Consider the following 71,135-nt stretch of genomic DNA (forward strand, 5'->3'; position numbering starts at 1 on the left):
CTGGAACACCTTGGGGGCATTGCCACTGTGACAGGATTTTTTTGAAAGAAGAGCAATTTCACTTGATTCACAGGACTCTGCACGTAAACGTTCAGTATATATGACATTGGGTGATATACTTTGTGTTCATATGTAAAGTGACACACAGTTCCAATAAAAACAGGTCTGTCACCTATATGGATGTCCAGCAGCACGTCCGGAAGTGGGGTGGGACCTGCCCATGTGCTGCAGAAGGGCCACCCGTCCTTTCGACCCCCAAGTTCTAACGCACTCCTGGGGGCAGGAGCCCTCTGTGGGCAGCACTGCTGGGAAGAGTGGCTGGCAGCGTGGCCCAGAGGAGGCGGAGCCGGGCAGGGTTTCTGCCTCATCTGCCCTCCCCCCACCTTGTGCCACTACGGTGCCAGTCATGGTGATGATAGCCCTCGGAGTGCTCAGTGCCTCTGCCACCGTGGTCCTGCTGACACCATTAACCCCCTCGGGTTGGTGCCATTATTCCCATTTTAAAGATGGAGACACTGAGCTCCCCCCAGTGCTGTGAGTGGTGGAGCCCTCCTCCCCCCCCCCCTCCGTGCTGTGAGTGGTGGAGCCCCCCGACCCCCCCCCCCCAGTGCTGTGAGTGGTGGAGTCCCACCCCCACCCCCCCCCCCCCCCCCCCCCCCGCCTTCATGCTGTGAGTGGTAACCCCCTCCCAAGGTTACAGCTGGTGTTTACCTTACAGAGGAAATACCTCAGGGGCCCACAGTTCCTGATAAGCTTGTATCCTTAGCGAATTTCATATTCAAAACACCCTAAAATTCAAAACGTTATCTCCATTTTGTTGATTAGAACTGACACTGAGAAGTTAAGTCCCTCTTCCTGGTGCCAGAGGGGAGATTGTTCAGCTCTGCCTGATTCCAGGGCCATTCTTTTCGACAATGTGGGCTTGTTAAACCACCAGCACGGAAGTGCCCACAGTTCTTTTTAAAAGAGGGCACAGGTTCTTTTGCACTTACTTGAGTGGTGGTACGTGCCAGGTCACCCTTGTCTCCTAGCCCTACATTTTGGTTTCTGGTCATTGGAGCTTATGTATCTGTTAAAAGTGGAGCATTTAAGTCCGCCTTCGCCATTGGCTTTCTAAATGCAGCCAGCGTGTCTGGGCCGCAAGCCAGGCTTCATGAGTGCTGCTAATATCCCTCACGACAGAGCCTTCTTAAATGTTATTTTTCCATTACAGTTCACATTCAATATTATTTGGATTAGTTCCAGGCATACAGCACAGTGGTCAGACAATCATATACTTACAAAGTGTTCCCCCCAATATTTCCAGTACCCACCTGGCACCACACATAGTTAATACAATATTACTGACAGATTCCCTAGGCCAGTGATGGCGAACCTATGACACGTGTGTCAGAGGTGACACGGAACTCATTTTTTTGGTTGATTTTTCTTTGTTAAATGGCATTTAAATATATAAAATAAATATCAAAAATATACATCTTTGTTTTACTATGGTTGCAAATATCAAAAAATTTCTATATGTGACACGGCACCAGAGTTAAGTTAGGGTTTTTCAAAATGCTGACACGCCGAGCTCAAAAGGTTTGCCATCACTGCCCTAGGCTGTACTTTACATCCCCATGACTTTCTGTAACTACCTACAGTATTTGTATTTCTTAATCCCTTTACCTTTTTACCCAGTCCTTCAACCCCCCTCCCATCTGGCAACCATCAGTCTGATCTCTGTATCTATGAGTCAGTTTCTGTTTTGTTTGTTCACTTATTTTGTTCTTTGGATTCCACATATAAGTAAAATCATAGGTGATTTGTCTTTATCTGACTAATTTGATGTAGCATAATACCCTCTAGGTCAGGGGTCCTCAAACTTTTTAAACAGGGGGCCAGTTCACTGTCCCTCAGACCGTTGGAGGGCCGGACTATAGTTTAAAAAAAAACTATGAACAAATTCCTATGCACACTGCACATATCTTATTTTGAAGTAAAAAAACAAAATGGGAACAAATACAATATTTGTATTTGCATGTGGCCCATGGGCCGTAGTTTGAGTACCCCTGCTCTAGGTCCATCTATGCTATCGCAAATTGTAGGATTTTATTCTTTTTTATGGCCAAGTAATATTCCACTGTGTATATGCATCACATCTTTATCCGATCACCTACTAACGGGCACTTGAAAGTTCCTGTAGCTAGTCCTATTTTTGGAACTGGGCCGATTAAAATCCTGTTGGCCCCTAAATCTTCCCTGCTGCCATGATGATAAAAAAAGTCTCAGGCAGAAAATGAAAAACAGCTGAGCAGTGTCTGCTCCAAAGGAACATAAACAGGATACACTCATCAGCAGTTCCTTCCACCAAAGGAAAAGTTCTCTAACACTCACAGAGCAGTCGGCAGGAGCTCGACCTACTGCCCTGCCTTCTGGAGAGGACACGCTCTCCTCCCAGCCAGCAGGAAGGGCGGGGTCATGGGAAATCAGACTAAAGGACGTGGAAGCTGCAGGGAGGGCGTCCCCGCATCCCAGGGTGAGGGCTGTCTCTAACCCTTGGCAGGGGCCCCGCCACGGTAAGCCTTTAGAAGCCCCTGGTACCTCTCCACATGCATTTCCATCCGTGTCTTCTTTAACATGGCCGTTGTGTGCTTTTATGATAGAGATGGACCTGTTCCTCCGGTGGCTCCTGTGGGACAAAGTCCCATTTCTTAGTCTGGGGCCCAAGACCCTCACCGGTCATGCCTTGGTCTCCTGCGGGATGACCAGGCCTCCCTCACCCTAAGTCCACTGCACCCCAGGTGGGACGCCTTTCCCTCCTGGTGTTCCCCACTGCTCTGTGCCACTTCCCTCACTGCACCTGCACCCTCAGGGCTGTGAATGTGGCACGTTTGCCTTTTCCACCAGGCACAGACCCCTTTAGGTAGGGCCTGTTTCGGCCAGTGAGGCTGTCCCGCCCTTGGTAGGTACCTAACCCCTGTGTGTGGCCTGCAGCTGGATAATCAGATACACATCTGTCTCTGGATCTGAAAATTCATCCTTAAACATTTTTATTTGGGGTCGAGCAATTTAAAAGCACAAATCACTCAAGAAGGGTTAGCATGTCAGCTAGCCAATCATTTCCTCTTTGGTGAGAGTGAGCGGGCGGCCAGCTTCCTGGGTGCTTGAGGTGTGGATGGGGTGGGACCCACTGAAAGCATTTTACCTGCTAACCATCCCACCGAGGGCCAACTGCCCAGGACTCTGCCTGGGCCCGCTCAGAGCTGCCTCTGCCCCGGCCGGCCCTCCCCAGGAGCGGGGATGTTGGCGTGGGAGTCAGGTCACCGCTGGCCGGGCCTGGGGTGCTGAGCCAGCACTGTCGTTCCAGCACCCTGAGTCCTGGGACACCTGCTCTGCTCCCACGAAGAGCTCCCACTGATGCACCGGCACCTGGGGAGGAAGCAGGCTCCTCCCACGGGTCTCCTGGTCCTGAAAGCTGTGTGACCTCCGAAAGCCCAGCAGTCTTTCTGAGCCTCAGTTTCTACAGGTCTAACGGGAGGACCAGGCCCTCCCCTGTGAGGGTGCCTGAGAGGGTGAAAGGGGACCAGGTGCGGTGAAGCTGGGATTTCACACGGAGTGTGCCAGTTCCCTTTCCTCCATCCAGCCTCCGTCCCGTCCCTCCTCTCCCCTCTCATCTCCCCCTCCTCCTTTCCTCTCCTCTACTTCCCTCCTTCCTCCCCCAGAGTCCTTGGAGCTTGGAGGTGTGGTTTGTGCATAGTTATGCATAGGTGCCCACCCCCCTCCCCAACATCCATTGCAGGCATGCCGCTTGAAGACTTCAGCGCACTGTCAGCAGATTCCCAAGAAGAGGAAAGTGTGCTCCCTGGCCTGAAGGGAGGGACACCATTTATTTGCACACTAGTGTGTATTACATGCCCGTGTGTGTGTGTGTGTGTGTGTGTGTGTGTGTATGCATGCTCCTGAATGAATGTGCACATCTCACTAAGTTGCTTTACTGGCTGGAGTGCTGGCCTCGCCTCTGCAGCAGCCAGTGCCAGCGCCCTCCTGGTGGCATCTGGCCTGGTCACCTTGGACAGCCCAACCCTGCGGTATCCTGTCACACTGCATCGGACATGATGGGGCCTGGGACCCGGTGGGCTGGAGCAGGCTGTTCTTCCATACATCCTCCAGGACAGTGGGCAGGCAAGGGGGTGAGGACCAGGGCAGGTGAGGGCGAGGAGGTGAGGGCACAGAGCCCACCGCCCGCGGCCGGTTCTCGGCCAGCAGCCACACAGAGGACTGCTGACCAGCAGGGGAGGGAGGGGACAGTGACCAGCGCTCCTCTTCCCCACAAAGGCCCCTGCCAGGGGCCCTGGGCTCAACCCTCTCCCTAGAGCCTCTATGAAGCAAGGCGCGCCTGTGTGTGGGTTCCGGGTGCACTGGACGGTGGCTGTGCTTACCACCCTTGAAGACGAGGCCATAGGCCCATACGTTCTTCAAATCCTAAAGCGACGTCACAGCAGGAAGCAATGTTAGAAGTCGTTTAGTGCTTCCCAAACGTGTTCCGAGGAACTGCTGGTGCAAGAATGCATAGTAGGTCTTCTGGGAATAAGTGGGGTCTCTGGCCAAATCCATCTGGGGAGACTGCACTCGCTTCCCTGCCCTCACACCTCAGGTCACGGCACACACCGGGCACTGAACGTGTGGGCCCTCAACATGCGGGCAGCCTGCACTGCTTCCCTCGGCTCAATATGCCATTCCCCAGACCTGTCTGCACGGGCGCACCCTCTGTGTGGCTGGGTGGCACTTGGCAGTGGTGTTCTGTCAGGCACAGTTTGGGACATAGAGCCAGAGCCAAACCCTTCGTTTCACAGAGGAGGTGGTGGAGGGCCAGGTGTCTGGGCCGCCCCGGGAGCGGTTGCACCTGGGGGCCAGGTTCCTCTCTTCTCTGTCTCTTCCCGACAGCCCTGGCTTCCAGCTCCTGTGGTGGTGGCCGTTCCCCACTGTGTTCAGACCCATTAGCTGCCTGGGGCCCCCGGTTGCACTGGTGCAGCCCTCGGGGACCTGGGCCCCAGAGCTCCCGGTACCCAGGGAGCAGTCTTACTTGGAGCTGCTGGGTTTGGGGTGACTGCCGAGCTGCTGGGGGTCTCAGGGGGATTCCTGTGAAAGAGGATGGTTAGCAGTTCATCCTTCTTTCCTGCTACTCATTTTAAGTTATGATTATTATTCAGGAAGCATTTAGAAATGGTGCAATGAGGCACTTTCGTTAACTTACCTGTACATACCAGACACCCGGTACCATGCATGGGCCAGGACACAGCACCGAGCACGTGGCATGTGTGTTAGGGCCCTCAGCCCAGAGAGTCGGTACCATGGAGGGATGCCCTCTAGAGGGACAAGAACGGTGAGGCCAGAGGTCAAGCAAGCCGTCCAAGTTCCTGGGCCAGGAAAGGGGAGCCAGGGCCCAAGCCCAGGAGCTTGTGCTCCAGCGGCTGCTGCAGGGAGGGCGGGTTCACTCGGTGCCTAAGGCTGTGTTTCCTGTAACCCGCTTCAGAGAACAGGGTGTCAGCCAGGGCGGCTGGGGCCACCATTCCACCCTCGGCTTTGTTTCTGAAGCTGGCGCCCCTTGGGAAGAGGAATGCTGGTCACTGGTCCCTCCCCCTCTGTGGGCCCAGGACCCCGGGCCTGTCTGTGCTGGGGCTGGCAGTGCTGCTGGAAGTGAGTGGCCCAGCCCCGTGCACCCGCACCGGCACGCAGGCTGACAGGGACACGGTCGCAGCGCACAGTGAAAAGCCCGCCCTGGGTGGCATCTACTCTTCCCCAGACAGTGATGCTAATGCTGTTTGACTCTGGATGCTCAGTTATGTTTCAAATTTATTTCCCATCACTTAGAGGTGGATCAATGGAAGACAAAGGCGCTTCAGCTCAGTCACCTGCTGCTCCCCCAAATGTCAAGGACTGACATTTGATGCCATCGTCCCAGTCAGCATAGCCTGACTCATTTCTTGCTTCCCCAGCCCCCACCCGGCTCACACCCAGCAGGGACTCACATGTGCCCCGATGACAACTGCACTGCCCAGAGGACCCCGAATTTCCCCTGCAGACAAAGGCTGGCATCTGGGGGTCACCGTCCCTGGGAGGGGCCTCCCCTGCTGGGCTCCTCCTCTCCTCCCGCGCCCCAGCCCAGGGTTCCAGGCCACACATGTGGCTTGGGCCGAGGGGGTGCTCCGGAGGTCTGCTTGGTGGCGGTGTGAAGTCCTGGAGTAGGAGGAGGTGTTGGGGGAGGTGAGGTCTGTGCCCTCAGATAAAGTACTCCTTTCTGCTGCTGTCCCCAGCATCCTGGAGCGACGGGTCACCCTGCAGGGCCGCGTCTGCGCTCTCGGCAAACTCTGTGCCCTTGTCCTCATGAGTGCGGTACGTGCCCTTGTGCCGGTACATGTAGTGCAGAATGAGCAGGAGCAGGCCGACCAGGAAGAAGGCCACGGCGGTGATCACTCCTGCAGAGGGGAGGGAACCACAGCGGTCTGAGAGCAGAGCACGAGGTCCTGCCACAGGGGTCCTGGCGGGACAGAGCCTGGCCCATTCCCGTCACTCTCCTCCCTGCCCCTGTGTCCTCACCCCTCCTCGGTGCCCATCTGAGTTGCCCTCTCTCTCCTCTCCCCACCCATCCCCTCAGGGCACTTTGCAGACCTGCAGGCATGGTTTGTAATTCGTGTAAAGCAACTATGTGGGTTTGCCTGAAATGGAGCGGTTCAGGGGATCAGAACTTGCCGGTTTTTTTAAACCAGGATTCCTGGGGCCTGGGACTTAAAGTGCTGGAAGCAGGAAGGTGCTGACACCGTGGAGCTGGCTGCCCGCTGTGCACCATGGGCGGGGGCGGGGGGGGGGGGGGGGGACGAGGGTGGGCGGCGGGTAAGGCCAAGGGGATGGACCATGTAAGCTGGGGCCTTCCAGACACTTGGGCGAAGTGTGGTTTCACTGCTCCAGGCCCTGCCCACTTCCCCTGAGCCCCTGGGAGGTGGGATCTAGGAAGAGCCTGCAGGGAGCAGGGGTTGGCCAAGCAAAAGCCTAAAGGGGCGGGATCTTGGGGGACAGGTGTGCGAGCGCAGGGTGTGGACTCATTTGGAGTCAGGAGGGGAGAGATGAGGTTTGAGGGCTGGTCAGCAGAGCCAGGTCACAGGGGCCACAGGGTGACAGGTGAGCAGGGCTAATGGGGCCCCGGAGTGTGTGAGTCAGGCATTTGCTTTGAGGCCACAGAGCAAGCCTCTGCATGGCCTTAGAGGCAGGTTCATTCGTGCCCCTCGGGGGGTGTTAGAGAATGTGGGGAGGTGCAAATTGTCCCCAAGTCCCCTGAGGAACAGTGTCCTAACCGTCCTGCCCTGCTGCCAGTGGGACAGCGCTGCTGTGCATGACCCCAACAGCACTGCCCCAGGAGGAGGAGGGTCAGGGTCAGTGGGCAGGTTACGTAGAACTGACAGCAGTTTGAGGGCAGCCTTCACGTCTTCCTACCTGGGTGCAAAGTCCCCAAGCTGTTCACGAGCTGGGAGATGTGTGAGTCTCAGGGGGAACAGGAGGCTGCACCACCCAAACCCAGTCCTTCCCGAAGCGGTTTGGGGCCACAACCATGCCCAGGGGGTGACATTTTTTAAGGATGGAGGGATGGGGTGTGGGGCCAGGACATGGACTGGGGGGAGAGGAGGGCACAGAGAAGAGTTCAGGGAGCCCTGTCCATCCAGCACCCCCCACCCCTCTCAGAGTAGCTGTGTCCAGCCCCTCATCTCCGTGGGGCCCTCCTGCCCTCATCTCTCCCTCACCACCGGACACCTGTTGGGCACTTTCTGACGGGCCAGGCTCTTCCAGTGTCCACGCAGAGCCCCTGGGAGAGGGAGAGCATGCCCTGCCTGAACCCTCAGCTGGTTCTCCTGCAGATGCCGCCTCCGACCCTCCTGACCGCTGGGAGGGCCTGGGCCAGCTCACCTGCCATGATGGCTATGTCCATGGTGGTCCACGCCATCCCGAGGCCGGGGTCTGTGAACAGAACAGAGGAGCCCGAGTTGAGAGAGGAAGGTCCCCGCCACCAGCGGCGTCTCAGCCCAGCCCGAACCCTCTGCCCACAATGCAGCAGCTCTGGGAGAGGCCGAGCGGACCGGAGACAGCACATTGTGCGGGCCCCTGGCCAGGGGCGCACAGAGCCATGCCCGGCTCCGCTCAGCCCTGCCGGTGCTGGAGAGCAGACCCAGGGCGGGCACCTCCGGGGCTGTGTGCAGTGTGAGGGTTGCATCTCTGAACGCAGGGGTGCCTGCACCTGCCGATGCTCCACACACATCTGCAGGGCGCGGAGGTTGCCCACTGCCGCACTTGGTACTAGCACCACCTCAGCTGTTCTCACAATGATGGTCAAACCAGAGCATCTGTGGCGTGTCCGCATGCGGACAGCTCGCCTGAGCCGGTGCCCTTTAGTGCTGTCTGTAATGTAACGTGCTCTTCTCAGCAGTCCCACAACACATGTGGTGTTATGAGCCCATCTTGCAGGAAGGACACTGAGGCTCAGAAAGTGACCTACCCATGCTCGCACAGCCCGTCCAGTGGCAGCCGGGACTGCAGGCTCTCACCTCTGGTGTGCACTCCCTTTTCTCTCTCTTGATGCCCTTTCCCGAGGGCTCCCATCGGGAGATCCCTCCCTGAGACCCCTCTACAGGTCTGCACACCCCCGGGGAAGGGCCCCTGGGGTGCTCTCCTAGCTGCTAAGTGCGCTTCTCTGAAGCTCAGCGTCAGGCCAGAGGGCGAGGAGCCTGCATGTGTCTCCAGCTGCTGCGCAGAGGCCTCCTCCCTCTTCTGGGCCGTGAGCGAGAGGAAGGATCCGTCAGAGCGTGGAAATATCCGTGTTCACGTGGAAATCCCAGTACAGCAATGACACATATCTAAACAGAGGAGGCTCCTTCACGGCAGTCATTTCTGCTCAGAGCAGCATTTGAATTCTAGTGCAATGAGGTCATTTGTTTGCTGGGGGGTCTTTGATTACTGACTCAATTTCATTAGCGGCTATGGGTCTGTTCCGTTTTGTTCCTTCCTCATTCAGTCTTGGAAGCTTGTATAGTCTAAAAACACATCCTTTTTCCCAAAGTTGTCCAATTTGTTGGCATATAATTGTTTGTAGTATTTTCTTATAATCACTTGTAATTATAATCCCTTATAATCTCTTTCATTTCTTATTTTGTTTTTTGGGGCCCTCTCTCTTCATTTGTTAGTTTTAATGCAGTTTCGTCCATGCGATCCTGGGTGAGCTGGGTGAGCAGCAGAGGCATTTGGCTTGAATCATGTGGGAGACTTTTCTTGGCTCTGTTTAAGGACTGAGTACTAAAACCGATGAACCGGAACACCAGCCCTCCGGCAGGCCAGCCAGGCTGCGGGCTGGAGGGACCGGGGACCCGAGGGATCACCAAGAGAGCCTCCAACATGGGCTCCTTCAAGGTCGTGCCCACCAAGAGGCCTGGTGGCAGAGCCGCTCTCTGTGCCCGCACCCTGCGGCTGTGCAGAGCTGAATTTGCTCCGGCTGCGTCATGTTACTGAGCCCCGGGTAGGGACCCTTCAGCACGACCAGAACTGCCACAGATGGGAACTGGCACAGGGGAGGGAGTTTGGCCCGTCTGGGACGGTGGGGATGGTACGAGACAGTGGTTCCTAAAGTGCGGTCACCGGAACAATAGCATTTCCTGGGAGCCGCAGACATGCAAACTTTCAGGCTCCACCCCCGCTCTACTCTATCAGAAGTGCTGGGCTGGGCCGCCCTCTGTGGGAACAGGCCTTCGAGTGCTTCTATGTGCACAGGGCTGAGACGTGTGCAGGGCTGAGACGTGCACAGGGCTGAGACGTGCACAGGGCTGAGATGTGTGCAGGGCTGAGACGTGCTGGTGGAAGAGAAGGCTTCCCAGGGGTGTCGGCAGATTGGCCCTGGAAGGATGAATAGGAGTTTGCTGCACAGACAAGAGTATAAACAGGCCAGGCAGAGAGCTCAGTGCTCGCACCAGTGCTCACCTCTACCTGCTTCTCAGCTTTCTCCCCAAATGTCACTCACTGTCCGTGATCTGTGACACGAAGGCTCCAGAGCCTGGGTTTGGATCTCTCGCCTCTGAGATCGGGGGGTAAGCACCCTTGCTCAGCTGAGCACCCCTTGAAATCCTGAGTGAAAACCCACCCCCCGCTGGGTGGAAGGTAAGTGTGTGCTGGGGATTAGAGTGGTACCGAGCTCAGGAACTCAGGTGGGCTCCAGGGGCAGCCATACGAGGTGCGTTTACAGTGGAGCAGGGCGTAATCTATGGCCAAGTGTGGGTCTGGGAACCGACTGAGACACTGTCCAGCCCTGAGATTGGACAGGCACGAGAGGCCTCACCTTGACCTTCTGCAGAGACCCACAGGGCCCTACATCTCTCCTTGCTGTCCCCGCCCCGCTCCGCCCCCCAGAGAGGAGCTCCACCAATCCCAACACCACAGGGGCCTCGCCACAGCCCCACGCCCAGCGTCGCACGGGTGCCCACCGGACGGCAGCTGTTTTCTGCTACTTGAAAGCTTAGCCCTTTCTCAAGAACTGAGAGTCAGACTGTGCCACGTCACTGTGGTGGTAGCTCGGGTTCAAATCCTGGCTCAACCAATGTAACAGTGGGGCAGTCAGTAAAGTGTTTACTATCGACCGCCTTTAGCTCCCGTGCATGTGAAACAGGGGTTGTGGTACCTGCTTGTCCTAGGGACAAGAAATGAGCAATGCTTTCTCTGTAACACAGACAGGGGTAACCACATGCACACAGATCAGAACAGGGGTTTACCAGTGCGGGCACTGCGATTCTGAGTCTTATGAACACTCCTGTTTGCATCGCAAAGCCGGTCACCTACGCAGCCAGTTGACAGGCCTGTGAGTCCACACAGGGCATGGACGCTGTCAGGCCCCAGCACTGCCCGCTGACAGGGAGACAGCACCTGGTGCCTGGTGGCCCTGGGTCCCCACGTGGCTGCAGGGAGCAGGGCAGGTCCCAGGGAATGGGCAGCGGGCCTTTGACCTCAGGGGCTATGGTCTCCCTGGGAGGTGCAACTGTGGCCTATGAGCTTTATTTAAGGCAGTGCTTGTCACACAGTGAGTCTCAATCCACTTCTGGGTCATAGGGGGAGAGAGAGAGAGAGAGGATGAACGGGGAGGGAGAGGGACACACAGAGAGAAAATAGCTTAGGAGGCGTGAGGACTCCCCTGCGGTCGGGGGACTGTTAGGTAGAGCTTTGATCTTACTTGTTCACACACAGGGACCTGAGTCACAATGTGCAGGGTGTTTCCAGGGTCATGCTCAGCATCGTGTTCGGGACATTAACACTATAAGAGGAAATACATCAAATCCTTAGCCCCACAGTGTTTCATAAAAGAAAACTCAACTAAGAGATCAAGCAACGAGCAGGCAGGGGGAGGACAAAGCAGAGGAAAGCTGATGTGGTGACGCGGCCAAGTGGCTGAGTTGTGCCACACTCTGGCTTCCGAACCCCAGAGGTGGACGCCCAACGCAGCCTCGCCACAAGGCCAAGGCTGGGCCACACGGCCAAGGGCAGGGACCACCGAAGCTTCCAGCGAGCTGGTGGATGAGAGGGAAAGGGAAGGGCTGACCTGCTCCTACACACACACCTCCCACAGGGCGCAGGGGAAAGTGGAGGCAGGTCAGTCATGGAGGCCTCGGGAAATCCCACGTGTGGGAAGAGCACACCTGAACCATGGCAGTGAGGGGACGGGTCCTGGAGGAAGAGGAGGAGGAGGAGGAAGAGGAGGAAGAGGAGGGGGAGGAGGAGGAAGAGGAGGAAGAGGAGGGGGAGGAGCACTGTGTTGGTTCTCTGTGTATTTCCTGGGCGAAGGCCCTGAGTGAGGCTGCCATTGAAGCTCCTCATTTAATCCTACAGCAAGCCAGCAGAGGAAGGGTAGTCCTTTCTTTAAGCTACAGATAGTGAAACGCTTGCCCAAAGAGCTCAAGCACCTTGCGGAAATCTCACCGCCAAAAAAGGGCGGAGCCCGCGGTTCAGCCCTGGTTCCTTAGCACAGTAGCACCGCAGCGCAGCCCGGGCTGGGAACGCTCTCCCTGTGCAGCCTGCAGCTTGGCTGTAGCCCCATCCCTGCTGGTGCTCCCGTCCACAGGGCGGCGGCCCGTCCTCTGGTCAGAGGCAAGCAGTCCTTGGGCGGCAGCAGGCACACGGTGCTGCCCTCCATGGGGGTGACATCCCCGCTCCAGGGGGCGGCCTGGGCGCAGCAGACAGGATGCACTTTCGCAGCTGGATCCTGGGGGGTAAGGGGGGTCGCTGTTTCTCAGATGCTGACAGAGAGCAGTGGTCAGGCCTGGCCCCAAGGACACAGACTGACCCTTCCCTTGTGTTTCTATCCTCACACCCCTCCCCCACCTCAGATGGCCTTTCCTTGGGCCTCAGGGGCGGTGGAGAAAGCACCCATTCCCCGTTTCCCAGCCACTGGGCCAGCCTGAGCCAGGGCTCCAGGCTCCGGGCAGCGAGTTCCTGTGGGTTGGGAGTGAGGAGGGCCTCAGGCAAGGAGGTCTGGTGTTCGGGGAGAAGACGATTATTAGCCTTAAAACATGAAGGGAAACAGGGTTGTGGTGGAATCCTTGGAGAGTGCCTGCCATGACGTGTGTCCAGGAGAGCTGTGCAGCGGCAGCCACCTGTCTCGAGGCTCTGAGAGGAGAGGGCGCCTGCAGTGGCCACACCATGGGGTCTGTGTGTTTGGGAGGCGCACAGCTATGCCGGGGGGTGGGGGGGGGTGGGAGGGGTGGGGGGGGGGTGGGGGGGGAGGGGGCAGGGAAAGTCCCCCTGAGCGCTCATTAAGTTTCTTGTTCCTGCTCTTGATTCTGGCCTTGAAGTTCTTATGAAAGTGAAGTAGAAATCACTTGACATTTGAAGTTTATTAACTGCCTTTTCTTCTTGGTAGAAAAAAGGTCAAATGCATTTTCTTTCCTTGCATGGTTTGTTGTTATCATGCCCTGAAAAGATGTAGCATTCAAGCTACAGCTGGGAAAATAGGCCTCAGGCTATAATGGTCCCAAAGAAAGAAGCAAATAGCTATTGTCCATCCGGCCACCTCTCCCGCAAGCCAGCGGGCAGCAAACGGTGGGCAAAACCAGCAGAGGTGAGCGGTGCGCACTTGCCCACCCCAGGCTCTGGGACACGGACAGGACGACCCGTCCTCAGGCAGCTCTGACTCGTGGAGGAGACACCCCGTGTGTATCTCCGTGAACGGCTGAGCTGCCGGCACTCTCCTCTCTGCGTGATGAGGTGCCCAAAGGAGCGGACAGAGCTACCTGGGTGTTGTGGGGGTCTCAACCATCAGCCTCGCTCGAGGAGGCCCGGGCTTTGCGACAGTGGGAGGCTCCTCATTCTGCATGCTCTGTCTTTGGAAGCTTTCTCCAGTGCCTTCTCCGCCCAGCAATGTGCGCTCATGGTCAGGCCGTGGCCTGCCTTCGGGAGCTTACTGTGACGCAGACAGAGACCCAGGCATCCGTGGGTAAGCTCAGAGGGGAGCTCTCCAATGTTCTCAGGAAAGGAAGGCTTCTCGGAGGAGGAGGTCCCAGGCTGGCCTGCTGAGAGGTGGGGTCAGCAATGCCAACAGGAGAACCGGGAACCGTGTTGAGCGAAGGACGTGGAGGAGGAGTCCATGGTGGAGTGGTCGGCAGGGCTTCTGGGCCCACTGCCATGTGCCTGGTCATCTCTGCAGGGGCTGGGCTCCAGGCCGGGCTGGCTGTGCGCTGGGGAGCTTAGCCTATCTGCATCCTCCCGCACCTGCCATCTGCAGAAGCGTGTGTCCACTTACCTGGTTTGCTGACTGAGTTCACAGGGCCAGGAGAATCTGAACGCCTCAAGCACAGTGTGCCTTCCAGTCCCAAGGTCAAATGCTGGCCCTCATCATCCCTGTAACCAACCTTCCTGTTCCCGGACTGCCAGAGTGCTGTGCAATGTGATGCTTCTCTGACACCGTGCGGTGCCCCACCACCCTGCCCGCCCCCGGCCGTGCCCGGCTTCCCTGCCGCTCCGTGCCTGCAGCTACCGTGTGAGCAGGGACCGATGTCTGGCAGGTACCAAAGCCCACCCCAGGTCAAAAGGCCAAGGCCCGCAAGGCCAGGTGGCCGGGAGCCGTGCCTCTGCTCTGGGCAGAGAGCATTCCCGCATGGGCAGTGCGGGAGGGCAGACACTCGGCACTGAGGTGCGGGCTGTGGGCAGTGCCAGCGAGGGAGCCTCTTCCCCGTGTGCAGCTGGGACCGTGCTCAGGAGCTTTTCACATCGAGGCACTTGTGCTGGGGGTGGGGGCGGGGGGAGGGGAACTGGAAAGAAAGGTGAGGATGTGTGCGTCACAGCCCGAGTGTCGGGGTCCAGGCTTTCTGCACCTGCATGCCCTGCTTTTGTCCTGAACTTTTTTTTTTTAAGAGCCTTATTTAAACTCCAGGTCCAGCCTGCCTCAGTGGAGCCCAGGGTCTAAGCAAGTGGAAGGAATGCTTCATCTCCATTCTTGTGGAGAGTATAAAACAACGGGGCCAGGCGGCACTGGAAGCATGTGCTGAACTGCGGTGAAGGAAGGACAGATGAACGGATTAGCCTTCACTGAGCACAGGACGCAAGGCCTAAGGAGCACGAATTAAATGCCGCTGAGCAGTCTCCTCAGGTGGCACGAGCTCCACCGTCCCCAGCTCGAGGTGGGTTGCACCTCTGGTGTCAGGGGAACTTCTCGGCAAGTTACTTCCTCTCTGGACCCCCTCTCTTCCTGTGCAAACAGGGAAAGGAACCTCTAGCCTCGCAGGGTCCCTGCGGGCTTGCCGTGAAGGCGCTGTGCTCCACCTGGGTGGCAGTAGACCGGCCTGGGGACGTGCCACCGCAGGTCCCTGGACACTGCCCCCGCCGCCCAGATTCCGGTCAGCAGGCGGACACATTCCCGAGGACGCTGCTGGTGCAGGAGCCCCTCAGAGAGCACTGAGCTGGGGACTGGGAGAGGCCACGGACCTTCCGGCTCGGTTCAACTGCTGTTACCCAGTATCCTTTGCAAGAACTGGGGTCCTGGTACCCTCAGCAGTGCCACTAAGAAGTGATAGTCACAGCTGTCCCACCACAACTCTGAGCTCAGCATGCTTCCCCCAGGAGCCAGCTGACGTAGTTGGAGAGCATTTGTCACCTCTGCAGACGCCCCTGCCTCGCCCCAGGGTGAGCTGGGCAACAGGACGGGGCCTGTGCCAGGATCTGACAGGTGCACACATCCGCTGACCTGTGATGAATCAGGGACTGCAGTTGTCACTGCACTATTATCTAAAACAGCGGTCGCCAACCTTTCGAACCTCAGGGACACCAGTGGTCCTCAGACCACCTGTTGGTGGCCGCTGCTCTAAAAGGCCCTAACGTTTTCTGCCCTGGCCGGGCAGCTCACTTGGCTAGAGTGTTGTCCCCGTGCATCAAAAGTCTGCAGGTTTGATCCCCAGTCTGGGAATGTATGGGAGGCAGCCAATCAATGTTTCTCTCTCACATCAATGCTTCTCTCAGTCTCCCTTCCTCTCTCTCTAAAAAGCAATATAAAACCATATCCTTGGGTGAGGATTAAAAGACCCTAATATTTCCAAGACTTAAACTACGTCACGAGCTATGCTCGCTTACAGGATTCCCCACCACAAAGACCAAGGTGCTGAGTGCAAAAACCAAGATGACAATGGGCATCACGTGCAAAAAGAATGATATGCAGAAGAGCCAGTGCAACAGAAGAATGCTAAAGGAATTTAATCTCTCCAGCCACCGTCTATAAATACAGAGGCTCCTCCCAGTGGAGAAGGTGCCACAAGAGCATGAGCTCACCCTTCTCCACTCCTTGATTAAAGAGTGAAGTTTCCGCTCCGCTTTATCGACTCAATCTTCTGTTATTGGAGCAAGTGGCACTGGGCAGGAAGACCTGGATTTGGGTCCCTGATCCTGGCTCTTTGGGATGTGCAGTGGGTTCCGAGGAGCTCCAGATGCCCTGCCCACACTGAGCTCAGTGACATGGGGTGGGAGGACACACGGCTGCTTTATCTAAGTGCTCCTGGGCTCTGAGGCGCAGCAGGAAGGTGCTTCTGCACAGGAAGGCATCTGGGGCACCAGGCGGCACAGGAAGTGGATGTTTGGAGACATTTTGAGGATCCAGAGCGGGGCTGTGTATCCCAAACAGTGTCTTCTTGGTTCCCAGCTCCCGGCTCCCCAGAAAGGGCTACAGAAGGCCATAGACACACCTATTCTCCCTCCCACCCCCACCACCCCCATGCAGATGAGGGGACAGTGAGGGCACCCTGCCAGGCTCAGGGATGTGGGCGCTGTTGGCAGCCAGGGATGGAGTGCCCAGGAGAAGGAGTGAGGGGCAGAGCGACCCAGCTCCGCAGCACCCTGGACTGTCCCGCGGAATGCCTCGGCCTGCAGACCTGAGCTTTGTGGCATGACTACTGGGTAGGCTCCCTGGGGGTATGTGTGGGCGCCTGGCACGGTGCCCGCGAAGGCCGGCTATCTGAATATTATTTATTATCACTGTTGACATGGCCTCTGTCAAAGTGGGATTCTCAAAAATGGGGACCTTTCCTGCTCCTTACACTATTTGCCAAACGTGTCACCCTAAGAACCAAAAGCTCTGTTTCTAGTAATTGATTCTAGAAATAATCTGAAATGGAAGACAAGTTCATGCTCAGGAAAGTATATTGCAAGATGGTTTGAAGTAGAAAATAAAAGGAAGAGAAGGATCTAAATGGTCCTCGTTAGGGAACTGGTTATGGAAATTACAACACACCGGTACGATAGAATATTATGCAGTTATTGAAGAGATAGATGCATGGGAGTCTGTGACAGGAGAAAGTACTTATAGAATAATCTGAGGGAAAGAAACAGGACCTTGTAAATACAAATTATGTCAATTATTTTAAAAAGCCTTAGAAAAAGGAATGAAAGGAGTACATTAAGATGTTGAGGTGGTTGCTTCTGCATGGTGGATGGGGTTATGGTGGCATTGTTTTCTTCTAGGGTACAGCTGTGTGTACATTTCAAACCATCTACAATAAACACGTGTCACTTTAGAGGACAAGGAGTGGGAGTGAGTCTTCCGAACTGGCTCTCAGAACTGACCTCAGACTAGAAGTCCATGCAGGTCCCTCCCCGCTGCACCTGTTGGCCCAACCCCGTGCCCATTGGGTGTCTTGTGACCCTCCACAAACCAGCCTCCAATTCTAGCTCTTTCCACCCATGCTGGGCCACCACTGGGCAGTGGGACTGTGGCTGCCTCCTCTCAGTGGCCTGAGTCTTGTGTTCCCACACCTGAGGCCTGACCTGGTAAAGAGATGCCAGCATTGTAGTGAGCCTGTGTTTATCAGTGGCTGGGATCATATCAGCTTCGGTTGGAAATGACCTTGAACACTCAGGCTGGCCATCCTTGCCTGGTCCTTCCATTGCTCTACAGCCTTCCTGACCACAGTCCTACACTGTGCCCACAGCTTCCCAGGGATGATCAAACCAGCCTCCAATTCTAGCTCTTTCCAACCACACTGGGTGGCTCTGTGTCCCCAGGACCCAGCCCTCCATCAGGCCCTTGTCCTAGTTAGATTATCTGTCTACCAGAGCTGCATGCACTGGCCTGGGGCTGCCACCACTATTTTTCATGTTGTTTTTTAGGGGAAATAAGATACAAATGGACAATAGCAAAACTTTGTTAGCGAGTTAATTTTACACATCCCCTTACCAAGTTAAGGGCACGATTATGCAAAGCAATTATAGGTCCACAATTTCATTTCCATCCTAGTCTCCTGCAGTTGTATCTGCAGAGGGGTGGTGCCCAGATGAGCAGGTGCAGAGAGGAGAGCTCTGGTAGAGCAGCAGCCGAGGAAGAGGAAGAGGAAGAGGAAGAGGAAGAGGAAGAGGAAGAGGAAGATGAAGAGGCCCTGCAAGGGGGGAACAGCTGCTCTCCACCTCTCCTCGCTGTCAGAACACTCGCTGTGTGTCTGTCCTCCAGTCACCTTCCAGTCCCTTCCAGAAAGAGGAAAGTGTAGTCGAAATAAAAGCTTCAGTCTCAGATCGTTTTCTAGCTCCTAAGTGACACACGCGAGGCACAGAGGGCAATGCTGCAAGGTTGCACTCAGAGGGGAAGCCTAAAGTAGTCAAACTCACGGAAGCAGAGAGGGTGGTGGTGGTCAGGGGCCATAGGTGTGGGGACAGGGTGCTGGTGGAGGGGCACAGAGTTCGGGAAGCCTGGCGAAGCTCTACAGATCACTCCACAGCGCTGCCCATAGTCAAACACGGTGGGCTGTGCAGTGAAACAGGTGCTGGGACGTGGATCTCACCTTAAGTGTTCGTACCACAATGAAATAAAACCAAAGAACCAAAGCGCCTTGTGCTCAGCCTGTCCAGCAGGGGGAGGGGGCGGCCAGCTCTCCTCTCCTCACTCCTGCCTCCTCGCCAGCTCCGAGCTCAGGCCCCTGAGCGGCAGTGAGAAGGGGAAGCCAGGGGAGAGGAACCTCCTTCCTCCTTAACTGGTGACGGGTTGCTCATTTGGTGGGAATGCCCCCCATGTGCAAGCTCTTTCTGAGGCCCAGGGGCAGCCTCGGGGAAGGACTGGCCCAGGAACGCCCACCCACCCGCACCGTCCCCGACCAGGTGTCCTCCAGCCGCTGGACCCTGCCCAGCCTGGACGAGCTGTGGAGGGGGCTGCTTTGAAGTGGCTCATGCCGGCCCCTCCGGGCCTGGGCCTGCACAGCGGAGACTGTGCAGTGTGTGCAGCAGCTGCCCTGACCAGTCTCCTCGCATGTCCTGAGAACCTTCGCCACCTTCTCCCAGGAATTCCCGCGCAGCAGGGCTCTCCTTGGTGGTGACAAGTGCGCTCTGTGAGGGGAGCCCGGCTCCACGGCACCAGCCCTGCCTGATCCAGGCTCTCCCGGGCCCTCTCGCTTGGCCTGAGGTGGAGCGAGGCCCAGAGCGGCTGGAGGCAGGAGCAATGCAGCACTGTCTTCTCCCCAGTTGACCTCAGGGACCCCCGCGTGGCCACTGTCTAGGGCAGCTTTCAGGTGGGTGGCCTCCCCTGGCCACTGTGGACGCCACTGAGGACGTGCCTGGTGTCTGTTTTGAATGTGAGGGTACTTATAGCTCATTTTCCTCAACTTTGAGTCTTTCACTGACTTTCTACATCAGAGGAGACCCACTCACTCCCCATCTTTTTTTTTTTAAAATATATTTTTATTGATTTCTTACAGAGAGGAAGGGAGAGGGATAGAAAGTTAGAAACATCGATGAGAGAGAGACATCGATCAGCTGCCTCCTGCACACCCCCTACTGGGGATGTGCCTGCAACCAAATACATGCCCTTGACCGGAATCGAACCCAGGACCCTTGAGTCTGCAGGCCGATGCTCTATCCACTGAGCCAAACCGGTTAGGGCTCATTCCCCATCTTGTTTACACACACACATGCACACATGTGCACACACATTCATCCATCCATCCATGAACTCACATGACTTTCCATGTCCTGCAGCCTTGGCCACACCTGCCCGGCTGAGGCAGGTGCTTCTCTGAGGCACAGCCCTGGCATGCCTGGTGGGACTGAGCGCCTCGGGCCCATGCCTACTGTGCCCCAGCACAGGCAAGGACTGGTGTGACGGTAAGACACTTCTGCAAGGAGCAGCTGTGCCTGGTGGGGAGATGTGGAGGCCCAGACAGTGCGCTGGGCCCGGAGATGGGCTGTAGTGCTCTCCCCACACAGGGTGGGAGGAGCCAATTTCTCCAGCCTAGCACAGAGGTCAGTGTTGTTATGCCTCTCCCTGGGGTGACCCTGGGCATCTGGCCGCGCTGAAGCTTACCCAGAGAGAAGTCACCTGCCCCAGACTACCTGCCATAGAAGCAGGCCCTCCAGCTGCTGGGCCGTCGGGGTGGCCTTCCCTGCTCTCCCGCTCACAATACCCTGAGGTCTGAGCCGCTCTCTGGCCTCCACTGACCCTTACTGCCTGAGGCTCTCTCTTCCCACTGAACCCCCCTTTCCTCGTATGGATAATGATGGAACTGCTAGCATTTGGGGGCTCACTTTATAACTACATGCATTATTCCAATTTCTCAGAAGAATCATTGAGGTGGATGTTGTAACTGCCTGTCACTTTACAGTCGAGGAAGCTAAGGCCCAGATAGGTCGGGTCACACAGAGGTTGTGGGTGGGATTGGAATCGGGTCTGATTCCAAAGCTCATTCTAGAATCTCATCCCTTCAACAAAAGTTCACCAGAGACCTCCTGTGTCCCGTGTTTTAGAGCCTGAAGATCTAACCGTGGACAGTGCGAGCCCTGCCCTCAGGGGCTTCCATCTTTAATTTACTTTGTTCAGTTCCTGAGGATATAAAATAAAATGTGGGATACAGTCAATTTGCAATGACTATGTAGGGGCTTCCATTTCTAGAGGAGGGGCAAGGGACAGGGAGTTAAAAGTGTGGACCCATGAGGTAAGGCAGGTGCTGATCCAGGCGGTGGCGATGTTAAGAGAAGGGCTAGTGGCTGGAGCGCTGCCCAGGCACCAAAAGGGCGCGGCTCCTTTCCCTGTCCAGCATGCACCTGGCTGTGGATTTGACCCCTGGTTGGGGTGCTTACGAGAGGCAACCGGTAGATGTTCCCCCCTCATGTCCATGTTTTTCTCTCCCACTCTCTCCCTCCCTCTCTAAATATGAGTAAGAACATACCTTCAGGTGAAGATTAAAAAAAAAAAAAAGAGGGAGAAGGAGAGGGGCTTGCTCTTCAGAGGGCCAGGGGGGCCTCTCGGAGGAGGCAGCTCCGGGCTGTGCTGCAGAACGAACATTTGTGTCCTCCCCAGTTCACGGGCGGAAATCTAATCCCCAGTGGGATGGAGTTGGGTGGCCCTCGGCAGGCGGTTAGGCCAGGAGGGTGGAGTGCTCATGAATGGACTGGCCTAGAAGCGCCTCTGGAGCCCCCCAGCCCTTCCACCCACGAGGACCTGTGAGAAGACCCCCCTTTCTCCTCCCCGTGCACTGGCAGGAGGCCCTCCCCAGACACCGACACTGCTGGGCTCTGATCTGGGATTTCCCAGCCTCCAAAATTGTGAGAAATAAATGTCTGTCCTTTAAGCCGCCCAGACCACAGTATTTTGTCACCGCAGCCGAAAGGACGAATGCAGGCTGAGCTAAGGGAGAGAATGAGCCCCAGACCTCGGGAAGAGGAGCCTTCTGGGAAGGCGTCAGCCAGCCGGGAGGTGGGGGTGGGGGGGGGCAGGCTTGGGTTCCAGGCAAACCAGGACCCTGTGGCTGACAGCAGCGAGGGGCGAAGTGCTAGGAGGGGCTTGAGGGCTGGAGGACGTGGCGAGGGCACGGGGGTCAGCGCTTCATGCTCTGCGGGATGGAGGCCAGGGGTCGGGCTGCAGCAGCACGAGCTGTGGGCCTGAGGCGCATCCACCGGCTGCTGCGCAGAGGACAGTCCGGGTGCGGACGGGAGAGACTGTGGCTTGGCCCAGGCCAGAGCCGGACGGGAACTGCGGGGGTGCAGGTGAGGAGCAGTGAGGTGTGGGTGATCTGGAAAGCGGGGCCAGTAGGAGTTGCTGGGGGATTAGGCGTGAAGTGCGCAAAGAGAAGCATCAAGGTTTTGTCCTGAGCAGGAAGGATGGGGCTGCAGTTCACTGGAAGGGGAGGAGGTCTGCTGGGGACACGGGTGGGGTCACTGCCCGTGAAGGACATGTCACGCTGGGAGCCCATGAGATGCAAGCACAGGCACAGCGAGGCCACCGGACACAGGGTCTGGAGTTGGGGTGGGGGGGGGGGGGGGGGCGGAGGCCTGGCTGGGCCTCCAGCATCTTGAGGGACCTCACAGCCACGGGCGGGACAAGGCCCCCCGGCGACTGTGCCTGGAGAAGAGGCGCAGGGAGGCTGCGAGCTGGGCTGTCATGCGGGGCCTGGAGCGGAGGAAGGACCAGGGAAAGGGGCAGCGATTCGGGAAGACACCGGAACAGGCCATCAGGGCCGAGCTGAGCACCCACAGCACTGGGGGGCCGCACAGCTTCTCACTGTCCCGCTGCTCTGTGCACGAGGCTCCCCCTCCTCTCTAAGCGCATGAACCTCGCCACTGAGGCTGCCCCTCTCTCCTGCATCATCGTCACCCCCACCCCCCAGGCAGATGACCTGACAGCTGTTCTCCCAAGTTTAAGCGCCTCCCCCCCCCCACGCCTCGTCTCCCTCCAACTCCTGGCCCCTCTCCTCCCTCTGCTCCCCTTTACAGCAAACCCCAGAGGAGTCCTGCTCCTGCTACTGTTTCAAATGCTCCTTCTGCAGTGAAATGACCTGACAGGATGCCTTCTCGGAATACAGGTGCTCGGAGAGAGGGGCATGGGGAAGCATCCAGAGAAAACGGCGATTTGCTGGATGGCGTGTTGGGTGTGTGACCACGGCACTGAGGTGGGGCTGTCAGTGAGTGTGCCCGCGAGTGTGAGTGGGTGTGTTTCCAGCCACGGTCAGCTGTCTGAGTGACGGTACACAGGAGAGAGATGCGTTTACTCATCCAAGCCTGGGCCATGAGGAGAGGAGGAGAAATGGTTAAGTGAGTTCAACTACTCTCTCTCTCTCTCTCTCTCTCTCTCTCTCTCTCTCTCTCTCACACACACACACACCCTGGGGAGATAGCAGAAAAGAAATCTAGGGAAGGGATACAGACTATAAAAGAAGCAACCAGTGAGCTGTGTGGCATGTAGACAGAGCTGAGACGGAGCACAGGGACTGGGGGGAGTTGCAGTCACGGAGAAGCAGCTGCGTGTGATAATACCTGGAGGCGGCCATGAAGGGAAGAATGTGGAGTCTGGGGAAGAGTGTTCCAGAAAAAGGGAGCCGCGAGTGCAAAGGCCCGGGAGGGGGGCCAGTGTGTTTATGGGGCAGCCAGGGCCAGTGAGTGTGGCAGGCACAGGGGAGGTGGCAGAGCCATCCCGGGGCCCTGGTGCACCGGCCAGCTCAGCCCTGCTCTGGGTAGACGGCAGCCACGGGAGGATTCTGAGCAGAGGAGGGGCAGGAGCTGGCTGACATAGTGACAGACACTCTGGCCACTGTGCAGATGAAGGGGACCGGCTGGGGGTGTCCTGGTAAAGCCAGGGAGAGAGTGGAAGAGATGAGAAGTGGTGTTTTTTTTTTAAAGGGGGAAAGGGGGGGGTTGGGGGGAAGAGAGAAAGAGAGAGAGAGAGAGAGAGAGAGAGAGAGAAAGAAACATCAATGATGAGAGAGAATCATTGATCGGCTGCCTCCTGCACACCCCACACTGGGGATTGGCCTGCAACTCAGGCATGTGCCCTGACGGGGAATGGAACCATAACCTCCAGGCCGGCACTCAACCACTGAGCCAAGCCGGCCGGACAGTGGTGGGTTTTGAATATATTTCCCTGGCATTGCTGAGAGTTGAGGACATATGAGGAACCATGGCGAGGGACTGTGGGATGCGAGGGAGGAAGTGAGGACATGCAGGGTGGGGTCCGTGGAAGTGGCCAGGTCACTGGACTTGAGGCACCCAGGGTGCGGAACTGCAGGAGTGGAGATGTGGAATCCACAGGGTGTGGGCTGGAAATGCCGGAAGTGCTCAGAGAGGGGGACGGGTGAGATGAGGCTGGAAGGCACAGGCGATGCCCCATTCCAGCGTGTGACTGCAGGCGCTGGTGGCCGATGCGGAGGGCGGAACTGAGAGAAGAACCCTGTGTATTGACAGCCCAGCATGGTGACGGAGGTAGGTTCGAGAGAGACAGAGCAGATGATGACAGAAGGAGGAGGGGGACACAATGAGTGTTTGAAGGAAGCCTCTTTTAAGAGGAGGGAAGAACAGAGTGTGGGAAGTGGCCACTGTCTATTCTGTGCCCAGTGGCACTGGAGTTGGGAGAGGAGGGTCAGCATGTCCTCAGGGAGACAGGCTCCCCCTGCCACCAGAGGGTGTGCCAGGGCTGGGGACGTGATCTGGGATCCCAATGGGCGGAGGTTTTAGGGAGCCGGGAGACAGGGTCGGCTGGGGCTGAGCTGGGCTGTTCGGGGGAGGCCTGGGCAGGGGGTGACTGGAAGGTGCGATAGGCAGGTGTCCGGGAGTCTGTGAGTCAGAGGCCTGGGAGCTGTGCGAGCTGTCCATGTGCTCTTCTCTCCCACCCCATTCAGTTCACAGAACAAGCCACCTGCTGATTCCAGGGCTAAAGTCACTGACATCGAGGCCTCCAGGCACCTGACACGTGAGTTGTCTGTCCCTTCCCACTGCCTCGGTGTTTAGGGGCAGGGCAGCCACTTCTGGCCGCAGGGCTGTTGGTCCTTCTGCTAAAAATCTAGTCCAGTTCCAGAGCCTCAGGACTCTCATAGCTGACATTTCAGGCCTCCTCTAAGCTGGTCTGGTGTTGTTTCTCATGTTGGGGCAGCCGGAAGGACGCTCCCAGGGGGCAGTGGCATATGGAGGAGGCCCTGCCACAGGGACTCTGGGCCTTTGTAAACTCCTGATCAGCCATCGATTTTCAGTGACATCACCTCCTCCAAGAAGCCTTCTCTGACTTCTGCAAAGATTCTTTCAATATTCTTTCAGGAGGAGGAGAAACCAAGATGGCGGCATAGGTAAACACGGGAGTTTGCTGCCTCGAACAACCACTTCAAAAATACAACTAAAAGACGGAACGGACATCATCCAGAACCACAGGAAAGCTGGCTGAGTGGATGTTCTACAACTAGGAGGAAAGAGAAAAGCATACCGAGGCTCAGAGGAGGCGCAGTGTGGAAGTAAAATACTAAGGTGCGGAGTGCATGTGGAGCGGGCTGGAGGCTGAGGGCGCGGTTGTTTTCAATTGGGAGGGAGTCTCAGGCTCTGAGCTCCAGTTCCGGGCGAGTCTCTAAGGACCCAGACTCATACGGGAGAAGCGGGACTGTCTGGCATCGCTCAGAACCCTAGGGCAGCTTTCTCTCCGTGGGGCTTGCAGCGACTACTGGGACACTGAGAAGCAGAGCCTCTGAGGGCAAGACTGAGAGCAGCCATAATTGCTAACCCCGCCCTGTTGATCCCGTGGGACCCGCCACGCCCAAGCCCGGCAGGGAGGCTTTTGCTGGATAGCCTCAGGCAAAGACTAGATTAGCACCTCCCTAGAGATCCAGGAGCCAGGAAGCCCAGAGGTCAGAGTGGGACCATCCAGCTTTAAGCTCCGTAGAACCATAAAAGACACACTCAGGAGGCAGACTCAGTGAGCACCAAAGCCCCATTGAAGCAAGTCTAGCCCCAGAGTGGTGTCTCCAGCACAGAAGTTCTCCCACCGCAGACACAGCTGATTCTCACAGCCAATTGACCTGGAGGTCAATTCCTCACAGTGATAACTACAACAATCAAGGCTTAACCACAACAAGACTGTGCACAAAGCCCACAAGGGGGTGCACCAAGAGTGTCTACCTTAGGTAATTGGGGCACTTAGCACAGAAAGGCACTCTATCGACACAGTGAAGCATAAAAAAATGCCGAGACAAAGAAACAGGACACAAACGACAGAATTGGAGGAAAGCAAACTGTTGGATATAGAGTTCAAAACCACACTTTTAAGGTCTTTAAAGAACTGTTTAGAAGCCCTCGAAAAGACTGGTAAGACCGCCAATAAATGTAGTGAGATCCTCAAGAAATCTAATGAGACCCTCGATGTTGTGATAAAGGACCAACTAGAAATTAAGCATACACTGACTGAAATAAAGAATATTATACAGACTCCCAACAGCAGACCAGAGGGTCGCAAGGATCAAGTCAAAGATTTGAAATACGAAGAAGCAAAAAACACCCAACCGGAAAAGCAAAATGAAAAAAGAATCCAAAAATATGAAGATAGTGTAAGGAGCCTCTGGGACAGCTTCAAGCGTACCAACATCCGAATTATAGGGGTGCCAGAAGATGAGAGAGAGCAAGATATTGAAAACCTATTTGAAGAAATAATGACAGAAAACTTCCCCTACCTGGTGAAAGGAATAGACTTCCAAGTCCAGGAAGCGCAGAGGACCCCAAACAAAAGGAATCCAAAGAGGACCACCCCAAGACACATCATAATTAAAATGCCAAGAGCAAAAGACAAAGAGAGAATCCTAAAAGCAGCAAGAGAAAGAAAATCAGTTACCTACAAGGGAGTACCCATACGACTGTCAGCTGATTTCTCAACAGAAACTTTGCAGGCCAGAAGGGAATGGCAAGAAATATTCAAAGTGATGAATACCAAGAACCTACAACCAAGACTACTTTATCCAGCAAAGCTATCATTCAGAAATGAAGGCCAGATAAAGAGCTTCACAGATAAGAAAAAGCTAAAGGAGTTCATCACCACCAAACCAGTATTATATGAAATGCTGAAAGGTATCCTGTAAGAAGAGGAAGAAGAAGAAAAAGGTAAAGATACAAATTATGAACAACAAATACACATCTATCAACAAGTGAATCTAAAAATCAAGTGAATAAATAATCTGATGAACTGGTGATTGTAATAGAATCAGGGACATAGAAAGGGAATGGACTGACTATGGACTGACTATTCTTGGGGGGGGGGGGGGAGAAAGGGGTGTGGGGGTGAGTGAAGAGATTAGACAACAATCGTGCACCTATGGATGAGGACAGTGGGTGGGGAGTGAGGGCAGAGGGTGGGGTTGGAACTGGGTGGAGGGGAGTTATGGTGGGAAAAAAGAGTAACTAATGTAATAATCTGAACAATAAAGATTTAATTTAAAAAAAAATATTCTTTCAGGAGCAGTAAGATTTTTCACAAATAATTTAGGCCTTACAGGCCACATATGGTCTCTGCTGTACTAGTATATTCTTCTTTAACTGTTTGTTTGTTTTATACAACCCTTTAAAAATGTAAAAAACATTCTTAGCTAGTTGACTGTACCAAAACAGGCCAAAGGCTAGATTCAGCCTGCGGCTACAGGTTGCTGAGCAACTTGTTCAAATCACCGTTAAAATGGTTTGCACACTAATTTCTGAGCTACTAGAGGACAAGGACTGAGTTTTACGCCTCAACACGTGACACAATGCTAGGGGAGTGAACTAGTGATGCAGAATAAAAGCCCTCAGGCATGTCCCAATTAACTCTTTTATCATTATTCTTTTCTAGACACCTGCATCTCTCAAGTTAAATAAATCACCACCCCACGACTTTCAAGTCACCCATCTGGTCACGCCTCAGATGTACACCAAACTCCCAGGCATATCAATGGCTCTCACTCACCAAGCCCCATATACAGCAGGTCCACTTAGAGTCCCGAGGACACAGAGGTAAAGCTGACATCATGTGTGTGTTGCATGTGTGCATGCATACAAGCCTATGCATGTGTGTGCACGTGTGCTCATACATGTGATTCAAGTGCATAGCACTCGACCTCCGTGTAGCCAGGGTCACACTGACATGCCTTCTGTGGTCCCTGCTCTCCAGCGGGATCATGTGGGTTAATCCTGACCACTTCTCTGGAGGAGGGAATTCACTTAAACAATCATATAATTGCATTTTCAGCACCATTAGGTACCTAATTACATGACTAACTGTCCTCGATCAGGCTGCACGTGTAAATAATGATGATTTAATTAGCCATGCTCTGTTATTGGATTTCCAGAAGGCTCATCAGTTGGCAAACAGGAGGCGGAAAGTGTTTTCTCCTTCCTTCCCAAGTTTGACAGGCAGGCTCTGCAGAGCCCTGTGTCCTGCTGGGAAGACAGCGAGGTGGTGAGGGCAGCGGAGGAGGGTGCGGAGCCTCCGGGGAGCCCAGGGAGGCACTGAGTGCGCATCCTAAAGACACAGCAGCAGGGCGTGCCCGCAGGGCGTGCCCAGGGGAGGTCGTGACCCAGAGACAACAGCACCTCCAGTTTAGGAGGGACCGACCGGGGAAGGGTCCTGGCAGGGAGGAGAGCCACCAGAGCAGGGAGCCAGAGAGGGGCCACAGGGATGGGCGGGGGTGCTGAGCCTCACTGTTTCTACCTGTGCAGGGGACCCGAGGGGCCCACCCCAGGGCGGCTGTGAGGATGACATGGGAGGATGCACAGAGACAGAGCAGCAGGAGTTCACACGCACAGTGACACTGTGAGGTACTGCTGTGACCTGGTTTTGCTGTTGGAGTCGTGTTTGAAAAGGGTGCTAGCAAAGAGAGGGGGCATTTTGATTTAAATATTGGGGGTATATTGCTTGGGGGGGTGGTGACAAGAAGGGCAAATGCACATCGACCAGCTGCTCTTTACGGAAATCATCTTAACACGCTCCAGGGGCATCCTGCCGTGCGGCTCAGGGAGCCTGGGCTGTGACAGAGACAGTGTGAGTCCTGGCGCCCCACACACACCCCATGCCACACACCATACACCATACACCACACCCTACACCACACACATACACTACACACACCACACACATACACTACACACACCACACACATACACTACACACAACACACACATACACTACACACACCACACACATACACTACACACAACACACACATACACTACACACACCACACACATACACAACACACAACACACACATATACAACATAGACAACACACACATATACAACACACAACACACACATACACAACACACAACACACATACATACAACACACAACACACATACACAACACACACCACATACACTACACACACCACACACATACACAACACACAACACACACATACACAACACACACACCACACACATACACTACACACACCACACACATACACTACACACACCACACACATGCACTACACACAACACACACATACACTACACACACCACACACATACACTACACACACCACACACATACACTACACACAACACACACATACACTACACACACCACACACATACACTACACACACCACACACATACACTACACACAACACACACATACACTACACACACCACACACATACACAACACACAACACACACATATACAACACACACAACACACACATATACAACACACAACACACACATACACAACACACAACACACATACACAACACACCACATACACTACACACACCACACACACACAACACACAACACACACATACACAACACACAACACACACATACACTACACACACCACACACATACACAACACAACACATACACAACACACAACACACATATACAACACACACCACATACACTACACACACCACACACATACACAACACACAACACATACACAACACACAACACACATATACAACACATACCACATACACCACACACCACACACATACACTACACACACCACACACATACACAACACACACCACACACATATACAACACACAACACACACATATACAACACACACCACATACACTACACACACCACACACATACACAACACAACACACATATACACAACACACACAACACACATACATACACTACACACACCACACACATACACTACACACACCACCGTCACCACACACCACATACCACATACATACATACCACACACCACACACCACATGTCACACACCACACACATACACTACACATACCAACATCACCACACACCACTCACCATGCACCACACACATACACACCACACACCACACACCACACGCCACAGACCACAGACCACATACCACACGCCACACACCACACACACTGCACACACCACTGTCACCACCCCCTTTCCTCACACAGGGCCTATGGTGGGGAGAGGCCTGAGGCCGGTTCCTGGGACTTGGGGAGCGGGAAGTGTTTGCTCAAGGGTGGGGCATGGGGCTTCCTGAGCACCCCTCTGTGCTGTTAGCCTCCTCTGTTCTCTGGGTGTCAGGACAGGGACGGAGCATCAGGAAATCACAGATTCACCTCATCTTGCCTCAGACAACAGAGCCAGGAAGTGGCCTGACCCTGGTGCCAGGCCTGTGCTGCCTCGGAGCGTGGGGAGGAAAAGCCATTTCTCTTCACTCTCTGCCCCAGCACCCCTGGCCCCACCCTTCCCTGTTTTCCTGACAGCGGCTTCTCTATGACACCCATGTCCCAACGTCACCAGGCACTCTGCTGCTCCATCTCGCCACCCCCACCCCCAGCCCCAGTTCAGGTCTTGTGAGGGATACTTCCCCACATTAATATTTCAAAAGCAAAGGCGCCATGAACACATTCATAACTCTTCCTCTGTCAGTTTGAAACCCCTTGATACAAATCAACTGCCATCTAAAGTAAATGTTTCTTTCATAGAAGGCGACAAATGCCCTGGAGACTAATCAGAAAAAGCCAACAAAGGCCGACTTGTTTCACCTTAGAGTTTTGCGGGGGCGTGGTTGAAGCTGGGCAGCTGGTGGGTGTTTAGGGACCAGCAGGGTGGTGAACTGGCTCACTCCCGAGGTTTTGGTGCAGTCGCTAGACCCAGGAGGCTTTGCCCATCTTCCTCATCGGTGATCTCAGCACTTCAAGAGCAGGTCTGAAATCTCACACACAATTTTAGGGGCAGGAGGGTAAGTACAAACACGGTTTTCTATTCTGTCAGACGGGTGTCTAATTTCTTAAGCAGGTCAAGCAGCAGAGTGAAAACAGAGTAAACAAACAGACACTTGCCAGCTGTAGGGCTGGGTCCATTTTAGTATCAGGATTTAAGGTCTCCCAGATAAACCAGATAGTCTAACAGATTTCAAATAAGCTTATTTTTAGTATGGATGCTTTTATATTACAACAAATGCAGGTTTTCTTTTAATTTTACACCTTTCAGAGAACTATTTTGAATTGTGTTTTGGGAAATATAAAAGCTACAGTTTTAGTTAAAGGAAGAAAAAAAAAAGAATAACTAAATCCAGTAGCTATATTGAGTTTAATTCCCTCTCTTCCTTTTCCTTGTCTTATTACTTCTCCTACCATCACTACCACATTCAGTATCATTAATAAACTTTACTATTTATCTGCTTGATGAATAATGGGCAATGAAGAGCCTTAAAGATCAGGTTAGAGAAGCTGGGTCTTCTGTGGGAAGTGAGCAGGTGAGAGATTACAGGGGGGAAAAAAGGATTCTTTAGAAATTCTGAAGTAATTCAGGGATGAAGGGAAGGAAGGCTTCTCTCTCCCAAGATTAAAAAAACATTTGAGAGCTACCAAGAATGAGAGACCAACAGAACTGAGGATAGTGGACATGGAGAGGGAGGTATGGTATGAAGTCAGGGCTCCAGGAAGGCTGGGAGTCTTGAGGTTTAGAGAATTTGAGGTTCTGGCAAGAGTATAATTACAAGTTGATGAAAGAGACATCAGTATGATGGGAGTGAAAGAAGGGTTGTGAGTAATGATTTATTATTTTGTATTTAAATATATTCAGTTATTAAATCACTTCCACACTTACATTATTTAAAGTAATTTTCAAATTATTTAAAAATTACTATGTTTCAGATTCTCAAATTTATGTAAAAATTGGTTTTCAACCATTGTGGGAGACATCTGTGAGCTGGGTGGAAAGGATGAGTGAGAAGGGAGTCACGCTTTTGGAGACTAGCAATGCTCCATGTACGCAGAAGTTTTTCAGTGGGGGCCTGGCCTGGGACTCAGGGAGGTGGGCCGGCTACAGCAGCAGGAGCCTCTTGCTCATGGCTCTCAGCTCCAGCTGTACATTCGCATCACCTGGGACCCTTTAAAAAACACCCATGCCAGGGCCCCTCTTCCTAGTGCTACCAGATAAAGTGCAGGAACCCAGTTATATCTGAGTTTGAGATAAACAACACTTTTTAAAAGTATAAATATGTCCTAAAAATTACATGCCACCTCCACAGACTGTTCAGTCCTTTCGTCAACTCACCAGATAGACTGGGAGTTTCCCGGTAGGGACACACCCAGAGGACAGCACTCCCGGTCATGAGCCAAAGCCACAGGCACAGCCAGCCTGAGTCCCACACTGTCATCTCACAAGTTCCCATCCCACCTGCCCCACAGGAGCCCCCTGTGGGTCACACCCATGTAGGTCACATGGACTCCCTCTGTTTCCCATTCCCCGGTGCTGGCTCATGCCGTTCTCTTGGCCTGAAATGCCCACTCCTGGCCTGTCTGGTGGATGCACACACATCAACCCACACGGGCCCAGCTCGACCCACAGCGGGTGTTGGTTCTGCCCTTCCAGGGGGAATGACCTCCTGTCACTGGGACAGACTCATCAAACATGTCAGAGCGGACTCCTGTCATTGCGGGAAAGGCAGGCGTCTTCCTCCCGATGTCCCAGCATTTTGCAGTGTGGCCGGCACATAGTAGGTAGTCATCAAAAGCTCACTGAGTGAAAGCTCCCTCAGTTCAGTAAAATGCAGCAGAGAAGTCATCCAGACGCCTGCAGTCATCGCTAGGCCAATGACCTACTAGGTGCTAGGGCAGTGATGGCGAACCTTTTGAGCTCGGTGCGTCAGCATTTTGAAAAGCCCTAACTTAACTCTGGTGCCGTGTCACATATAGAAATTTGTTGATATTTGCAACCATAGTAAAACAAAGACTTATATATATATTTTTTTTATTGCTTAAAGCATTACAAAGGGTATTACATATGTGACAAAGACTTATATTTTTGATATTTATTTTATATATTTAAATGCCATTTAACAAAGAAAAATCAACCAAAAAAATGAGTTTGCGTGTCAGAGGTGACACGCATGTCATGGGTTCGCCATCACTGTGCTAGGTGGTCAAAACCGCCTCCGGTGCTGACCTCCCACACTGCAGAGTGTGTTACATGCGCTATCCCGTGACTCTAATGACTCAGCGATGCGCGTACTGATTTCAGGGAAGGGATGTGAGAAGCCCCTTCTGCCTTCCCCAGGCACCAGCTCACCTGAGCAGCCCCCTGGCTGGTCTCTTGCCCGCCCTCAGTCGGCCCTTTCTCTGGCTTCCGCATTTGCCAGCCTTGGTGCCTGGGAGAGTCACATTTCTCAATATTTCAGTTGCAACCCCAGGCCTGGAGATCAGTCTCCATCTTAGGGCAGACCGCCTGCATGATGCTATTGGGGGTTTGAGTAGGAGATACACCCTGGCATGCCACCAGCTTTTCCCCGCAAGTTCTGGGCCCTCCCGGCACCATCCTGTGGCACCTCTGGGTGGCAGCACCTTCCAGGAAAGGTTCCAGCCACTGGCAGGGTGCCCTGCGGCCCTGCCCGCCCTGCCCTGTGGGAAGGTTGCTGTCTGGAGGCCCGTGGCCTCTGTACGCATCTGTGTGCACAAGAGGCTGGGCGGAGGGCAGCCAGGTGTTGCTGGGCTCATGCTGGCTGCTTTTCATGGGTCTGCTCCATGCTGGGGCTTCCCTGCACCTTATCACACTGATGATGCTTCTCACAAAACCTGCTCCCGTGGGACAAGACGGTCTGCGGTGCCTCTCACCAGCTGAAATCCCAGGCAGGTACTTCCACCCCTCTTTATGCAGGAGAAGATTCAGGCTCGGAGACTGCATGCCTTGCCCAGGACAGAGTGAGGACAGACCCACACCTGAACCCAAGGGCCCGCTGCTGCCCACTGCGGCCCAGCCCTGCCCTGCCACCCAGGGTGAGGCTGAGCTGGTGATGGCGTCCTGGTGGCCAGCAGTGATGTGCCCTTCACCTGTGGTTTCTGGGGTGCACTGGGCACAGCTCTGTGAAGCTGGGATGAACAGCCCATTTTACAGATTAGATAACTAAGGTCAGAGAGGCCCATTTTACAAATTGGATAACTAGGCTCAAAAACAGCCCGCTAACCCAGTCTGTCCTACCCTAAGGGTAGGAAGTTTACAGTGACCCAAGCCTAAAGGAGAAGGAGCTAACTTTTGAAGGTAGGATTTCTGCCTTTAAATAGGGTGTGCGTGGCGAGCGGGGTGGAGGTTGGGGGACCAGTTCTTTACTCTCCTTCCAATCAGAGCTCCCAGGAGGGAGGAAGGCAGCCAAGGGGCCAGCAAACCTGGCTTCAAACCTGGTCACACATCAGAAGCCCTTCCATTTCCCAGTCGCAGTGTCCTGCCCATAGAACGCAGTGGGTGCCTCCCAGGGAACCTGAGCGGGTTCAGATCCCACTCGGAGTCCTGATGCACCGTGGGAGGCTCAGCTTCCCCGCCTGCTCCCCGCCCGAAGGCCCCTGTAGAGACCGCTGCCCCATCAACCTCCTTGCCAAACCGTTGTCCCCAATGGCTCCCGCAGTCCTACTGCCTGTGGCCACCAGAAGCCTGCCTTGGTGTCCAAGGCAGGAAAGCTCCCTGCCTCGCGGTCCCTATTCTGAGGGTTGGGCTCCAGGTGCGGGCCTCAGAAATCAGCTGAGTGGCCGGGCCCAGGGCCACCTTATCAGCACCCGACCTGCCAGCGCGGGCCCGAGTCCCCTGCAGCTGCCTGATAAGAGGTTTAGCTCTGCCGTCGTCACTCCTGGGCCTTATCAGAGGCAGGCCTGCAGGAAAACCATTTCCATCCGCGGAATGAAGGGGAGGGAAGAAATACAACGCCCTTGCACTCGGACACAGTCAAGCCAGGCGGCTGCCTGTGAGGCAAAGGGCTGTCCTCAGCCAGGGCTCAGGGCAGGCATCCATGCCCCCCCCCCCCCCCCCCCCAGCATGTGGAGACCCCCACGTGGGCCTGAAGGGCACAGCTGAGCTGAGACTGAAGGCTGGCTCTCTAAGGGCACTGACATTGGGGTGTCTCCGTGTGTGTGTGTGTGTGTGTGTGTGTGTGTGTGTGTCTCCATACCCACAACTAAGGCATCGCTCAGGCGCTCCTCAGGAGTCCTCCACCATCTCTTCCTCCCCCCTCCGCTCCCACCACAAGGCATGCTGGCCCAGGGCCCAGCTCGCAGCCCCTTGCTAGAGATTAGCTGAGATGCTGAGGGCTCCTCTCTCAGAGTCAGAGCCTCCAGAGGTCATGAACAGGGGCGTGGAGGACCCACATGCAGGAGGAGAATGGAATCCCAGCAGCTCCAACAGGTGAACGGGCTCTCTGCCACCTCACTTGTCTGACTTCACCTCCTAGTTTCCACGTTCCCCCCTTCTCCCCCAGCCGCACGGCCTCTTGGCTGTTCCCGATCTGGCCAGGCCTCTTCCTGACTCAGGGCCTGGGCACTTGCTATGCTCGCTGCCTCCCCTGTCTTCTCTCAGACAGCCCTGTGTTTCTTTAGGTTTTTCTAAAACATCACCTCCCCGAACGGAGACTTCTGCGGCCGTGCTCTGTAAATGGGACCCTCGCACCCTGTGGCCCTCTCTGTCTCCCTCACTTGATTAGCACCATCTGACAGCTGCGCCTTATACCCACGTATCTCGTGTCCACCTGTCCATGCCACCAGAATGTGAGCTCCCTTTCGGGACCTCACCCAGGGCGACACACAGTTGGTGCTCCATAGGTGTGCACGGACTGCGACTCCTGGGCCACAAGCTTGCTGGTGCGGGGCAGAGGCCAAGGCCAGGGCACGGATGCAGGGTCGAACTCAGGGTCCACCATTTTGTAACTGGTCAAATCGGCCACACCGCTCCCTGTGAGTCTCCACCTCCAAACCCGAGAAGAGGGGGGAGGGCCCAGTGGTAGGTGCAGTGCCCTGGCCTGACAGTGCCACGCGGGTGGGATAGCCCCTTGCCTGGACCCTGGACCTTTTGAAGGCTCGGTGAGCGGGCTGGCTCTCTAGCTGAAGGCCAGGGAGGGCCTGTCCCACGAGTGCTGGCTGAGGTGAGGGCTCTCTGCTGGTCAGCAGTGGGGCCCCACGTGCCTGTGTTATAGAGAGAGTGATAGGAGGGCGAGAGAGAGACTACAAGGAGGACCCGCCCCTTTGGCCGCCTGGGAAGATGGAGTCATGGGAACCAAGGCGCATCACCTGTGCCCGGCCGGACCCAAGTGGGCCTCCCTGCCTGCTGCCGGGTCCCTGACCTTGGCTGCGGGTCTTTTCCATGGCTTCTTGTCCATTGGTGAAGCCATGGTGTCCCCAAAGAGAGGTGCAATGGGGCCAGGTGGGCTCTGGCCTAGAAGTGGAACCATGAGAATTCTCCTGTTGGTTTAAGTCAGAAGTTGGCAAACTTTTTTTGTTGTTGTTAATCCTCACCGGAGGGTATTTTTCCTATTGATTTTTAGGGAGAGTGGAAAGGATAGGGAGAGACAGAGAGAGAAACATTGATGTGAGAGAGACACATCGATTGGTTGCCTCCTGGGCGTACTCCAACCTAGGACTGGGAATTAAGCCTGCTACTGAGGTACGTGCCCTTGATTGGAATCAAACCTGTGACCCTACATTCTGCAGGCTGTCACTCTAACCAATGAGCCAAACTGGCTAGGGAGTCAGCAAACATTTTTCATAAAGGGCACGTAGTAAGTACTTTAGGCATTGTGGGACATAAGTTCTTTGTGACAACTCTGCTTTTCTTACACCAAAGCAGTCATAGACACATAAACAATGGGTACAACTGTGTTCCAATAAAACTTTATTTATAAAAGGAGGTTGCAGGCTGAATTTGGCCTGTGTTGCAGGCCCCCATGTAAGCCTCTGTGTACCTGGGTCTCTCTCCTTCCTCTCAGGCTAACATTTGCTGAGTGCTTCCCCAGCGAGGCCTGGGCCTTCACCTACCTTTGTATTTAAGGGCCGGAAGCTCGGGGACCGAGTGGCTTATGTGCACCTTGAACACAGGTCTGTCATACCCGAAACCTGCGCTTTCAACCCATGTGACGTTAGAACACAGGACACTGTCCAGGTCCGCGCCCACCTGCTATGGGTTAGAGTCCAGCTGCACCTGGGCCCACTGCAGCCTGAACCCCCATGAGGCTGTAGGACCCCAGGGTCACAGAGGCCAATGTGGGTGGTCACTATCCCGAGGCCACCTGTGGGAAACTGTTTATTGCCTTCACTATCTGATAAGCATAGACAGAAACCCCCGAAGGCTGGGTGCCTTTGAAGCCCTAGCAAAGGCCGGAGCTAGGCGCCACCTCTGTTTGTCCAGACAGTGGTAGCTGAAACTACTCCCCCATTTATTATTATGTAAATCCTTGCTGATGGGCTAGTCTGCCTGTTAATGGAGGGTCGCCTGCCTAAGGACTATGCTATGGGTGCATCCCAGATCAATAAAAGCTTGGTGAGGCCTAAGCACGGTGGAAGTCCTTCCCCTTGAGTTGGACTTGCCTGCCTGGTCCCCCAATATTTCCAAATTATCGCTTGTCTTTTCATTTGTGTGCAGCTCTGCTTCCAGTTCCTGAACCCTGACCCACGCTGGACGTGGGAAGGAAACACTCAACACCACCCTCACTGGTTAGTGCTGGAGCTGACAGCAGCTGGCAAGGAAGCCTGGGTGAGTCCGCCTCTGACCTAAAGCCTGTGCAGGGTCCAGGCCATCTCTGCAGGTGAGGGCTGTGGCCCCAGCCCCTGGGACTTCTCCAGGCAACCCTATGGATGGGTGTGGCCCTGTCACACAGGGATTGCCCAGGAAATCCCGAGCTCCAGGTCGTCAAGTCCCAGAAGAGGACAAGTGGCCAATCCAAGTGGCCACAGCCTGGGTCTGGCCCAGAGAGGCTGGAGGGGATCTGGGCAGCGTTTTGCAGCAGTACGGAGGCTGCTGGAGGCTGTTGGCTCAGTAGACACACCACGAACTAAGGCCAAGGAACTCAGATAACCATGGCTGGGGCAGTGGGGCCTCAGAAGGGAACGTCCTGGAAACAGCGGGCAGAGGCAGCGAAGAGGTGGGGGCAGAGATCAAGTGAGGAAACGAGTGGCCCAGGAGGGCCCTGAGCGGGGAGCAGGCTCAAGGGCCCCTGGACTCCGAAGGAGACCACGGATCTCATCTGCCTTGGATCGCAATGTCTTAAAGACCGGCTTGGACTTTCTCAGCATCGTTTGTTTTCTCAGTGAGCGACCAACACCTTTTCACACTAATGAGTTGCTTTAAAATAACATGTTCTAGAACAGTGGTTCTCAACCTGTGGGTCGCGACCCCTTTGGGGGTCGAACAACCCTTTCACAGGGGTCGCCTAAGACCATTGGAAAACACATATATAATTACATATTGTTTTTGTGATTAATCACTATGCTTTAATTATGTTCAATTTGTAACAATGAAAATACATCCTGCATATCAGATATTTACATTACGATTCATAACAGTAGCAAAATTACAGTTATGAAGTAGCAACGGAAATAATTTTATGGTTGGGGGTCACCACAACATGAGGAACTGTATTAAAGGGTCATGGCATTAGGAAGGTTGAGAACCACTATTCTAGAAGGTCTTTTAGAAGCTCCACTATTCTTAATAGGCAATGGCCTGGGGGGTGATCACCAAAGCTGGTGTGGATGGAAGGAGTTAAAACGCCCATGGAGCCAATGTTCTCTCACTCCTCCTGTGAAAGGAAACTGCTCCCCGTTGAACTCCCCATTTCCTGCCCACCTGAAAGGGGGGTGGGCAGGGGCTAAGAGATGGCCAAGGGGTTGGACCACTTGGGCTCAAGTCACAGCCCTGCCATTCACAACCGAATCCTGAGTCCTGAGGCCGAGGCGTGGCCTGCAGACCCAGCTCACAGGGACAGGGACAGGGACAGGGATGGCTGGCGGCCAGGGACGGCCCAGCTCACATTTCCTGGCACCTGTGACAGGCCAGCCCAGCCCCGTCCAGAGCAGGCGCCTGCGCATGCCCACAGTTCATCCTATTTTTACATCCTTGCCACTTGCCCTACTTAGTCATTCCCTGGGATTAGCGCATTCTCCCCAGCAGCCCTGGTCACTGTCTGCTTCTCCAGCACAGACTCTCAGCTCAACAAGATAAACTCCATCTGGCTGAGGAGAAACCCACCACACTTCATATGAGCCATCAGTGTCAGCCAGCATTAGGTCTCAGCTTACAGTTGGGGGTTACATTATCTGAACTTGTTCTTTAAACACGGGGATATCTCTTTAGCTCTTTCAGTGAATAATCACAAGACTCGGGCATTTCAATCTGGAAGCTGAAATCATTCGACAGGAAATTTCCCACCAGGAGGACTGGATGCTTTTGATCCCTGCCATGGTGTGCGCCTCAGTGCCCAAGAGCCTGGCAATGCTTCGAGGGCAAGGGTCCGTGGTCCGAGGTCTCCTCCCAACCCCCAGGACAGAGGACAGGGGACACAGTGTAACACTCCGCGTTTCTACTGACGGACCAGGGAGGTATATGGTGGATAGTAAGCATTTGTGGGGAGATGGTTTCATAATAAAATCTTCCATCCAGTTTCCTTTCCAACTTTTCAGCTTGTCTTCCTGGGGCCATAGGGTTCCCGAAGTTCAGTAAGAGTTTTTCTCATGGGATTAACTGGTAAAGGTTGACAGTGGGGGGCGCATCGTGATCTGGCTACGGCACACACTTCACCCAATGAGAGTGCTCGATGGTGTCACAGGATGGAAACGTCCAGTACGAAGGGTCCTTGAGATCCAAGCCCCAGAGCACCATCTCGGGCAGCAGAACAGAGCGACGGGGCCTCAGGCAACCGTTCCAGAAGGTGCCGGCAGGAGCTTGCAAACATGGTGCCGTGAAACCCTCAGTGTCCAGAGGTGACTGCGGGCACCAGGCCGCTCACTCCCACACAACCATGTCAGAGGGGCTTCTGTCGCCTATATTTTCAGACTTTATCCAAGAATTTATTTTGTAGAAACGTCATTTCTGATTAAAATAACTGCCATGGAAATCTGTATCTGTGACACAGTTTTTGTGGAGTGGGGACCCCAGGAGGGAAGCCGTTCTTCTAGAGGTCCCTTCATTCCCGAGGGGACGAACGAGCCAGGTGTGGCCACTGGCTGGGAGGACAAGTGGCTGAGAATGGAGTTTGCACCACTTTGCCTCCGATGTTCTTGGTTTTGCTCCCACCCGCAGGAGGCTGGAGGCCCTGTGAAGGCACAGTCTGTGTCCCCCGGGTCTCCTATGCAGCCCTTGCTCACAGGAGCGCTCACTGGATTACACTCAAAGGGCACCAGCCTGGATGTGGGGTCGAAGGCAGCCCTCTGCACTGTGTGCCCCAGAAGTGGACGGAGAGCTGCAGGCTCCTGGCTTGTGTCACCTGCTATCCACGGGGTCACTGGAAACTTGGGGCTTATGAAAGGACCCCTGTCATGTGATAGGCTGGGAGTGAAGAGGGCTGTGTAGGGTCAAATCTGGAAAGTGCCCCAGAATTTAACTCCTGGAACCCAAGTGCGCTGCAAGGCTCCCTGCCAGAGGGAAGGCCGACTTATTAACAGCCTCAACAGACTTGGGGTGGGTTCAAGGAGGGAATGCAAGGGAGAGGCAATGCTGGGCCCCACCCTAAAATAAGCCAAACTAGCTCGCTGAACCCCCCCAACCTGTGAGCATGACCCTGTCTGCCACACGGCTGAGGGGTCTGGCTCAGGTGAGACCAGACAGAGGGAGGGGCTTTGAGAACGCAGCGCTGACAGCCGGGCACACTGCGGACATCCCAGACTGAGGTGAAGAGGTGGGCTGGTGCCTGGGAAATGATGGTGAGAGAAAAGTTGAAAAGCATACCTAAGGCCAATGACGCTGTAGGCAGCAGTTCCTCCTTTGCTTCCGTTACCTCTGGAGGAAGAGGGGGGTCAGTAGGTCCCATAGACCTGCCTGCTGTGCTCCGGACCAAACTAGACTCCAAGAGAGCACTGCTCTGCCTTGAACCTCGGCTCACAGTCTGTCACTGAGAAATGCAAGGAAGTGGTAAGGGGCGTATGGGTGTGTGTTCCCATGTGTGTGCGTATGCCTGTGCGCACGTATGTGTCCATGCCTGTATGTCTGTGCACATGTGTGAGTGCCTGTGTGCATGTGTGTATGTGTCCATGCCTGTATATGTGCCTGTGTGTGTGAGTGCCTGTGCACGTATGTGGGTGTGTGTAGGGCAGAGAGGTACGGGTAACATAGGGGTAATGTCACAGTTTCTTCTCTTTAGTGACATGCAGTCCCAGCATCCTCAGCATCACTCCCTCCCGAACCCCACTAAAAGCCTGATGACCAAGTTTCTGCGCCACCAACAGTGCACCCAAGGTTACCAGAGACCTCGTCCCAGTCTTGCCCACCTCCTACGCCTGCCTGTGTGAGTCTCACATGTCAAGTTGCTTTTCTGAGCTTCACTGTATGTTCCTGTCAGAGGGGGGTTAGCTCTTGAATGAAGGCAGGAAACCGACTTGAAAGTGCCAGTGAAGTGTAACGCGCCTGCAGTCCCAGCCCCCCCTGGGAGAGCTCTACAACAGAGCTTCCAGCCCGGGTGGCTCTGTGGAGGCGGCCCCAGAACTGTGGGGCATTATTCTCTCCCGGTGCCCCTGTGGTGACCCTGGGGCAGCTACCCACCGCCTGCCCAGCGGAGAGGACCTGCGTGGGGGTGGCCTCAGCTGGCAGGACCCGCAGGCACAGTGGCCCCCGGTGCCTCTCTGAGCATTTCAGTAGCAGCTGCTAGGCCAACAGGTGGGGGCTGGCAGAGGGCAGAGCCAGCACAAGTGGCAGAGGCGGGTGAACAAAGGAAGGTTGTTTCTTCTGAGGCCAGGAGAGTGGGGACCCAGGGCTGCAGGGAGCTAGAAAGAGGGACGGGGTCATGGCAAGCCTCTCCATCACGGTGCTGACGAAGGTCACACCTGCGGCCCATCAAGGCCTAAGAGTGGATGCCTGTCGGTCCACTCCCGGAGGTGGAGTGACATGCCTGGCTCAAGGCTGAGCAGTGCCAGGATGCCCAGGGAGGCCCTGGGGAAACAACCTCGTTGAACGTCGGTGTCAATATTGCCAACTGGCATGAACAGGATCGCATCCCTGTGCATGTGTATCCCAGAGGGTGTGGAGTAGCCCAACGCTACTCACCAGCCTGCCCTTGGCGCCTGGGCTAAGACCACACCACGGTCCCTGCCCCCAATTCAGAGAGACCGGTGCAGCTCCAGCAGGCTCTGCCCGGCTCCCTGGGCACCCTCTGCGGGGCCTCTTTCCACGAAGGTCCCATCGCTCTCTCTGCCCAGGCCTCCCTCTGAATGGTCTCCACGCCCTCACCTGGGGGTCCCCTGGGTACCTGAAATCACCCTGCTCTGGAAAGAACCTCCCTTCATCCTTCCCCCTCTCTCATGTGCATCTTTCTACAGGAACATGAGCGGCTTCCCCAGTAAAGACACCGGGCAAAGAAAGCTTGTTTTTAAACTTTTAATTGATGAGCAGCCCGATTTCCTACCTTAAAAAGCCAAGAGAGTAAGAGAAAGAAAGAGACAGAGATAAAGACAGAGGGAGAAACGGAGGTAGAGATAGGGACAGAGGCAGAGGCAGAAGCAGAGGCAGAGAGAGAGTCCTGGGTGTCCTCGAGCATTTACTTTGACTCCGTGACTCTTTCTAGGGCAGGAGAGGCAGGAGCAAGAGCAGCCACCACATGTGGCCAGCCCGGGGGTCACACCGCACTGGGCAGGACTGCCAGGGAAGGAGCGTGAGGGCTGGAGGAGGGGCAGCCCTGCGGAGGCAGCTGAGCCCGTGCCCGGGGAGCAGGGCAGGGTCCGGTAGGAGAGCGACAGTCTGGAGACCAACAGGCATCCACTCTTAGGCCTTGATGGGCCGCAGATGTGACCTTCGTCAGCCTGGGTGCTTTGCATTCACGGTCCCTTCTCTCCCCAGTTATTAAAAGTTGATTTTTTATAGTGGCATTGGTATAAAAACTGTAACGCTTGGTCCTAAAAGTTCATTTTTTCCTATTCGAGTTTAAAGGGAACACATATTTTTGTGGGTCTCCAACAGCAACATCGGCCCTAAGTAAGGCGCCCGGTGTGGGCCCTAAGCAAGCGCCCAGCGTGGTCCCTAAGCAAGGCACCCGGCGTGGGCCCTAGGCAAGGCGCCCGGCGTGGGCCCTAGGCAAGGCGCCCGGCGTGGGCCCTAGGCAAGGCGCCCGGCGTGGGCCCTAGGCAAGGCGCCCGGCGTGGGCCCTAGGCAAGGCGCCCGGCGTGGGCCCTAGGCAAGGCGCCCGGCGTGGGCCCTAGGCAAGGCGCCCGGCGTGGGCCCTAGGCAAGGCGCCCGGCGTGGGCCCTAAGCAAGGTGCCCGGCGTGGGCCCTAAGCAAGCGCCCGGTGTGCGGGTGGAGCGGGCTGAGCCTCCCCTGGAAACCTGCCTCAGTGAGCTGCTCCCGGGTCACCGGCCTTGGCTCCCAGCAACCACATCACCTGCCGTCGCTTCAGTTCCAGTGTCATCACGTGCAAAATGGAGATAAGAATACCTCCCGCGGGGCTGCTCAGGGTGAAATGAGATAACTTACTCGAAATGAAGCTTTGAGTCAGAGAGAGTCACCATCAGAGGAGAGTGGGTCAGATAATTTATAGAATTTGTAGAAAAGGAGGGAATAGAGATTGTGAAGTTAAAGGAAATAAAAATGGACTACTCCAGGTTTCCAGCCACAACTAAAATTAATTCACTAAAATGGGAACTTAAAGGGTGACAATTCAAATGACAGGCAGTCCCAGGACCTGGTCACAGGCAGCCCGGCCGCCACAGGAGCTTAGGCAGGAGCAGCTGGGAGGGGAGAGGAAGCTCTGCTGGGAGAGGGCTCGCAATGAAGGGCCCTGACAGTCCCCCTGTGAACCGTCAATGGCAGCCCCAAGGGAAAGGAAAGCACGACTGGGGGAGAGACAGGAAGGTGGCGCGCCTGTGGGCGGTGGACAGGGCGGCTCCCGTGTGCAGAGACAGGGCCCCTGGATGGGGAGGCTCCTGTGGGCAGAGACAGGGCCCCTGGATGGGGAGGCCCTGGGCTGAACCAAGGGAGCTCTCATCACACAGGCCACTGAGTGGTGGGGTCCTTCCCTGATCAGGAGGGGATTCAGGTGAATCCAGGACCCACATGGCTCTCTGTGTGGATCAGGCTTTGTCTAAATGGGTTGGAACTTTCATTCATTCATTCATTCATTCAGTGTCTTTAAAGTGTCTTCTCTTCCCCATGGAGAATGAGACAGTGAGGCCCCTTTAGAAGGGGCTGGTGCTCAGGTGAGGTGGGGAGCATGGAGGGCCTGGCCCTGGTATCACATAAAGGAGACTGAACGCTGGGCCTCGCGGGCTCTCTGGGCTGCTCTGCACTCACTGCACCCCTGCTTTGATAGAAACATGTGGGGCAGGTGGGTTGGTGGCAGCTCTCATGGCTCAGGGGGGAGCAGCTCCCCACAGCCATTGCAGGGTGCCTCCCCTGTGGGGCCAAGGCCTCGCCTCGGCTCAGGGCCTGGACAGCCTGTGCCATCCTGTGGCTGGGTGCTATACTCTGGGTTCAAACAGGCTGCCAGAGGGAAGGCCTGGGAACAAGGAAGTGGCGGTGGGAGCGCGCCAGCACTCATTCTGGTGCCCTCGAGGCACAGTGAGTCCAGTGAGGAAGGTGTATCAGGCACTGTGCTGGGGCCTTGACCTCGGACAGTGATGGCGAACCTATGACATGCGTGTCAGAGGTGACACGCGAACTCATTTTTTTGGTTGATTTTTCTTTGTTAAATGGCATTTAAATATATAAAATAAATATCAAAAATAGAAATCTTTGTTTTACTATGGTTGCAAATATCAAAAAATTTCTATATGTGACATGGCACCAGAGTTAAGTTAGGGTTTTTCAAAATGCTGACACGCCGAGCTCAAAAGGTTCACCATCAGTCCTTGCGCACACCCTGAGGCAGAAATGCTTATTATCCGTTTACCCGACGAAGACTAGCTAGAATTTCTGGGGCCCGGTGCAAGCTGAAAACGTGGGACCCCTTTCCAAACTTAAGAATTTCAAGACGGTGACAACAGAGCATCAACCTAGTGAGCGTGGCCCTCTGAGGGCGGCCCTTTGTGCCTGAATGCTGAGTGTGACTGAATGCTCAGGCGGGGCCCGCTGGGGCGTCTGCATGTTGTAGAATCTGTTCTGGTTTGACTTTCTGTGCATCTCAATTTATTTTTCATTAACTCCCTAGATATGCTGAGTCCTGGACTAGGAGCTGTCAAGTGTCTGGTTTCTAAAAGGCACCTTGACATGTGGAATGGACTCTCCATTCACTTCCACGTCACTCTCTGAGCACCAGCCTGTGCCAGGCCCACTCGGCGGCAGGTGAGTCATGGGGACCCTGGGGAGGTCAGAATTCTGTGAGGCAGGCAGGCCCAGGGGTCTGTTGGGGTTGAAAAGTGTCTCCAGGGCCCTGGTGGGGGTTTTCTGGTGTGGGGAGGGCAGGGGAGGGGGGAGTGCATTAACCAGGCCTAAAGTGACAAGCAGCTGTGAGCCAGGCAGGCAGTGCCTGTGTGTGCGGGTGGGGTGGGGGAGGTGCCCAGAGAATCGGGTGGGGCTGAAGCAGGCAGTTGTGAGGATGAAGCTCTGGAGGCAGGTGGCCCGGACATGAGGAGGGCCATGGAGGAGGCTCCGGGGAAGCCTAGGCTGGCTGCGCCAGGCAGGGTGGAGAGCAGCTGTCCCCGTGGGGATCAGGCCTGACCACAGGACAGGGAGCCTGGCGGGCAGTGGTGAGTCGAGGAGGGACCACAGGCCTGGATGAAGAGCCATGGCTGCCTGGCAGGCCCTGAGTGCCTGTGCCACACAGAGTCTCCCTGGGTGCAAAGCTAAGCAGCGATGCCCCAGGCACAGCTCGCAGGTGGGAGGGCAGCAGGGACAGGGACAGCAGGCCCACGTGTCCCCTCATGCCCCCCTCGGGTTGGCCTCTGTAGCTCTGGTGTCCCCAGCCTGGCTGAGGCCTCCATTCTTGGTTCTTGGGAGCCCTTCCCCCTGAGCCTCGAGAGAAACAGGTAAGAAAAGGCCGGCCGGTGAGACCAGGCTGTGGGGGTGCCCCGGGCCAGGCCCGCCACAGGACTTGGCATGTAGGTGCTGCTGTTGTCGTTGTTACATTATCAAAAACAAAACAGCAGCATCGCAGCCAGACGGAGATTACCGGCACCTGCAGGCAGGGCTGGCGCTGATAACGTCAGCCAACAACAGCCACAGAGACCGCTGCTCCGGGGCATGGAGCCAAGCTTTATTCCCGGCCCACCACGTGACTCCTGTGAAGGGGCTGTTATTACCCCCATGTACAGACGAGGAAACCAAGGCTCGGAGGGATTTTGGACCTCCCCAAAGCCAGTGAGGGCCGGAGGCGGGGCCAACCCAGGTGACTCCACAGCATGTGTGGGACCCGGGACCCTGCTCTACCGCCAGCTCCCCATGCGAGGGAGGACACGTCATTAACTTGTGGGGGCATTTCCCACGGGGGCGGGAACCTGACAGGCCACGGGCCAAGGCCATAAAGAGGTGCTTTCCCTGAAAAAGAAATACACTGTCCTCTAGGGGCACAGAACCCTGCCCAGCCTCACCTGTCAGGGCACCTTTCATTGGCTACTGGTGGTGTTCGTAATCATGTGATCTTTTGGAGGGCAATTTTCAGCATCTATTAACATTTTAAAGCTACACAGTCTTTGTCCCAGAAGTTAAATTCTGGGGGAATTTATCCTGAAAGTATGCAAACACATGCATGTACAACTCACTTATATGTAGTGGCAGAACTGTGTCTGGTTAGAAAAAACTCAATCAGACTGTACACAACCCCAATGTGCATTTGAGGAGGAACTGGTGTAATCTTTAACACCTATTCTTAAGAAAAAAACCAAGATGAGGCAGAGCACATAAGATAAGTTTCCTTTTGTAGAGTAAAAAGTAATTGTATACTAGTGCCCGTGCAGTACTCCTGGGAGGATTCTGATAAAGCAGTAAAGTGACTGCCCTGGAGGTGGGCAGCAGGTGTCCTCTCCCAGCATTCGCTCTTCATTCATTGTTCAGGTTTGTTTGTTTAGCTTTTAGCTTGTATTTGCTGGCCCACGGTGTTTGCTCAGTTTCTAGAAGGTATTTCGGTTGGGGCCTCAGAATGGCATTTGCCTCCCAAAGAGGCAAAGAGACTTGATTTGCCAGCCTTCCCCGCTTGCCTGGTAAGAGGCCTCTTCCTGCTCATTGTAGATGGGCTGATGCGCTCCCACTGCAAACCTGGGTGGCTCGCTCCCCACACACTCGTTTCCCAGGGTCCGCGGCAAGCCCCCAGATAACTGCCCAGACATGGCACCCTTGGAAAGGCCCAGGTGCTGGCTGTGCCCCTGCCACGTGACTCCCTACTCCACCCGTGTCTGCAGGGGTAGAGCAATGGCTGAGGTGGAATTCCATTTGGCAATGGATGCGATCTTTTCTGCTCCAACTGAGGCAGCACATTCTACACAGGCTGCCAAACCTGGCCATCTCCTTAGGAGCGCTGACCTCTTTCATCCAAGGGCAAGGCAACGGATTTCTGCACATAACTCATTTGCAATAACTGTGGCCTTTGAGCTGCTGGGTGCCCAGCTGGGTAGGGCAGGCATGGCCTGGGCAGGGGGGTGGGAGTGGGGAGGGGGCGAGAGGTGGGTAGCGGTCCTCTCCATTCTAACCTCAGGTCCTGAGGAACAGTGATGTAAACCGAGACATCCTGCCTGAGTTAGCAGCAAGAGCTAGGGCCGCAGGGTTCTCCCACAGCAGAGAGCCTGCCAGAAATCCCGTCCTGAGGGAAATCTGGAATGGTGTGCAAGTAGGGGCTGCATCCCCATGGTCCCAGAAGGGCGGTGTTTGCAGCCATTGGTCAAGTTCTGAAACTTGAATTCCAGAGCACTGCTGGGGGAGGGGCCGGGCTGAGCTCTGGGGCAGGCCAGCCTGGCCTCAGCAGACAGGGCCTGTCCGCAGGCCCGCACTTCCTCAGCACCTGACCGGGATGATTACAGTGGTTCTGTCCCCTCAATCCTACCCGCCTCCCATGAGCTCAGCAGTGTCTTTCTTGACGCACACACACTCTAAGACACACATGAACGAACAGATCCACAGTCTCAAACGAACAAAGATGCCTGACATTCATCTCACACTTTGTTTGCCTCCATCTCTGTGCTGAGCCACGGACACACACTGAATTCTCACAGCCCAATGAGGAATATTTTATACTCCCATTTTGCAGATGATAAAACTGTGGCTAAGAAGGTGGCTTGGCTACTAGGTGGCACACATGATGCCAATACAGCAGCCAGGCTCTCACTGTGACCCCACTCTGTGTGCCCGGACCCAGCTGAGCCAGCCACGCGCACAGAGGCCCACAGTACACACACACAGACCTGGCCACACACCACCTCGGCCACGGGGTTTGACAGACGTAAAAGGAGCGGGTGTCACCAATACCCGCATCGTTACCATGTTAATGACCTGGCATGGTTACATTATAGACCCAGAATGCTTATTCCTTCACAGCTTCTAATGACTTGGCCAGGGTTGGGGTAAGAGGGATACACGTTCATTCTTTTTATAAATACACGTTTCGTTTTTTATTGCACAGCCCAGGGGAGGCGTGGGACGGCCCAGAAATGTTTCTGAACAGCCTCCCAGTGAGTCGCAGGGTGTATGGTTTCCTGTCAGCAACAGAACGCGCGGGTTTCTAAAAGAAACAGGCCGTGGGAAATGACAAACCACTGAAGTCCTGGTGGAGGCGAGCTCCCCTCGCCATCTCTCCGTCCTGTCCCAAACCAGACAGGACAGACAGGACGGTGGGCTGACCCGGCGTTTTCTCCAAAGGAGCCCCACGTCCCGGCTCAGCGGCCTAGCCGCAGCTCGTGACTCTTTCTGGGCTGCTTAACCTCCGCCCCTTCTCCTAGGAGGTCACTTATTTATGCTTTTAGGGGAAAGTTCTCCTCTGATACTTCCCAACCGGCACGCAAAGAAACAAACCGAGCAGACGCGATGGCGGGGTGCGGAGGCCTCTCCAGGCCCGGGGCGCACTGTCTACGCGCCAAGGTCGGGGCTCAAGGCGGGACCCGCGCGCCGGGGTTGGGGTGGGGGGCACACTGCCAGGCGTCAGGGTGGAGCGGAGGGCGCAGAGCCCGCGCAAGGGTCGGGGAGCTCCGAGTCCCCCCCGCCCCCCAGGGTGGGGGTGGGGGCGGGGGCAGGGTCCCTCCGGGCGCGGGACAGGGAACTCCGTGCGACCCGGCGCCGTGAGCCTTGGGATGGAGCGGGGTTCGGCCTGAACCGGCGGGCACCGCGTCCACAGAGCCGGGCAGGGGACGGCCGCGCCGCGTGTCCTGGGCCGCGGCTCGGCCCCCGCGCCCCTGTCCGGCCCGGGCTGGAGTTGGGCCGGACCCCCGGACCCCGCCCGCGGCGGGCACTCACCGTGGCGGCCGGGCGAAGTGGCGTTGAGGCTGCTCATCGGCGATGGCCGGGACGGTGCCGTCGCGGCGCGCAGGGCGGAGGGGCCGGCGGAGGGTGCGGAGTCGCAGGGCCTGCGCTGACCCTGCGCAGCCGGAGGAAGCGGCCCTGGGTCGGCTTCTCTGCGCGGGCCGCGGGGAGGGGCTCCGGCCCAGATAGGCAGACTTCAGTTATTTTTTCTGCAGACTTGGCTGGTGGGGTTTCCACCCTTTTTTTTTTAAACACACTCCCGCCCACTTCTGAACTCTTCCCTGCGCCAACTTTCCCGCGCCGGAGCCGGGGTTGTGGCTGTTTGTGTGTCCTCCGCAGCCGGCAGATGCAGGGGCTGTGGCTGCAGGTCCCGAGCGGACGGAAGCTCTCCCAGATGAGACCAGGGCCTGCCGGGCTGTGTCCGGACGGTGACCAAGTAGGGACAGACGTGCGGGTGAATTTTGGCTGCTCTGCCCCAGGGCGGCCCCTCCTGGTTTGGGGCCAGGAGCGTTCTTGCTGGCGGGCCCGTTGGGGGCGCTGTCCCAATTCACCGGCGGATGTTTGGGGAGGATTCTCAGAAAAAAGGATGGCTAGGCAAAGGCCGTGGGCTTTAGTTGGGTCACTTTCGTCTGGGCTTCCAGTCAGAGTGGAAGTTTGTGGAAAATCCGATTTACTTAGACAACGGAACACTCCCCTTGGATTTTGGCACACTGGTTGGTTAAATGGGGTCTACGACCCCCTCCCCTCCCCCCCAAAGAAAGGAAGGGGCCTTACACATGTCACCCTGGTATTAAATCGCAGCCCCAGGAGACACCCTGTACTTCTCCCTTCTGACGTCTGAGCCTCCCTGTGGGTGGGGATTTCCATGCGGTTTACCCAGCAGTCCTCCACGCACTGCTGGGAACCCCCTTCCCTTCTGCAACCCCGGGGACGGTGCCAGCTGTCAGCACGAGGTGTGTGTCCCTGGGAGGACCCTCCTGTTGAGCACAACAGGCTGCCCCTGGAGGTGAGCAGCGCAGGTGCCTGCCCAGTCCCCCCCTCCCCCCACGCCCCGCCCGGGGCGGGGCCAGCTCCGGTATCATTGTGAGGACTGTCTGACAGTGTTCATAAGTCTCTTTAATTCTATAATGAAGCACCGCAATTGCTGATAAATCTTCTGGGAAACTTCCAAGCTGGCCATGCCCGTGTGGACTGCCAGGGAACTGTGTGCAGAGCGCCCCTGGCCAGGTGTTGTCACCTCGGGTTTGTGCGTGGAGGCGTCTGTGACATGGAGACAAGAACCCCTCCAATCCAGAGTTGTACAGAGACGTGCCTCTAAACAGCGGTGGGGTAGGAAAGCCGCTTGAAGAAGCGGCAACAGTGACTGCAATAGTTTCACATCTGCTTTGTCATGCATGTAGGTCTTGTTGGATAATAATATCCCTTGGGTCAGAGTTCATAAATTAAACAACTTCGATCAGAAATGCAGCTGGGGAGCTGGAAGGCAGTCAAAGAGCCACAAGAGCAAGTCCTCACGGGTCACAGCTCACCAAGGGACGACTTCTCAGAGGCTCACTTACAGCCCATTGGCCTTTAGACAATCAGAAGAGACTCGCTTATTTAACTTCTCGGACTAGGACAGGTTAAAAACACCAAACATAACAAGAATTCCTTAGAGAGAGGACGCCAAAAACCAAATAAGTAACTGACCACAGTCTAAAGCTCGACAGGCTATAGAGATGAGAGGTTAAGAGCCAAGTCACATTCACTACCAGCCAAAGCCTCTGGGCCTCAGCCAGGAATGGGGTGCGATGGCGCCGGGCAGTCCAGGGGCCCAGGCGTCGGGGCTCCATGGGCTCCATCTGGGTTTAGCTTCACTACCTCGGAGCTGGGTAACCTCAGCATTTTACTGAACTTCTCTGAGCCTCCATTTCCTCAGCTGTGAGACTGGAGCCATCTGCGAGGGGAGGTTGTGGTGAGCAGCAGTACATCAGACAGGAGTTAATTAATGGGATGACACAATGTCTTCCCTGGCACATGGGGCTCATGGTATTATGCTGGGGGTCCCCTTCTTCACGAGGGGCGCCTTTGGGTTACAGTAAGGACCTCAGGCCATTCTGAAAAGAGTGAATAGTTTAACTAGTAGGGAAATGTTTGATATACTTTAGGAGATTTAACCATGGAAGTGTCTAATTTTACAGAAATGAAGGCTACTTTAAGAAGGTAAGCATTTCTAAGAAAAATTAGCTTATATTTATCGGAAATGCATTATTAGTGTGTTGGGTATTTACTAGTGGGTTAGAAAGAACTCAGCTATATTTTGTAACAATAAAACAGTTCTTGTCTCATTTAATTCCCATGAAGACCGTCAAAGAAGATATTGTCAAGGCCCATTTTTAAAAGTGAGGAGACTGGGTGGCAGCAGTGACAACCCGATGAGGCTGCAGGGAGGGCTGAGACAGCGCTGGCGGCTCCGTGGGGCCGCAGGACGGCTGGGATGAGCTGCTGAGCCTTCCAGGGGTGAGAGGTGTGGCGGGGCCCAGGGAACTGTGTGCTCCTTTCCAGCACTGCAGGCAGGAGCTGCCCAGGGGAGGGGATCCCTCCTGCCTTAGCCCCCCACCGCAACCAGCACCCCCATGGCTGCCCCCTCTTGGGAGGGGCTCTGTCTTCTGGCTGTGAGCTCTCCAGGCGGAGGTGGGTTCTCTAAGACTTTTGCCCTTCAACAAAGTAACAGGTGCTCTCTGTGTAGAAAATTAAGTGGAGAGAAGAAAAACAAACCTCAACAACTGCTCATAATCTCCAGCACAATAAGGGATGTTTATCTCAAGCTGGCGTATGTGTTTGGGACAGTTGCTTTATAGGACTGAGATTCTCCTGAACGTATGATTTTGAGTGCTGGGTTTTTGCTACCAAACATTATGCCACAACCATTTTCCCACATGGAAGTGTAGAAGCTCTTTAATTTGTTTTAATTACCTAGTTGTTTCCTTTCCTTTGCCAGTTAAATTGTGCTGTAATAAAGCATGTGAATGTAAATATCTGCATTTCATATTTTTTTTGTTAGCCTGTGTTCCAACAATGAAATTACTGGGTCAAAGGTTAGGAGTGTTTCAAACTTGGATGCATTCCTGGGTTGTGGCTGCAGCAATTTATATTCTCAGCAATCAATGATGAGATGTACCAATGCTCACTTCAGAGCCTCTTGTCAGAATTAAGCATTAGATTTTAAATAAAAAATAATTTATGTAGATGACAAACATTTGAAATTATTTGTTTGCACTTTCTTGATTACTAGCAAGGTTGAGTATACTGTCATGCTCATTTATAAATTGCAAGTTCTTTTAGGTGAATATTTTGTTCTTGCTGTTTCCTCAGTCAGAGGGATGATTAATGCTTTTATTATTAATTTACTATAGGCCCAGTGCACAAAATTGTGTGGGCAGGGTCCCTAGGGCCTAGCCTCCTGCGATCAGGGCCATCTTCTGCCCTTTCGCCAGTCCCCAGGCCGAAAGCTGCCTCTGCCACCAGGCTGTCAGGCCGTTGGGACCACCAGCTCATCCCGGGCTGCTCGGAGGCTCAGGCCTGCAGGAAAGCAGGCACCGGCGACTTCACCTCCATGCACATGTGCTGGGCCGGCCGCTGATGGAACACGCTGCCCGCTTGGGGCCACTCATGCGGGTGCTGCCACTGCTGCTGCCGCCGCCGCTGCCGCTGCCACTAGGGATTGAGTTGCTGACAGAAGCTGTGGGGCGCACCTGCGACCTACCCACCCTGGCGTGAGCGGCCCTGAGCGGGCAGCGAATTCCATCAGTGGCCGGCCCGGCGCACATGCATGAAGGTGAAGTCGCCAGCACCTGCTTTCCCTCAGGCCTGAGCCCCCAAGCAGCTGGGGAGGAGCTGGTGATTCCAACAGCCTAACAGCCCGGTCCTCCCACCACCCACCCCGATTCCCCCGTTCACCATTGCTGATCCATTGGAGCCTGCCGGCCGGGGGCAGGGACCAAGAGGTCAGCCGTTCAGCCCGCTCGCCAGTCCCCAGTCCCACCCCACCCCGCTCATGGGCCGGGGGTAGGGACCGAGAAATGCTCAATGCACCACATGGTGAGCGGTCGTTTGGTCATCACGGTCGTCACGGACACTGGCTTTTTATATATATAGATTTGACTCTTTATACAAAAAAGACAACACCACCTTTTCATGTGTATTGCGAACGTATTTTCCTTGGACCTTTTTCCTGTTCTTGTGCATGAGTACAGAGGTATAGTTTGACTTATCCATTAGAAAGTCAGCAGCTTTTAAGAAAACCAAATTGTGGCCCTAACCAGTTTGGTTCAGTGAATAGAGCATCAGCCTGTGGAGTGAAGGGTCCTGGGTTTGATTCGGTCAAGAGATCAAGGGCACGTGCCCGGTTTGTGGGCTTCATCAACAGTAGGGAGCATGCAGGAGGCAGCTGATCAATGATTTTCCCTTATCATTGATCTTTCTTTCTTTCTTTCTTTCTTTTTTTCCTTTCTTTCTTTCTTTCCCTTCCTCTCTGAAATTAATAAAAATGCATTTTAAAAAAGAAAACCAAATCGTGGCTATGCATATCTTAAGAGGCGTAGAGAGAAGCAACAGCCTGTCACAGACTGTGGGTGAGGAGGGTGCGATGGGGCATGGGAGGTGGGTCCAGGGAAGCCATGCACAGAGATTGGGGCTCAGGCCCTGCAGCCTTGGCCCGGAGCCCCTCCCTCCCCGGCAGCACCTGAGGAGAAGCTGTGAGTGAGGAGGGCTGAGGCTGAGAGGCAGCAGGCCTAGTGCTGAGGCCAGGACTGAACTGCCCGGCCCCTTTTCTCAGCGTGGGGGCACAGAGGAAGGCCAGGTTGATGAGGCTGTGAGAGCCAGAGCTACCCCGGGGCCCCTGACTTTCAGGGGCACCTCATCCAGTGGCACATCTTTAAGCCTCTGGCCTCCTCCTAACCCACTGTCTCCCTGAGGAAAGAGGAGCAGCCTAGGGACCGGGAGGAACTCCCGGGCAGGTGGTCTGGGAAAGTCTGATGTGACCATAGGCAAAACATCCCATGTTGTTGACAGCACTGAAGGCGACCAGCTATGGACTAGACGGGAAAAGTGAGGAAGCTTCAGACTGGAAAAAAGGTAGAAGGGAGAAGGAAGCAAGAAAGGACAAATGTCAGGGGTAGGGCTGGCTTGAATCTCAGGCAGAGAAGAGGAGCGAGTCGGAAGGAGGACACAGCCTGCTGCTCAGCCCATGTGGTTCTGAACCTCAGGAGATGTGTAAGGTCCGCATCCCAGCAGGGGTTGGAGTGTACAGACAGCGACCACTCCTTGAGCACCTAGAAGGATCCAGGCCTGCCCTCACTGCCCACCCCGGGTGCTTGTTGCGATGTCAGGGCATTCCATCACAGGGAAGGTGGACTTTCTTCTGTTTGGTTTTCCTTTTTGCTCTTCTTCATTTTGTAAAAAAGGAAACTGAGGAACAGAGAGGTAAGGGAACTGCTCATGCTCCCCAGCTCCTCAGTGACAGCTCGAATATGAGCCAGGGTTGTCCAAACCCAAAGCTCTGCCAGTTCTCCTCGCTTCCCTCCTGTGCAGCCTGGAGGCCCTGGAGCCGGTCCCTGGTGCCACTGCTCAGCCTGGGCGACTCATGCTGGAGGCCTGGAGACACAGGGAAGCAGGCAGGAAGCTGCTGGGCGAGCCCCGCCCCGATGTTCCCATCAAAACGGAGAGAAATGGAAATCTCACTAATTATCGAGTGGATTGCCAACTTCCAGGCAGGTGTGTTTGGATCACAGCCCTTCTCCTTTGGGTACAAGTTGTTGGTGTGAAAACTGAACTAAATTCGCATTTCAGCTGCTACCAACTGAACTCTGAGTCCCCTGCAGGAAGGAGGCCACTTCCTCCCCAGAGCTTTGCTGTGGCTTTTGTCCTCTTTCCATGAGGAGAGAGGAAGAGGGGTGTGTAGGCCTGTGACCAAGAAGGCGGAGCGGGAACGGTAATTCATATGCCAGACTTTTCTGTGAGCTCCACATATTTTATCTCATTTAGTCCCCAGAACAGTTTGAGCCAGGAAAGAGCAGGGGTGGGGATGTGGCCACACGACTGCTCATTCCTGGCTCACCACTCGCCACTCTGCTAAGGGACTTTGCCTCCACATATGCGCAGGTGCAAATGAGGTTAATGACACAGACATCCCAGATGTGCTCTGAAGGCTGGTGCAGGTGCCCCATGGAGGCTCACTCATTCGTTAAGGTGATAAAGACTAAGTCTTCCCAGCACTCAGAAAAACTGTAAAACCGTGCTGTGAAACACACACACACACACACACACACACACACACACACAAGCACATATACACACACAAACACATATGCACACACAGTGTGCCACGGTCACAACCAGATGTAACTGTGCTCACCTACAGATGGGACTGGCCATGCACAGGCCACAGGATCATGGGTGTGTTCATCTAGTGTTCTCGTGTATCGGTTCCTTCAAATGTACGGTATAGCTCAAGACAATAGACTTACTAGTAGCCTATTTTGTGCTTTCTGCCTTTCAACAGGCCATTACAATTACATTTTAAATGGATAGATAATAAAAGAAAAAACACAAGAATTCCTGGAGGCTGGATGGGGTGGAGAGCATGTTAAGGGAAAGAAATAAAGAGATGGAGGCTCCAGCCTAGAGGAACCCTGGCGGAGGCTGGCTGCAGGGTAGCCTTAATGTGTGTGTGTGTCGGGGGGGGGGGGGGCGGGTAGGGGGCTGGAGGGTGGAGAGTGGAAAGGCTAAGGCTGTTAGAGCCACAGGGCTCTGGGCTCAGAGGCGGCAGGTGGGAGTCGGGGGTTGCAAGGGGCATGAATATAAGGACACTGGCGGAGGATCCATTTGGGGTGGGGGAACTCATCCCCACTTCCCCACCTTTGGGTACAAAATGTCAAGCTGGCCACAGAAGTTGCCTCTAGGGACAAAAATATGTGAATGTCTCTAAGGTGATAAAGAAACTGCAAGAGAATCAAGGCTGCTGGTGCTGGGCGGAGCCTCTTTTAGTAAAGCCCTCCTCCTGCTGGGATCTGGCTGTCAGGAAGCCCCCTCCAGCTCCCTCTGAGGCAGAAATAATGCCATCCTGAAAACAGGCCCCTCAGCGGGCGTTTCCCAGGTGACGGGCTGATCAGGAGCCGGGATTCAGATGGCAGAAGAGGAAGCCCCTGAGCATCCTTTAGGCCATCAGCGGGTGTGGAGAGGTGACTGCATCTGACAACCAAGTCAGATAGGAGAAGAGAGCGTGGAAGAAAGGGCCAGGGTGAAAAAGGGGACACACTGACCTAGTAAAAGAAACAAGCAATTAAGAAGGGAACTTACGAGAAACAAAGGAACAGGCAAAACTTTAATATGCTCAGAGACTTGAAAAAATATTAAAACCATAAAATCAGAGTAGTGTGCTATGAAAAAGAAAAAGAAAAAGAATAAGAAAGAATTCCTGTACAGTGGCTGAAATGAAAATTAAATCCAAAGGTTGAAAATTAAGGCCAAAGAAATTATAAGAAAAGAGCAAGACAAGACAGAGGGAAAAAATGAAGGATGATATAGAAAGGCCAACTACTATGAATTTCTCAAAGAGGGAACAGAAAAGAAGGAAGGGAGAAAATTACGTATAAATTTTATGAAGAGGAAGAGCAAAGAGGAGAAGGAAACAGCAGAGCTGCAGAAAACCTCAGGACCACGGACTGGAAGGGAGGACCTTAAAAACGGTGTTTACACATTATGTAATTTCAGAACAACAATGATAAAGCAAAGATTTTTAAAGGTGGGCGGCGGGATGCCTTCCACAGAAGAATAAAGTCAGACAGCCTCAGAGCTCACACCGCGCATGGAATGCTATGAGACAAGAGTGGTCCAGGGAGTGGGGGTGACTTTGAACCTCAAATCTTGTATTTGGCTAAAAGATCAATGGTCTTAGGAAAAAGAATAAAGATGTCTTTGGATATGTAAAGACTAAAAACGTTTACGTCTTACAGAGAAGAAAGCTGTTGGAGAATAAAAATCCGTCAGAACAAGGCAGATGCTCAGCCAGAGGAGCCATGGGTCCAGGGACGGTGGGTGTGGTGGGAGGGCGGGTAGGGAGGGTCCAGGACGTTCCCTTAGTTCTGGAGGCTGGAGAACGTCAGGAGGGATATATGCTGCAGGAGCAAGAGGGCTGAGCAACTAAATACCCCTGAAAATGTGGTGACAATGCGTACTTTGCTACCCCTCAAGGAAAAAAGAAATGTTGACTAAAAGCCCAATAAAGCAAACAAAGAACTACACAAATAAGTCATGGTCTGAATAGGAAGCCAACTCCAATGTGGCATGATTTTGAGCTCCTGATGAAGTATGAGAAATGATCATTCATTTCACCACAAGTCGGGGTGCATTTTCCTTTGGGAAATGGAGACCCCAAGAACAGGAGACACAACCCTCCCACACCACTGGGCTCTGCAATGGGAACGGTTCATCAGCGACCACACAAAACCATGGTTAACTGGTATTTAGGTTCTGAATAAGCCTGTAGAAAACAAATGACAACTAGGATCACTGACTGCAGGTTTTGATAACATTGACAATTTACAAATCCTGGTCCGCAAGTCCTGGCTGACAGAGGGGGTCGGGGGAGGGGGGATGGAGGGAAGGGGAAGAATGTGGATATTCTCACTTCACACAGAGGGCATTGAGATGTCCATGGCATCAAGGTTGTCTGCCCTAGGGATCATGATGATAGTTACAAAGACAATCAACTGAGAGAAGAACCAAATATAATAATGCAACTCTGCCATTTGGAGACAGAGGGGGAAGGAAGTGGGGAGTGGTGCCCAGTGCTAATGTGCTGTCATTTGTTGTGAAGGGAGATTAGTCAGGACCCTGGAGGGACAATGATGACACATCAAAAAGGATCAACAGCCTGGTTGGTGGAGCATCTTCCTGTACAGGTTGTAGGTTCAATTCCCAGTCAGGGCATATACCAAGGTTTCGAGTTTGATCCTTGGTGGGTGTGTGTACAGGAGGTAACAGATCAATGTTTATCTCACACATTGATGTTTCTCTCTCTCTCTCTCTCTCTCTCTCTCTCTCTCTCTCTCAAATCAATAAAAATATATCCTCAGGTGAGGATTTAAAGAAAAGGATGACATATAGAGTGTTTAGAGGGGCTGGTCTGGTTTCCTAGGATGAACATCAGGCTCAGGGTTAAAAGTGCAGGGGAGGAACAGGTTATGAGGGCTGGGCCTGGGCAGGGCCCAGCATGGGGGCCTCCTGACAGTGGCTGCTTTGGAGGAACATGGCCCCACAGAGCCACAGAGGGAGTACGGCAACAGGGTAGGCTGCGGAGCAGCTACCCCATTTCTCTGTTCACCTGGGGCCTTCTTTGGTCTAACCCAGCTGGACACTCTGCTGATGACGCCCTTACCAGGTGAAATCAGGACACATCGTTAGCAAGTCAAAAACTAAACTATCAAAAAGACAGCTGGCTAAGAAAATGGGCTTGACTTAGGAAGATGAAATTTAGCAGCAATTCATTTATATCCCTGGCTTTCTTTCAAAAAGTACACATGGGCAGTACCAAGGACACATAACTGAGCTCTGCTCTCAGCCTCAGCTCTGCCCACAGCGTGATTTAAGGGGGAGTGTCTCAGTGTCTGCGATCTGTTCAGGGCCGGCTCTGAGCACTACCTCCAGGCAAGTCCAGCGGAAGCTCTGAGTACAAACGATACCCTGCCTTCTCCGGGGTTACCTTACAGAATACTACCCTTGGGCACCTCTTTCTCTTCAGCCACCACCAAGTTCAAGCTTCCCAGTTCCCTCCTCCCACCCAGCTCCTAAGTCCTTACTGGAAGACTATCACCCATTCCCCACGACGTTCCAAACCTCCCACAGGTGCTCCAAACTCACAGTCCTACCAGCAAAAGTCTCTGTGCTCCGTGACCTTTTTGTTAAATGTTACTTCCATATTCTTGCTCTTCCAAGAGCATGGTTTTCCCTAGTGACATTCCTTCCTCTTTAGTCCTCTCAAGTGGAGATTGTTCGGTTTTTGTTGTTTGTCTGTATGTCAATGTCTACATTGTGGTCAACATCTATGCACATCACACACTACACAGGAGGAGTGGACTAGCTGGGCTACAACAGAGCTGCATTCGACTTAGAAGATGCCAAATTGTTCTCCAAAGTGCCAAATTCCATCGCCACCAGCGGGGTGCAGAGTTCTTGTTACACCTTCCAAACACTTGGTATTTTGGAGTCTTTCAAATTTGCTTACTCTGTTTGCTGTGAGGAGCATTTCATTGTGCTGTTAATTGGCATAGATAAATAAACAAATAAATCCGATGAGATGACAGTGTGGCTGCGCACTCTAAAAAACTAGAAAGTGCTCGTGGGCAATTAGATGAGCTGCTGGAAAGGCCTTGCCTTTATCTTTGGTCTGAACTTGGTGACATTGGACTAGATACTTTCTCTCTTTGATTTGTAGCTTCTCATATATAATGTGGGCATACCAACTCTCACCTTACAGATTTGTGGTGAAAATTAAAAATAGTAGTGACTGGGAGGAGGAAAATGGTGGTTGATCAGGCAGAACTGTTGTGCACATCCTCCTAGGGCCCAGCTGGAAATATGACTAAATCGGAGAACATGCACCTGGAATTACCAGCTGAGGTCCAGCTGAGGAGAGACTTATCCAGGAAGAACAGAAAAAACCTGGAGACCATAGAAGGGGGAGGTCAGGGGGGAGCTGACCCAGCTTCCAGGGGGGGCAGGTGGCAGGTGGAGAGTGAGGCAGAAGCGCTGGGTTATGGGAGGGTCTGTTCCCTCAGAAGATAAAGGCCCAGAACCCAGGCTGGGCTCCACAGCTCAGAGCACCAGAGCCAGACCCCCGGCCCACGTAACATCCAGCGTGAAAGGCGGCAGGGCTGCTGGCCACAGCCGAGTCTGGAAACGGCAGACCAGAGCTGGTCAGAGAGAAAGCCACAGTTTTCTTTCATCTGTTTTGTTGTTTTGTTTTTAACCCAGAGGACAGGAGTTTTCATTTGCAGCTGCTCACCATGGCTTTGGGGCAGGAAGGGAGATGTGGACTCGTGGTGCCTGAGGAGAGACTGGGGTGGGAAGCGTTGCAGAAAGACCTGGAAAGCAGCAGCCAGGAGGGTATAGTCACAGGCCCCCAACCGAAATGGCCATTTTTCCTGAGAGGAGCTAGCTGCTCCCAGTAGCCACAGGGCAAGAAAAGGAAAAAAACCATTCCCTAGGTCAGTGGTCGGCAAACCAAGGCTCGAGAGCCACATGCGGCTCTTTGGCCCCTTGAGTGTGGCTTTTCCACAAAATACCACGTGCGGGTGGCGCACATACAGTGCGAAGTTGACTTAAAACTTTAAGTAAAGTTTATTAAGTTAATTTTAGGGAACGTTGTGGAGTGAAAGAAGATGTAGTGTCGAGGATTGAGAAAGGTATGTTGAGATGGTTTGGACATATAGAGAGGATGAACGAAAGGAGATAGACGAAACAAGTATACAAGACGAGTGTGGATGGGAGAGCTGGAAAGGGTCAACCTCAGCGAACGTACCTCAATCAGATTGAGGACGTTTTTAGCAAAGGCCAGCTTAGGAGTACCCTAATTAAGTTAATAACAATGTACATACCTATACAGTTTAAGTTTAAAAAATTTGGCTCTCAAAAGAAATTTCAATGCTTGTACTGTTGATATTTGGCTCTGCTGACTAATGAGTTTGCCGACCACTGCTCTAGGTGATACAGCCCGCCCCCCTCAGGAGGCCTGCCTGCCACACACTGCAGGGTGAGCTTTTCAGAGGAAACAAAAACAGAGGCCAAGCCTGAAGGTGTGAACAGTCTCAGGAGCACCAGGGCCTGGACTGGGGGAGGGGATGTCCGCCCCACTGTCCTGGGAACCCGGCTGGTGCTTTCCCCACAGGGTGGAGCTGATAGAAACTCCAGGTCTCCAGCCGGCCCACTGGTCCCCATACAGGATCTGCCCAGCCCAGGGCAGAGTGATATTTGGGCCACCTGCAGAGGAGTGGCTCTGGGACAGGGAAACACAGCCACCACATTCCCTGAAAGCTAAACAGCACCTCCCCTGCCTAAGGCCCTTTCAGAAACAGACTTTTGGTGGTTAAGATTGACAAGTGGCTAGCAGGCAAAGGAGGGCAGAGGCAGAGCCCAGGGACCCAGGGACCCAGGGAAGTTTGCTGACCAGCCCTGGGCCCCATGCGCTAACAAGCCTACCTTAGAGGGAAGACTGGTCCCTCCTGCTGGCAGCCAAGGCCTGAGGAAACCCACACAGAAGGTGGACCAGTGGGTCGCTTGGGGTTTCAAGCAGATTGTGAAAGCCAAAGGAGGACAGTGCCTGACAGTGGTCAGCATGGAAGTTACTCTCAGGAGGCCCAGGAGAGTGGGCCCAAAGGGAGAAGCCCTGGGGCACGCAACACTCCGAAAGGAACACACTTCCCTTTTCCTTTCTCTTTTTTCTTCCCTTTTTCCTTTCCTTTCCCCATTAAAACTTTCTTTCTCTTTCATTTCTTTTCCCCCTTTTAAATATTCTTTATGTATCTGCTTTATTGATTTGTTACTATTCTAGTCTCTGTTGTTTTGTTCATATATCTGATTTTCCTCTTTCCTACTCAATTTTTTTCTCTTTTTCAATACTCAATCCACCCCCTTACCCCCCTCCCCCCCCCTCCCCCCCCCCACACACACTTTGCTTTCTCTCCTGCATCCTCATCTTTTTCCTTTTCTTATTTTAGGTCTATCTGCTCTCTCCTCTATTTTCCTTTTCAAAATATTTTTTTCCTTTCTTCCTCCTTTATTGTAAACCATTTTCCTTTCTATATTTCCCAATTTCTTTATTTTTATTTTCTTTATTTCTGATCTGCATCTACATACTCCATTACCCTCTCTTTTGCCTGTGCTTTTGTTTGTTTGTATTGTTTCTGCCTCACATTTTTTTTCTATCTTTTTACTGTCATTCTTGCTCTCTTTTCTCTTTTCTAATTCTTTCTTCTATGGTGGTTACTTATGCTGGTGCTCCAGGGGTCTTTTGTATGTTTTGTTTCTTTTAAAAAATAAATATTTTATTGATTTTTTACAGAGAGGAAGGGAGAGGGATAGAGAGTTAGAAACATCGGTAACAGAGAAACATCGATCAGCTGCTTCCTGCACAGCCCCCACTGGAGATGTGCCCACAACCAAGGCACATGCCCTTGACCAGAATCGAACCTGGAACCCTTCAGCCAGCAGGCCAAGGCTCTATCCACTGAGCCAAAATGGTTAGGGCCTTTTGTTTCTTTTGTTTCATGTTTTGTTGTGTGGCATTTTGTTCTGTTCGGTTAGCACCTCTACAACAGCTCTCATGATGTGGTCGAGGGTGAGGCACATAGTCAGACAGCCTGAGAGGAGACTCCATCCACAGAGGGACAATGATATTCAAGATATAACTACAACAGGAGAACCCAAATAAGTCAAGTAAGGGGCTTTCCTAGAGCACCCAGCTAAGGAGATCTAAGAGACTGCATCACGGGGTCCCATAAAACACCTTGTATAAAAGCCCATCCCAGGAAGTCTGGGGGCATAGCAGTTTGATCAAATACAGATAAGCAAAAACAAAGGGACAGCAAAAAATGGAAAGACAAAGAACAATCCCAAATGAAATAAAAGGAGAAATTATCGGAAAAGGAACTAAATGAAATGTAGGCAAGTAATTTGTCAGATAAAGAATTCAGAGTAATGATAATAAGGATGCTCAAACAATTCAGTGAGAAGTACAAGCAACTTAATGAGAATTATAAGGGACTTAATGAGAGCTATACCAACATGAAAAGGGAGCTTGAAACAATAAATAAGAATCAATTGGAAATGAGGAATGACATAGCTGAAATAAAGAACACCCTGGAATTCAACAGCACACAAGAATAAGCTGAGGACCAAATGAGCGAATTAAATGACAAGGTAGGAAAAAACACCCATTCAGAGCAGCAAATGGAAAAAAAAAAGCAGGGGGAGAATCTAAGGGAGCTTTGGGACAATATGAAAGGTAACAATATTTGCATTATAAGGGAACTATTTGCATTATAAGGGAACTAGAAGGAGCAGAAACTGAGAAAGGAATAGAGAATATGTAGAAATAATGGTGAAAAATTTTCCTAGCTTGGTGAAGGAAAAAGTCACTCAGTTCAGGAATCACAGAGAGCCCCAAATCAAGAAGAAGCCCTAAAGACCCACACCTAGGCACATAATATTTAAAATGGCAAACAATAAAGACACAGAAGTGACCCTAAAGACTGTAGGACACAAAGAGAGCAAGTTTCTTATAAGGGAACTCCTATTAGACTGTCAACTGACTTCTCAATAGAAACACTTCAGGCCAGAAGGGAATAGAATGAAATATACAAAATACTGAAAACCAAACCAAGGGACTGAACTGAAGACTACTCTATCTAGCAAGGCTATCATTCAAAATTGAAAGAAAAATAAAGAGGGTTGCTGAACAGAAAAACTCTGGCTAAAATACTTTAATACCACCAAAGCTGCACTGCAAGAAAGCCTAAAGGGACTTTTGTAGAGGAAGAAATAGAGAGAAAGAGAAGGACACGGGGGGAGGGGGTAAGAGAGATCAACCAAAGGACTTGTATGGATGCATATAAGCATAACACATGGACACAGGCAGTAGGAGGTTGAGGGCATATGCTGGTGGGGGGTGGGGGGAGGGTGGGAACAGTTGGGGAGAGGTCAATGGGGGAAAAATACTTTTAATACTTTAAACAATAAAGAATTAAAAAAAAAGAACACAGGCATAAAGAATAAGAATGACAAGGGAGAGAAAATGGTGGCTGAATAGGTAGCAATGTCGTTCACCTCCTCCTAAGACCAGGCCAGAAAAGCAACTAAATTGGAGAACATCCACCCTGAATATTAACAAATTAGACACAGCTGAGGAGACAGTTTTCAATAAGAAGGGCAGAGGACACCTAGAGAATGCCACTTGCTAGCCATAACACATGTGGAACCACCACCATGCCCTGGCAGTGAGTGGCAGGCTCCCAGACGTCTGCAGGGAGCGTGTGCGCCACCAGAGTGAGCTCCTGTACCAGGCCTCCTCACCAGCCTGCTGGGACCAAGCATCCTAGAATCCGGCTCCAAGACCCCCACAGTGAGTACAAGCCAGGGGGAACCCGGTGCCCCAACCCCCACCCTGGAACCCAGAACAGTGCTGTTAACATGACCCAGAGCCACCCAGCACCCACTCCACCCTGAACCCCGGGATCTGCTGCTGGGGTGATCCAGAGCAATCCAGAGCACGCCCCACTCTGGGATAGCAGACTGTGCAACCCAGAGCAACTGCTGTCCGCTCTACCCTGGCCACCTGGATAGCCATATTGGAGTGACCCGGAGCAACACATGCCCACTTTACTCCAGCCCGGGAGGGGCGACCCAGAGCTACCCAGTGCATGCCTCACTCAGGGCCACAAGGAAGCTCTGACTGTGTGACCCAGAGCAACCCATGCCTGCTTCATGCTGGCCCTTGGGATAGTCCTGCCAGGGCCATCCAGTGCAACCCAATATTCACCTCACTCTGGGCTATAGAAGAGCTTGGACTGAGATACCCAGGGCAATCTGCCCCTGCTCCACACTGAGGAGGGGTAAACTGGAGCAACCCAATGCACGTCTCACTTTGGGCTACAAGAAAGTGAGGACTGTGTGACTCAGAACCCACTCCACCCTGAGCCCAGGGTCTTGCTGCTGTGGCAACCTGAAATAACCCAGTGTACATCCCTCACAGGCCACAGGGGAGCTCTCACTGTTCAACCCCGAGCAACCTGCATTTGCTTCTCCCCAACCCTTGGGACAGTCATACAGGGTGACCTGGAACAAGTTGGTGTGCCTAGCCAGGGGCCACAAGACTGCACTGCAAGTGCACTGCCAGAGGGACCTAGGGTGCCACCCTGCCACAGGTACTTGGGGCGCACAGCAAATTGCATGCCAGAGGGCTCTGGGTCCTCATAGGAAGTCACACACCAGAGGAACTATGCATGCACCCCCAATGCCCCGAGCATCTGAAGCTGACAACTGAGGAACCAGATTCGTGGGATAACGGGGTACAACTTAGAGCAGAGATGATAAAGGCATGAGACTCAAGGCAGACCCATTCTCTGGGCTAACAATTTCTGGACCTTTGCCCTGATAGAATCTTCCATCTCCCAAACCCCCAAAGGGTGCCCAGGGCCAGAAAGAGACAGCAAAAATGTGGAGACAAAGAAACAACACCTCCCCCCCCCCCCCGAAAAAAAAGAAAAGGAGGAATCACCAGAAAAGAAACTAAATGAAATGGGGGCGTGCAATATGTCAGAAAAAGAATTCAGAGTAAGGGTCACACAGTTCATAAACCGGATGGATGAGAAATCAAAAACTTATGTTAAGAATTAAGAGAAAATAAAAAATGATATTGCTGTAATAAAAAACACAATGGAAGGTTTCAACAATAGACTAGAAGAAGCAGTGAACTGAATTAGTGAGTTAGAAGGTAGGGCAGAAAAACACACCCAATCTGAATAGCAATTGGAGGAAAAAAATTAGAAAGCAGGAGGAGAGCCTAAGGGAGCTTTGGGACAACATGAAAAGAAGTAACATACGTATAAAGGGGTGCCAGAAGGACAAGAAGAGGAGCAAGGTTTAGAAAACTTATTTGAAGAGATAATAACAGAAAACGTCCCTGATTTGGGGAAGAAAAAGTCACACAAGCACAAAGAACCCCAAACAAGATTAACCAAAAAAGACCCACACCAATATCATCATAATTACAATGGCCAACATTAATGACAAAGAGAGAATCTTAAAGGCTACAAGATAAAGACAGAGAGTTACCTCCCATTAGATTATCAAATGATTTCTCAATAGAAACACATCAGGCCAGAAGAGAATGGAATGAAGTATACAAAGTAATGCAAAGCAAGGGAATGAATCCAAGAATACACTATCCAGCAAGGCTATCATACAAAATTAAAGGGAAAATCAGGAGCTTTGCAGACAAAAAAAGGCTAAGGGAGTTTATCACTACCAAACCAGCAATGCAAGAAATTCTAAAGGGACTGTTGTAAAAAGAAGAAATAAAAAGGGGAGAAGGAACACAGACATAAAGAATAAAAATGGCTACAAACAAGTACCTATCAATAATAACCTTACATGTAAATGGATTAATCCTCCAATCAAAAGACACTGAGTGGCTGAATGGATAAGAAAAGATGACTTATATATATGCCATCTATAAGAGACCCACCTCAGAACAAGGGACCAACACAGACTGAAAGTGAAGGGATGGAAAAATATTTTTAAGGTAAATAGAAATGAAAAAAAAAAAAGCTGGAGTAGTAATACTTACATCTGACAAAATAGACCTCAAAGTGAAGGCCATAACAAGAGATAAGGAAGACCACTTCCTAATACTAAAGGGCTTGATACCAGAAGAGGATATAACTCTGGTAAACATATATGTACCCAAATGGAGTAGCATCCAAATAAAAAATCTTCTGGAAGATATCAAGGGAGGGATTGACAGCAATAATATCATAGTAGTTGATTTTAATACCCAATTGACATCACTGGATAAATCCTTCAGACAAAAAATCAGCAAAGAAACAGCAATCCTAAATGACTAACTAGATCAGATGGACTTAATGGACATCTTCAGACATTTCACCCCAAAGCAACAGAATATACATTCTTCTCAAGTGCACATAGGACATTTTCAAAGATGGACCACATATTGGGACACATGCAAAGTCTCTTCAAATTCAAGAAGATTAAAATCATATCAAGCATCTTCTCAGATCACAATAGCATAATATTAGAAATAAACTACAATAAAAACAATAAAAAATTCAAACACTTCGAGGCTAAATAGCATGTTATTAAACAATTATTGGGTGCACAAAGAGATCAAAGAGGAAATAAAAAGGATCCTGGAAATAAACGACAATGAAAACATAGCAATCCAACATCTATGGAACAGTGAAAGCAGTCTTAAGAGGGAAGTTCACCCTGACCGGTTTGGCTCAGTGGATAGAGCATTGGCCTGTGGACCGAAGGATCCCAGGTTCGATTCCAGTCAAGGGCATGTACAATATCATGTCTTCTGCAAATAATGACAGTTTTACTTCCTTCTTTCCAATTTGGATGCCTTTTATTTCTTATCTGATCACTATGGCTAGCATTCCAGTACTATGTCAAACAGGAGTGGTGAAAGTAGGCATCACCATCTTGTTCTGGTTCTTAGGGGAAATGGTTTTAATTTTTATCCTTCAAGTATGATGTTGGCTGTAGTTTTGTCATATAAGGCTTTTTATTATGTTGAGGTATGATTCCTCTAATCCATTTTGCTGAGAATTTTATCAAAAAATGGTGTTGGGCCCTAGCTGGTTTGGCTCAGTGGATAAACTGAAGGGCCCTGGGTTTTATTCAGGTCAAGGGCACATATCTAGGTTGTAGGCTCAATCTCCAGACCTTGTCAGGGAGCATGCAGGAGGCCACCAATCAATGTGCTCTTTCATATCAATGTTTCTCTCTCTGTCTCTCCCTATCCTTTCCACTCTCTCTCTAAATAAAATAAAATAAAATGAAATAAAATAAATGGAAAAATATCCTCTGGTGAGGATTAAGGATTAACAAAAAAGGGTATTGGATTCAGTTAAATGCCTTTTCTGCATCAATTGATATGATCTTGTGATTTTTATTAAAAAATAAACTTTTTATTGACTAGAGGCCTGGTGCACAGATTTGTGCACCAGTGGGGTCCCTTGGCCTGGCCTGCACCCTCTCGCAATCTGGGACCCCTTGGGGGATGTCGGATAGCTGGTTTCAGCCTGATCCCTGCAGGTCCAATCCAGACAGGAGGGAGCCCAATCCTGTGCATTGAGCATCTGCCCCCTGGTGGTCAGTATGGTCATAGCAACTGGTCAACTGATAGTTCAGTCATTTGGTCATTTGGTTGTTTAGGCTTTTATATGTATAGACTAGAGGCCTGGTGCATGAAATTCGTGCGGGGGGGGGGGGGTGTCCCTCAGCCTGGCCTGCATTCTGTCCAATCTGGGACCCCTATGGGATCAGGCCTAAACTGGCAGTCTGACATCCCTCTTGCAATCTAGGACCACTGGCTCCTAACTACTCACCTGCCTGCCTGCCTAATGCCCCCAACTTCCCTCCCCTGCTGGCCTGGTCCCCCCCAATGGCCCTCCCCTGCTGGCCTGGTCACCCCCAGTGGCCCTCTCTTGCCTGCCTGGTTGCACCCCCAACTGCCCTCCCCTGCCGGCCTGATTGCCCCTAACTCCCTGCCAGCCTGATCTCACCCCTAACTCCCTGCCGGCCTGATCTTGCCCCTAACTGCCTCTGCTTTGGCCCTCACCACCATGGCTTTGTCCGGAAGGAAGTTGGACATCCGGAAGATGGCCAGTTGACCTGGTCTAATTAGCATATTACCCTTTTATTAGTATTGCTAGATTATATAGTATAAGATTGCTTAAATGGGGGGGGGGAGCCTTTTTCAGCTAGGGCTGATATTTTTAATGTATTGCTAGATCTGACTTGCTAATATTTTGTTGAGGATTTTAGCACCTATGTTCATCAGGGATATTGGCTTGTAATCTTCTTTCTTTGTAGTGTCTTTATCTGTTTTTGGAATTAGGATAATGCTGGCCTCAGAGAAAGAGTTTGGAAGTATTTCATCTTCTTGGATTTTTTGGAATAGTTTGAGGAGGGTAGGTATTAGTTCTTTCAATGTTTATTAAAACTCTCTTGTGAAGCCTTCTGGGCTAGGGCTTTTGTTTGCTGGAAGTTTTTTGATTACTACTTACAATTAACCAGAAGTTATCTTCCTATTCAAATTTTTTGCTTCGTCCTGATTCAATTTTGGAAGTTTGTATTTTTCTAGAAATTTTCCATTTCATCCACATTATCCAGCTCGTTGGCATATTGTTGTTCATAGTATTTGTTTACAATCCTTTGTATTTCTGTGGTGTCCATTGTTATTTCACTGCTTTCGTTTCTTACTTTATTTGTTTTTAGTTCTCTCTGTTTCTCGATGAGCCAGTTTAAGGTGCATCAATCTTATCTTTTCAAATAACCAGCTTTTGGTTTCATTGATCTTTTGTATTTTTTTTGTCTCCATGTCATTTATTTCTGCTCTGATATTTATTATTTTCTTTCTCCTACTTTGGGCTTTTCTTGTTGTTCTCTTTCTAATTCTTTAAGTCATAGTTTTGATATTTTTTAAGCAATTGTTCTTGTTTCTTGACATAGGCCTGTAGTGCCTATCAGGACTTCCCTCTCAGGACTGCTTTTGCTATGTTCCATAGACTTTTGGTTGCTGTGTGTTCATTTTCATTTGTTTCCTGGAAGTTTTTTTATTTCTTCCTTGATTTCATTGGTGACCCATTCATTGGTTAATAACATGCTATTTAGCCTCTGTGTATTTGAATGTTTTGGGGTGTTTTTATTGTATTTGGTCTTATATTCATGCCATTGTGAACCGAGATGTCTGATATGATTTCTATCATCTTGAATTTGTAGAGACTTGCCCTAGCATTGGTCTATCTTTGAAAATGTCCCATGTGCAATTGAGAAGAATGTATATTCAGTATCTTTGCGGTGAAATGTTCTGTAAGTGTCTATTAAATCCATTAAATCTAGTGTGTCATTTAGGGTTGCTGTTTTCTTGTCAATTTTTTGTCTAGGAGATCTATCCAGTGATGTCAGTGGTGTTTTAAAGTCATCTACTATGATTCTATTGCTGTCAATCTCTCCCTTTAAATCCTCCAGAAATTTATGTATTCATGTGCTCCTATATTCAGTGTGCATATGTTTACCAGTGTTATAGCCTCTTGTTGTATCAATACTTTTACTATTGTGAGATGGCCTTCATTGTCTCTTGGTATGGCCTTCATTATGTCAGATATGAGTATTGCTACCCCAGCTTTTTAATTTTTTTTTCATTTCTATTTACATGGGAATTTTTTTTCCCCCATACCTTTCCTTTCATTCTGCTTGAATCTTTTGTTTTGAGGTGGGTTTCTTGTAGACAGTGTATATATATATATATATATATATATATATATATATATATATATAATGTTTTCTTATCCATTCAGCTACCCTGTATCTTTTGATTGGAGCATTTAATACATTTTTATTTAAGGTTATTTTCTATAGGTACTTATTTATTGCCATTCTTATTCTTTATGCCTGTGTTACTCCCTTTCTTTTTATTTCTTCTTCTTACAACAGTCCCTTTAGCATTTTTTGCATCAATTGTTTGGTGATAATAAACTCCTTTAGCCTTTTTCTTTTGTCACCTTTAATTTTAAATGGTATTCTTGTTGGATAGAGTAGTCTTGGATTCAGTCCCTTGAAGTTCATTACTTTGTATACTTCATGCCACTCCTTTCTGGCCTGAAGTGTTTCTGTTGGAATTCAATTGATAGTCTAATGGGAGTTCTTTTGTAGGTAACTTCTATCTCTTTCTTACAGCTTTTAAGATTCTTTGTCTTTAACATTTGCCATTTTAATTATGATGTTTCTTGGTGGGGGTCCTTTTTGGTTCATCTTGATTGGGACTCTCTGTGCTTCCTGGATTTGTGTGACTTTTTTCTTCACCAAGTCAAGAAAGTTTTCTGTCATTATTTCTTCAAACAGGTTTTCTTTTCCTTACTCAGCTTCTTCTCCTTCTGGCACCCTTGTTATGTGAATGTTGTTTCTTTTCATGTTGTTTAAAATCTCCCTTAAACTCTCCTCCTGCTTTTTAATTTTTTCCCAGTTGCTGTTCTGATTGGGTGCTTTTTTCTTCTTGAGTTCTAACTCACTGATTCAGTCCTCAGCTTCTTCTAGTGTATTGTTGAATCCTTCCAGGTTGTTCTTTATTACAGCTGTGTCATTCTTTATTTCCATGTAATTTTTATTCATGTTCATGTATTTCTCAGTTAGCTTCTTAGAATTCTCATTAAGTTACTTGTTATTCTCACTCAGATGTTTGAGCATCCTTATAACCATTACTTTGAATTCTTTATCTGATGAATCAATTGCCTCCATTTTGCTTAGTTTCTTTT

The 71,135-nt window shown here is 52.5% G+C and overlaps 1 protein-coding gene across 1 annotated transcript; it reads right to left on the bottom strand.

The window, feature by feature from the left end:
* Positions 1-5,817: 5,817 nt before the first annotated feature.
* On the bottom strand, positions 5,818-49,815 carry GYPC (glycophorin C (Gerbich blood group)). The gene is made up of 3 exons (XM_070423161.1): positions 49,033-49,815; positions 7,939-7,989; positions 5,818-6,458 (listed from the first exon to the last, which is right to left on the bottom strand). Exons 1-3 carry the CDS (start codon positions 49,067-49,069, stop codon positions 6,262-6,264), a joined length of 285 nt encoding a protein of 94 aa, XP_070279262.1. The 5' UTR covers positions 49,070-49,815; the 3' UTR covers positions 5,818-6,261.
* Between the last annotated feature and the right edge of the window lie 21,320 nt (positions 49,816-71,135).

The sequence above is a fragment of the Myotis yumanensis genome, unplaced genomic scaffold (assembly GCF_028538775.1).
Source record: "Myotis yumanensis isolate MYYU_CA2020_CCGP unplaced genomic scaffold, mMyoYum1.0.hap1 SCAF_8, whole genome shotgun sequence".
NCBI lineage: Eukaryota > Metazoa > Chordata > Mammalia > Chiroptera > Vespertilionidae > Myotis > Myotis yumanensis.

Excerpts from the sequence above, each read along its gene's own strand:
- GYPC (XM_070423161.1), bottom strand. The coding sequence starts at position 49,069 with ATGAGCAGCCTCAACGCCACTTCGCCCGGCCGCCACG. Across the intron at positions 7,990-49,032 it reads CACTTCGCCCGGCCGCCACG|ACCCCGGCCTCGGGATGGCG; the intron begins GTGAGTGCCCGC and ends TTCTGTTCACAG. Across the intron at positions 6,459-7,938 it reads GGACATAGCCATCATGGCAG|GAGTGATCACCGCCGTGGCC; the intron begins GTGAGCTGGCCC and ends TCCCCTCTGCAG.